The sequence below is a fragment of the Lotus japonicus genome, chromosome 5 (genome assembly GCF_012489685.1).
Source record: "Lotus japonicus ecotype B-129 chromosome 5, LjGifu_v1.2".
Taxonomy (NCBI): domain Eukaryota; kingdom Viridiplantae; phylum Streptophyta; class Magnoliopsida; order Fabales; family Fabaceae; genus Lotus; species Lotus japonicus.
Genome location: NC_080045.1, coordinates 60,029,305 through 60,090,252, shown reverse-complemented (window position 1 = coordinate 60,090,252; position 60,948 = coordinate 60,029,305). Strand labels below are relative to the sequence as shown.

At 36.6% G+C, this 60,948-nt stretch overlaps 5 protein-coding genes and 1 pseudogene across 5 annotated transcripts; 4 read left to right on the top strand and 2 right to left on the bottom strand.

The window, feature by feature from the left end:
- The first annotated feature begins 805 nt into the window (after positions 1–805).
- LOC130719907 (geraniol 8-hydroxylase-like) lies at positions 806–2,741 on the top strand. The gene is made up of 2 exons (XM_057570502.1): positions 806–1,690; positions 2,133–2,741. Exons 1-2 carry the CDS (start codon positions 806–808, stop codon positions 2,739–2,741), a joined length of 1,494 nt encoding a protein of 497 aa, XP_057426485.1.
- A 13,410-nt stretch (positions 2,742–16,151) lies between these two features.
- On the top strand, positions 16,152–19,241 carry LOC130719906 (cytochrome P450 78A7). Its single transcript, XM_057570501.1, is given in 3 exon segments — positions 16,152–16,828; positions 17,256–17,562; positions 18,618–19,241. Coding segments are annotated over 3 exon segments (1,608 nt in total).
- A 2,138-nt stretch (positions 19,242–21,379) lies between these two features.
- LOC130720905 (serine decarboxylase 1-like) lies at positions 21,380–28,565 on the bottom strand (annotated as a pseudogene).
- Positions 28,566–30,027: 1,462 nt separating this feature from the next.
- Positions 30,028–30,906, top strand: LOC130719905 (uncharacterized protein At4g04775-like). Its single transcript, XM_057570500.1, has 2 exons — positions 30,028–30,486; positions 30,589–30,906. The coding sequence occupies exons 1-2, from the start codon at positions 30,214–30,216 to the stop codon at positions 30,904–30,906; spliced, it is 591 nt and encodes a 196-aa protein (XP_057426483.1). The 5' UTR covers positions 30,028–30,213.
- Positions 30,907–37,136: 6,230 nt separating this feature from the next.
- Positions 37,137–40,149, bottom strand: LOC130718606 (laccase-15). The gene is made up of 6 exons (XM_057569224.1): positions 40,013–40,149; positions 39,630–39,781; positions 39,162–39,406; positions 38,782–38,910; positions 37,742–38,701; positions 37,137–37,458 (listed from the first exon to the last, which is right to left on the bottom strand). The coding sequence occupies exons 1-6, from the start codon at positions 40,109–40,111 to the stop codon at positions 37,328–37,330; spliced, it is 1,716 nt and encodes a 571-aa protein (XP_057425207.1). The 5' UTR covers positions 40,112–40,149; the 3' UTR covers positions 37,137–37,327.
- A 2,687-nt stretch (positions 40,150–42,836) lies between these two features.
- Positions 42,837–57,532, top strand: LOC130719904 (uncharacterized). The gene is made up of 11 exons (XM_057570499.1): positions 42,837–42,962; positions 43,046–43,195; positions 46,238–46,389; positions 46,512–46,885; positions 47,251–48,210; positions 48,318–48,487; positions 54,656–54,766; positions 55,169–55,320; positions 55,420–55,793; positions 56,145–57,104; positions 57,208–57,532. The coding sequence occupies exons 1-11, from the start codon at positions 42,837–42,839 to the stop codon at positions 57,336–57,338; spliced, it is 3,660 nt and encodes a 1,219-aa protein (XP_057426482.1). The 3' UTR covers positions 57,339–57,532.
- The last annotated feature ends 3,416 nt before the right edge of the window (positions 57,533–60,948 follow it).

The window sequence follows — 60,948 nt, the reverse complement described above, 5'->3', positions numbered from 1 at the left end:
AAAAAGAAATATCGCCACCGTTATTACTGGGACTCTGTGGGTTTCGAGTTTGAGAGGGGCTAACCTCCTCGTTTGTTTTGTTGCTTTGTTTTTTTGTTTTCTTTTGGGGCCTAGCCCCACCCATTTACCCAAAAAATATAACAAATAACATAAAAAATATTAATAGCTAATTAATATTTTTATAAATTTATAGGATCAAATTGACTTATTAATTAAAATTTAAAGGGTCAAATTTATAGGATCACATTGACTTATTAATTAATTTTCGTAATTTTAAATATAAGAAAATGAATTATTTTTACAATGAGTAATTAATATAATGAAGAATATTAAATTTTATTAATAATTAATTAATGTTGTTATTAATTTATAGTCAAGTCATTTTACTCATATATATTGATTTGTTTAAGTCCATTTACTTTGTCATTAATAATTAAAATTTAAATAAAAATAAAAATAATTTTATAATATAAGAAATTGAAGTTTCTTAAAATAAAAAATTAATCTAATTAATGACATAAAATTTTTAATAACTAATATTGTTATTACTAATGTATATGGTCTAATTTAGTTATAAATTTAAGTAACAATAATAATTTTTAAATATGAGAAACTAAATTTTTTTCAATAAATAATTAATATAATAATATTATTAATGCTAATTAATATTATCATTAATTTATAATTCAAGTCAATTTTACTTTTATATATATACATATATATATATATATTTTGATATTGATAAGCAAGTGAAGTAGCAAGCTTAAGATAATTCTTCAAAGCCTAGGAGAACTCAAAGTTGATAATGGAGATTCACATTTTGCTATTATTTGTCACGCTCTCCCTAGCCACAATTCGGTTCTTTTTGAACCGCCACCGCAAAAAGAACCAGCCACCCGGTCCAACCGGCCTCCCAATAATCGGAAACCTCCACCAACTAGGCCCAAAACTCCACTGCACCCTCTCCTGCCTGGCCAAAACCTACGGCCCCATCATTTCCCTCCGCCTCGGCTTCACCACCGTCATCGTCGCCTCCTCCCCCGCCGTCGCCAAAGAAATCCTCCAAAAGAACGACCAGGCCTTCGCCAACCGCCCCATTCCGGATTCCCTGACCGCTCAGCCCAACGTCGACGACACCATCTCCTGGGCCGCCGGCGACCCACTGTGGAAAAACCGCCGCCGGTTCTGCTCCACCCGTCTATTCAGCACCCAACGCCTCGACCTCCTCCAGCACCTCCGGCATCGGAAAGCGCAGCAACTGGTGCAACACCTCCGTAAAAAAGCTTCAACCAGAACGGCGGTGGACATCGGCGCGCTAGCGTTCGCGACGATGCTGAACCTTCTGGCGAACACGGTGTTCTCGGAGGATCTGGTGGACTCGGAGTTCGAGAGTGCTGGTGAGTTCAAGGAGCTGGCATGGAGGATCATGGAGGATTCCGGGAGGTTGAACCTGTCGGATTATTTTCCGGTGCTGAAGCGGTTTGACTTGCAGGGTGTGAAGAGGCACGTGAAGGTTTCCTATGTGAGGTTGCATGAGATCTTTGGTGAGGTTATTGGGCGGCGCGTGAGAGATAGAGAAAGCTCGCGTGGTGCAAGTAGTAATGGTGATTTCCTAGATGTGTTGCTTGATCATTGTGAACAAGAGGATGGTTCTATTTTCACTGTTGAAAGCATCAGGACAATGATTGTGGTAAGTGGCTATCACTTTGTTGTATATACTTTTAATTACATGTTTTCGTAATAAGCGTAATTGTTTTAAGAAGATCTTATAATTAGGGATAGATGAATGGAGTATAAATTTCTGTTGAAGATGCTGACATAATTTCATATATAAGATATAAAATTATTTGAATTCAACTCAAAAATGAAATAGTGCATATTTAGTTATGTGTTGGAAAATTACAATAAAAGCAAAATCACGTTGATAACACCTACAAAAGCCGAGAGATATTGCTTATGTTCATAGTAATTTTGACTGACCGTGATTTTGCATATCCAAACATGCACATAAGTTCTTACCTAAGGCAGACTTATGTGCTTAGTACTAATTCCTGTGTAACCATTTTTTGTTTCAATATGTCTGCAACACTACACTAAAGAAATTCATTGTTAATTGTCTTGGTTCCAAACAGGATATGTTCATTGCTGGAAGTGATACTTCAGGATCAACAACAGAGTGGGCAATGTCAGAGCTTCTACGCAACTCAGAAGTAATGCAAAAGGCGAGAAAGGAGCTGATCCAAGTGATTGGAACCTCCAATGAAGTAACAGAATCGGATATTCCTAGACTCCCATACATCCAAGCAATAGTGAAAGAGACTCTGAGGCTTCATCCACCAGTGCCCCTTCTATTACCCTATGTTGCAGGAAATGATGTTGAGATAAACGGGTACACCATTCACAAAGGAGACCAGGTTATGATAAACGCATGGTCCATTGGTAGAGACCCGGAGTTATGGGATGATCCATTGACATTTGAGCCTGAAAGGTTTCTCAAATCCAACATAGATTTCAGAGGTAACTTTGAATATTTGCCTTTTGGTAGTGGAAGGAGAGTTTGTCCTGGTCAGCCACTTGCTATTAGGATGGTTAGTTTAATGGTGGCTGTGTTGGTGCATTCTTTTGAGTGGGAGCTTCCTCAGGGCGTCACTGCTGAAACGCTTGACATGAGTGAGAAATATGGGATAGCATTGACGAAGCTCACTCCTCTTTCTGCTATTCCAATACCAATGTCAATATAAGAATTAGATGATTGATACATACTCATTTAAGAACACATTCCAACACACTCATCGTGCTTGATTTATTTTATTAAAAGTCAACACATTTTTTCTTTTCTTAAATAATGTGTTAACTTTTCAGAAACTAAAGCAAATATAGTGAATGTGTTGGAATGAGTCAATCTAAATAGTGTGTTTGTTAGATTTCTCTAAGAATTATGTTTATTTATGTTTTTCTCATGGTCTAAGATATTGTAATAAGTATATGTGATAATTTTCTGCCATCTTTTAGTGCATGTTTAAAAATTGATTCTAAAGCTGAAATTAATTTTAAGAAGTTTTTGTAAGCCATTTTTGAAACGTGCTAAAATAAATTATGAGAAAATAGAAACTAATCATAATATCAATTTATATACTTATAATATTCTCTACATAATTCTTTGTAGGACAGTTCAGTTCTATTTTTTGAAAGTACCAACCTCCTTAGTCTTTAGTACTTTATAATATAATCATATAGTACTTGATCGACTCATTAGCTTACCTTATCATAGTTAATATAAAAAAAAAATTGGGAGTTGATGAAAAAAAGGGAGACTAATTAAACCCAAATACAAGCTAGAATCAATACAAATAGGAAAAGTTAAGTTGCAGACATGCCAGTAGACCCCAACAAGAATAACGAAAAGAATGGCAAATTTAGACACCTCAATGACAATAAATGTTCATACTATATATAATCCCCACCCAAGAGAGACTACTTTTTTTAAAGCACTTTAGAGAGTACTTAAGGGTGAAAATCATATCATAATATATTTTAGATTAAATTAAACAAATATTTTTACTTGCACACTTAATTTTTTTTCGATGTAGACTTGCACATGTACACTTTGAGAACAAATTATATAAAGTTCCTTCCGAGAAAAGTTTTTCGTTCCATAATAATGACCAAGTATCAAGAAGAGAAAACACTTACAGATCACGTTAAGCCACTTCTAGTTCCAAAATGTCTGTGTAATATAATTACCCTATTCCATTAATTACTCATTAATCTAAATGCATATGCAAGATGTCATAAACTTAAATAAAAAAATATGGAATCAGCTATATAAAATTATATTTATTTTCATAGGAACATGAGCTAGTTAGGAGTTCAATAACATTCCTCTAGAAACTAAAGTGATGAACGTGTTTTCATAAGATCTGTTTAATTTGAATCTTTATACGTACGACGTGCATGGCTTATAGGAGAAGAATAATATAAAACATACAGCAAAAACTATGAACTCAATGCTAATTAAAAAATGGAGTACAAAGAGTACTCAACTCAATTACATCAGTATTATTTCCTGCACATTGCTTTTGATGGACTTGACAAAAGTTGGGATTTGATTCTGATTTGCTACAAACGTTTTCAGTTTTTTATTTCTGTTCAAAATGGTGTACTATATGACAATATGATAAATTACAGTAATATTAATTTGTATTATATATGATGAGGTGATGATGTTCATAGGTAGAGGACTAGAGGAGGCTCAATTCTTTTTCTTTGGGGGCTTATTTATCATTACAGTGAAATTCGTTTTGGTCAGTTTACAAATATTATTTTAAGTTAAATTTCCAACTACGCATCATGAAGAATCAATATTTAAAAAATAGTAATTGGGAAGTTATGATTGTTCACACTCGTATATATAATATATGCCATTCTCAATCATTAAATTTTGTACTTTTTTTAATATCTTCATACAAATTTATACTAGTGTTGGGTTTAGATGTGTGAACCCAAACGCTGCAACAAGTATAAGAGAGTGACTAGAAGATGCTGGAGGAGAAGCTTGACCTAAAAACCTTAAGGTAATTAAGGTTTCAACTCTGCAGCTTAAAATCTATCCCAAACTGAACAATGTAAAACTTCTTTCTCATATTTCCATCAATGAGAAAAAGATATATGCACATTCAATGTATATTTACTTTTTTACGGTCCACTAACCAATCAAATTTTAAAAATATGAATCAGAAAAAATATTTTATTTAATTTAATTAATTAATATAACACATCTTAAAAGTTAATAGTGCATTAGAATTAAACTAAAATTAGATACAAGTTAACTTAAATATAAAATGCTTACCAAAAAAAACTTAAATATTAAATGTTTCACTACTAAGTTTTTTTTAAGCCAAATGAATGTATTAAAGGAGGCACAAATGTGCCCCAACCCTTAATACAAGAGAATCAGAAAGAGAAATTAGTGCTAACCTTGAGGCATCACATAGGTTTTGTTTAAGGCACATCACATAGTAATTGTTCACCTTATTCTTTAATTATGAAATTGAGTGTTGGATCTAACTTATGAGAATATAGCATATTTTGTGGCCACATATTGCAAGTATACCCACAACAAGATTAGAGTAATTTTAACACATATTTAATATACTCAGCGTGACTTAGATAAATTTCTTATATATTTTCAAACTATAACATAAAAATTAAAATAAAATATTCTCATATATGGTGTGAACTTGAATTTGGTCAAAAGAAAATAGTCCCATGGTTGAACTTGTATTGTGTCGTGGATAGTGGAAACAAACATGGAATAGCCCGTGTAGCCACGTGAGGCGAGGCATTGAGTTGAGCAATGAGGTTGAGCAGCGTGTAGCCACCGCGCTTCCCGCCCTAACACACGCACTCCTCCATTGAAATGGCGGATATTGAAATTTGCCCACTCACCACCATTGTAGGATCCCATGTTTGCACACGGGAGGGAAAAAAACACCTAAATTAATTAATTTTTTAATACAAATATTTCTCCCAAAATATTTGCATTTCTATAGCCTTAAATTTCACTAAGTCCAAAGATTAGGTTGAAAGACTCCAACAAACTTAATTGAATCCTAAATTGGAACAAAATGAAGGTCAAGGTGCATGTGGCGTAGCCAAAAGTTATAAAGGTTACATTTAAGTTAGGTCGAAAATATTGTATGTCTCTCCACCTTGGTCAGCCCCCTACCGCTTAGTGTGCTGACCGCGGGGCGAGAGATTAGTCTCACGGCTGTCGGCTGTGGGGATACCTTGGTCAAGACCAAAAATATAAATCATTTATTTTTGGGGCCGGTATAAGTAGGTATAGTTTGATTCGTGAATCCGATTAAATTAAATCGATCCAAACCGAACATATTATGGTGGAATAATGGATCATTGGACTGGTTTGAATTTCTTTTACTGCATCCAATCACTATCGATTCAGATATCAGATTTAGGGATAAAAAAACCAATGAATTCGAACCAACCCAATGGTATTAAGATTTATTTTTAATTTACTATCTCAAAGACATGGGTGGATCTATGTACAAGTGAGGGGGTTCATCTGAACAAAAAAAATCGCACTTAATTTTCTATATAATTTTTTTTGAACCCCCTGAAAATTTTAAATTATACTAGTAGACTAAGTTTTGCACCTATTTACACCAAAACCCACATATTTGCACAACTATGACTTGTATAATTTCTCATGTATAAACATATTAAAGTTGTTTTTAATTATATTTTTACCGATGTGTTCATTGGAAAAATTTAAACTCCCTAACCTCGGGGTCCTGGATCCGCCACTGCTCAAAGACACACTCATTGTTGTTTAACATTTTGCTGACTATTTCATTTTAATAAAAACTTTGAGAGTACTAATACTCTAATTAAGATCTAACTTAATTAGTAAAAACTTAAGTTATTTATGAGTTTACTATTATGTTGTCTATTTATATTTGTGTTGGAGATGCTAGTTTAATATGTTTATGTTAGATTATATGAATTATGTCATTATGAAATGTTGGTCTTTTGGATATGTAGGATTATGTGAAGTTTCCATATTTTTTTTTATAATTTTTCACGTTTTTAGAATAAATTTTGTGTAAATTTCAAAATAATATTTTTTTACTACGAATCCGACCATCCGAACTGAACAAATGCAATTGAGATCGGGTTGGTTTGGTCTGGGTCCATAAACAAAAATCAGGAAATCCGAACCAACCCAAACCAAACATATTTGATTGGTTCGGATATTTAAACACTCTAAATCTAAACCAATCTGGTCCGTTTACCCCCCCTAATTTATTTAACTAAGTTGCATCTTCGATTTTAAGAATCTTCAAATTGAGTTTCAAGAGGTTGGGAAAAGGAGATTGAAGTTTGTTCTGGGAATGAACATTGAGGAAAGGTATAGTACCTAAGGGTAGAGAGATTGTGCTAGAGAGAGTAAGAGAGAGAATGCTGAATTTCATGTGTTATTTCATCAAATGAGCCAAAAGTCCCTTACACTTGATAACTACCTCCTATTTATAGAGCTTGGGTACTACCTATTGGGTCAATTGGGCCTCCGAGGTCAAGGCCCATCTGAAGGCCAGGGCCCTGCCTCAGGGCGAGATACATGCTGGGCGTTGCCCCTCTAGGGGCTCGCCCAGTCCACTAGTCCACAAGACACCGAGCTCGAGGTATGAGAGCTAAGTGTGTCTTTTAAATGCTTTTACATGTCTTATTGTACACCGGAATCTACACTGCCAACATGGCTTAAGAAAAGAGAAATAAACTATATCGCCAACATGGCGTGAGCAAAAGGAAACTAGCATTTTCGGTTACCCAGTCCACTGACTTGACGAGCAATCCGAGCTGGCAAGTCCACAAGTCCGCAAGCGGCGAGAACGACTACTTCGTATTGGCGATAAGTTGGAGCAGGTGTATGATCGCTCGCCGGCGGGAAAGGTGGCAGGCATGGGTCATGTGCCGATCATTCAATCATTGACTGGCGGTGACCCCGGCGAGCGACTGAACTTTGTTGTTGGTGTCACCCGTCAGGCGATGGTGTTTGATCCTTATGGTGGCGAGGCTTTTCGCGCTTTCCCTTATTTTAAAACCCTTTCAAATCTCTATCTGCCTCACGTGGCTGCCCCACGTGATGTGTTGGTTACATCAATTTCCCTCTTTCTCTGGAACCGTCACTTCACCTTTCATAACCGTCCCATCGTGCGCAGTAACTCCCCATTGCACGCGACCCACCTCCCCAAAACCATCATGACTTCCAACCTTCCACACGCGTCCAACACGCGTCACCCTTCCAGCTTCTCCCTTTCTCCTATAAAAACCCTTCTTCCCCACTGTCATCCCTTTCCGAGACCCCTCTTTACTTCCCTAATCGCTTACCAAACTCCCTCTGTCCACTTCCGCTCCGGAGCCGTCGCTTATCACCCTTTCCGCTACCCACTCTTCACATCCTACTCCGGTGAGTCCCACTGTCCTTATCTTTACATCGCACACATACTTATCTTTTCCTTTCTTTCACTTCACTGTCCTCTAAAAATGGCTTCAAACCCTACCTCCCCTAATCACTCTTCTTCCTCCTCCGAAAGCGACCCTGACTCCACCGCTGCCGGCGGCCTCCGTTTAGAGGTTCCGGAGATCCCAGCTCACCGACTAAAAACCTACGCCACTCTGCCCCTTCCAGTCCAAGTAGCCCCCAAACACGAGGCTATAGATCAACCTTCCATCTTCCAAGACAGCGATCCCATTGTGAAATTCATGAACTCCCTGGGTGGCTTGTCCAATGACGATGAGTTTAACGCCAAACTCAGGATCTGGGTTTGCAGTCCCGGGGATCGCCCCTGGCTTCACAAGCCAGACGGCGACGTAAAGAGATCCCATTTTTTCTTTGCGTACGAATACATGTTTAGCGAGCTTGGAATCAGGCTTCCTTTCTCGCCCTTTGTCCAAACCGTCCTCCGCGACATCAACGCGGCTCCCTGTCAACTCCACCCTAACGCCTGGGCTTTCATTCGATGTTTTGAAATCCTAAGCGCCGCTGTCGGCATCGCCCCATCCCCCACCAGTTTCTTCTACCTTTACGACGTCGACCCCAAGTCCATCAAAAACAAAGGATGGATTTCCTTGAAGGCCCGAGCCGGCCGGAAGTGTTTGCATCCTCACAAAAGTAACGCGAAGTCCTCCTTCGCACGAAAGTACTTCCGTGTGGCGGTTCATCCCGCCTACCCAGAGGCATTCACCCTCAGAGACGGGACCGCCCTCTTTCCTCTTTACTGGACGGAGAAGCCCAACGGGATCACCGATCCTTCAGAGGAATCCTTGTCCGCCAACGACAAAGCCTTTCTTAATCTCCTTGCCCCACTTCCCATCCTTGACTGCACAACAGTCCTTGAGGGCGCTGACCTCTCAAGAACTCCCAAATACTTAGGTTGCCCATAGCTCACTTTTATTATTGACATTTCCTTTCTCGACTCCTATGTTGTCACTGATCGTTTTTTTTATTGTTACAGAAGATATGAATTTTACGAACGCCGAGCTCCTGAAGGCTCGCGAGAGGAGAATGGCTCGCTTTTCCCCAAAATTCAACACTGAGGGCGACGCGAAAAAACGGGGCGGTGCTGAGAACCAAGCCGAGAGCACCAAAGCTCCCAAGAGGAGAAGATTGGCCAAAGCCTCCTCCGGCGCCGGCACATCCAACCCTGGCGCTCAGCCCACCACTGCTGCTGCGCCTAAAGGCAAAAATGTCGCTGAAGCCTCCGTCGCCGCAGCTACCGAGCCAACCGCCGTACCAGCTTCTACTCCTGCCTCCGCCGGTGCGACCACTGCTGTTGCCGCTGAGTCCTCTGTTGGCGCCACAGCCGCCTCCGCCGGCGTTAACGCCACAAAAGCTGCTGCGTCTTCCGACACTCCTATTGGAGAGAAGGAAAAAGAAAATGAAACCCCAAAGTCTCCCCCTCGCCAAGATGCGCCTCCTAGCCCGCCCTCAACACATGATGCGGGCTCCATGCCTTCCCCGCCTCATCAAGGGGAAAAATCCTGTCCTGGCGCTGCCACTACCTCTGAAGCGGCTCAAATTGAACAAGCCTCTGCTCCCGAGGTCGGTTCTTCAAGCTATTATAATATGCTCCCCAACGCCATTGAACCCTCAGAATTCTTACTTGCTGGTCTCAACCGTGACGTCATAGAAAAAGAAGTTTTGAGTCGGGGCCTGAATGACACCAAGGAGGAGACTCTTGCTTGCCTCCTACGCGCTGGGTGCATCTTTGCTCACACGTTTGAGAAGTTCAATGCCGCCAACGTTGAAGCTGAGCGGTTGAAGGCCGAAAGTGCTAAGCATCAAGAAGCCGCCGCTGCTTGGGAAAAGCGTTTCGACAAACTGGCGACGCAGGCAGGAAAAGACAAAGTCTATGCCGACAAGATGATTGGCACGGCGGGGATTAAAATCGGCGAGCTGGAGGATCAGCTGGCGCTGATGAAGGAAGAAACAGATGAGCTTGATGCAAGCCTTCAAGCTTGCAAGAAGGAAAAAGAGCAAGCTGAGAAGGACTTGATCGCCCGAGGCGAGGCGCTGATTGCTAAGGAGTCAGAGCTTGCCATACTGCGCGCTGAGCTGGAGTTAGTGAAAAAGGCGTTGGCGGAGCAAGAGAAAAGTCTGCGGAGTCCTTGGCCTTGGCGAAATCTGACATGGAGGCGGTGATGCAGGCTACGTCCGAGGAGATCAAGAAAGCGACCGAAACTCATGCCGAGGCCCTCGCCACGAAAGATGCTGAGATTGCTTCCCAACTGGCAAAGATCAAAAGTCTAGAGGACGAGCTGGCGACGGAGAAGGCCAAAGCCACTGAGGCGAGGGAACAAGCCGCTGACATCGCCCTTGACAACCGCGAGCGCGGTTTCTACCTCGCCAAAGATCAGGCCCAACATTTGTACCCGAACTTTGACTTTAGCGCCATGGGAGTAATGAAAGAGATAACCGCCGCAGGACTGGTTGGTCCCGACGATCCTCCCCTGATTGACCAAAACCTCTGGACAGCGACTGAAGAAGAAGAGGAAGAAGAAGAACAGGAGAAAGAAAACAATAAATAATGTAATTTTTAACATTACTTTTATCTTTTACTGTCACCTTGTAGTGTACTTTTCCGCCATTCGTATATGTTTAAGCAACCCTTCGCCATAGCTTTTTATATCGCCGTTGGATATTTTGTAAGTCATATTGGAATGCTTCCGCCGTACACTTTTTAGTCGCTGCCGTCTTATGGCTTAAAAATTTATGAATAAGTCTCATAGTTCAATCCCTCAACACGCCAGAGTAGTAAAATACTCAACATCCTGAGTGACCGAGCACTCGCCTTCCCTCCTATTCATTCGCCGACCTTATATCTTGCGCTATTTTTCACGCGTCATATGATTGAATTACGCCTAACGATTTCGTGCCTTAATTTTAACTAGGACTTGTTGCTTGGTATTCCACCACCAAGACTTCAGACGTTTTTTCCCTAATAGGAAGAAACGACCTCCATTCTCGAGGACTTCGCCCGGGGCTTTGCCCACTCGGGGCTTACAATGCTTGGATCCCAATGACCATTTGGGGGTCCCAAGACTTTTGCCTAGTTAACGGCGCTCGTCGTATTCTGGCGAGACTTACCCAGCACATCGTTTACGGGACCGGCGATCACGTCAGACTTTCCGGAGGGTGATTCCCAGGCGTCAAAGGCCATTTGTGGAATCGCCACAACCTTCAGGGTTCCAGCAAGCCCCTTTGGGGATCAAGCTTGTCCCACTTAGTGATCGCCGTAATTCTTTATGTCGATCGGCAATTCCGATCGTCAGGGAATCCCTGGAATTTTTTGGACACGAATTTCGTGAATTTTCGTTTTATTTTATTGATTTGTCGTTGCAACACATTGGAGAATTTGAGAACACTTCGGAAAATCTTAAAGATATCTGGCTCCGGCGATTCCGCCTTGTTCACTTTCTCGCCTGCGATCAACTATAAAAGTAGCGCAAGCTCAAACCATTGAACGATCGAGGTAACCGCCTCCCATCAAGCTCTTCTAAGTGATAGGCCCCATTACCAAGAACTTTAATAATGCGGTAGGGCCCTTCCCAGTTGGGAGTAAGCTTGTTCCCCGGGGCTCCCGATCGCCACTTGAGGACCAGGTCGCCAACCTGCATATCTCGGACGCGAACCCTGCTGTTGAACTTTGCCGCCACGCGCTGCTTCATCGCTGTTTCCCGAATGTGCGCCTCGTCGCGCGTTTCCGACAAAAGGTCCAGCTCCACCGCCATGTTGGCCTGATTTTCCTCTTCAAAACCTGGTCGAGTCCGCCATGTAAAGTTGTCAATCTCCACCGGCAACATGGCATCTACCCCGTAGGTCATTCTAAAGGGGGTTTCCCTTGTAGTAGATTGCTCGGTGGTGTTGTACGACCACAGCACCGCCGGAAGTTCATCCAACCAAGCTCCCTTAGCCTCCGCGAGCCGTCGTCTTAGTCCTCGTAGGATTACCCTGTTTGCAGATTCCACCTGCCCGTTCGTCTGCGGATGCTCAACAGAGGCGAACCTCATCTGTATGCCCATTTCCTTGCAGAACTCCCTTGTTTGACTGCTTGAAAACTGGGTCCCATTGTCAGATACGATCGCCCTTGGGATCCCGAACCTGCAAACAATACGCTTCCAGTAGAAATTGACTATCTTTGCAGAAGTAATCTTGGCCAAGGGTTCAGCCTCAATCCACTTAGTGAAGTAGTCTACCGCCACCAATATAAACTTCATTTGTGCCCTGGCGGTCGGGAAAGGTCCAACTAAGTCCACACCCCACATGGCGAAAGGCCACGGGGAGCTCATCGTTACCAACTCTTTTGGCGGTGCCTTAGACAAATCCGCGAACACTTGACACTCCTTGCACTGCTTCACGAAGTCCATACAATCTTTCCTGAGGGTGGGCCAGTAAAAACCCGCCCTCAACACTTTGCAAGCCAAAGACCTTCCCCCGATGTGGCTCGCGCACACTCCTTCATGTACTTCAGACATTATCGCTTCGTACTTCTCTGGCGATACACATTTCAACAATGGCGTCGAGAAACCACGGCGATACAAGTGTCCGTCAATGAGAGTATAGTGACTCGCCTCCCGCTGCTGCTCCTTCGTGCATTGCTCCACTTCTGCCGGGTCCCCCGCCAAGATAGATATTATGGGATCCATCCATGTTCTCCCTCTGTTCACGCAGGCCATGAGCTCGCCTTCGATGCTTGGGTACGCCAGCGTTTCCTGAATCACACTTTTGTTATTGCCGGGCTTCCGCGTGCTTGCCAGTTTGGCTAGCGCGTCCGCCCGCTGATTTTCTGCCCGAGGAACGTACTCCACCACGACCTCTTGAAAGAGTGTCATCAAATACCGTACCCGCTCAAGGTACTTGATCAGATTAGGATCTTTGACCTGGAAAGTTCCCTTCACTTGATTCTCCACCAATTGTGAGTCCGTTCTTATCAACAAACTCCTGATCTTCACTTCCCGCGCCAACTTCAATCCGGCGATGAGAGCTTCATATTCTGCTTGGTTGTTCGTTGCTTTGAACTCGAATTTCAGGGATTGCTCCAACACTAGTGTACTCCTGCCGTTCGCACCGGAGAATCCAGGTCCACACGATGAGGCCGCCGAGGCGGCGAAATCCGCTGTCGCATTGGTGAGTGATGTTGCCTCCTGCGTCGAGTCTCCATCCAAACCAGAAACGATGCAAACTCGATCGGAAAACCAACACTAGTCACAGAATCAAAATCGGAAAACCAGAGAGTTGCCTAATCACAATCAGAGGTAACTTCATGCACAATCAATCGATCCCCACAGACGGCGCCAAATGTTCTGGGAATGAACATTGAGGAAAGGTATAGTACCTAAGGGTAGAGAGATTGTGCTAGAGAGAGAGTAAGAGAGAGAATGCTGAATTTCATGTGTTATTTCATCAAATGAGCCAAAAGTCCCTTACACTTGATAACTACCTCCTATTTATAGAGCTTGGGTACTACCTATTGGGTCAATTGGGCCTCCGAGGTCAAGGCCCATCTGAAGGCCAGGGCCCTGCCTCAGGGCGAGATACATGCTGGGCGTTGCGCCTCTAGGGGCTCGCCCAGTCCAAAGTTTATGTGAATAACTTAGACAAAATGTCTAAAAACATGATGATAAAAGAGGCGATTATTTCTTTTCAGAAAGAGTTGAAGATTCAAATTGCTTCAAAAGTGAGAACAAGGAGAAAACGTTTGAGACACGTTGAAAGAGGAAGGCCATATTAAAAAATGCGTAGAAGTCTTACAAGATATTAGAAGCACATCGAAGCCAAGTGTTGTGATATAGTAGTTTGGTGACCGTTGTAAAGTAGTTAGAATACTTAATCTATAAATAAGAACTTATGTGTACGTAGCAGGTAGGGATGGCACCCGTGCGGGGCGGGGGTGGGGAGTGGCCCCCCATCCCCGTCCCCGCATCTCTCTTTTGTCCCCGTCCCCATTCCCATTCTCCATGGCGGGGTAAATTTTCACCCCATCCCCAATCCCCACCTCCCCACGGGGACTATTAACACATCATTAAAAATATAATAAAACTAAATTAAATATAAAAAATACACAAATTTCTTCCTAGACCACAAATGTATGGAAACCACGGATGAGAATAGAACATGTCAAATTCCATGAAAATGTATATTGAAGTTCAAATAACATTGATCAAAATTCATAACATTAAGTCTACAAATAAGAAAATTGACATATAAAATTCAACATTCAATCCAAAAAAATGTGAAGTCTATCATCCAAAATATCTCAAAAGTCAACGCCGAAAAAAGTCTAAACTCTGTAAAAATACAAATCATCCCGCAGTCAAGTCATCGCCAAAATGTTAAGTCTTCAAGTAACCATTAATCAAAGTTTCTACAAAAAAAAAAAGCATAAATACATATAAACTTTCAAATATGAAATAATCTATAATCTATAATCTCATAACAATAAATTTCTTTACCTCAATCAACATTTTTATCTTCATTGAACATGTGTTGTTCAAACTTAAATTTTACATATATATACGGGGCGGGGTCCCCGCGGGGCAGGGTCCCCGCGGGGCGGGGAGGGTGATCCCCATCCCCAAATTTGTTTCAGGGGGATTTTTGTCCCCATCCCCACCCCCACAGGGAAAAATTCCCCAGGATCGGGGCCCCAAACGGGGCAGTCCCCACGGGGATCCCCATATACAGGTGGAAATTGCCATCCCTAGTAGCAGGGGTTCACATTTTTCTACTCAAAAATTCCTAAAAGCTTATACTTGGAGGATTTGAGTATGATTTTTGTGAAACTTCTTTATATTTCAATACAATTTATAATTTGTTTCTTTTCTTTTCTGGCTTTCTTATTAATCCTTTATTTCAATCAATTTTTTAGATATCGATTTCCTTTAACATTGAAGAACAACTTTACGTTAAATATGTTTCATTCTCGGTAATATATGTTGAAATCTAATTTAGTTTCTGTAAATTTTTTGCATCACTTTGTATGGGCCCTTTAATTTATTTATTTGTATTTAAAGTAAGTTAAAATGACGTTATAATGTTGACCTACTCATTTTTTAGCCGATAAGCCGCCTACACGGTGGACTCACGATCGTTGTACACGTGAATTTTTCTTATCAATTTTGATCTATTCAATTTTTTCATCACTTTTAGTACTCTATTTTTTTTCCATTCTTGAAATCTTTACAACACCTTTCGCAGCGATGGCCTCTGCCACCTCTTGGCACCTTCAATTCTTCTCCCTCCGACCTCCACCCCTCTCTCATCCTCTCCCATTAAAGCACTACAACATATTAAAAAAAACTAAGTCACCATCGAATCCGACTACAACCCATTTCACCATATGTATCTCTCCTTTTTCATAGTGACTTACCTCTTTCTCTTCTTTTAATGGTGGGCTTTATTACCTCTCTTTAAATATGATATTTGCACCCCAAATTTAGGTATACTTAATTTTTTCCCCTTCTATTATATTTTTATTTGGAAAAAATGTGTTCACACTTAAATTTCACCCACATTTTACTATTATCTCATAACAAATAGTATCAAACTAAGTATTGTGACTTTGAATTGCTTGTAACCAATTGTGACTTTGAATTCCTTGTAACCAATAACTAGTCAGTAATGATATATACACAACTCATTTTTAAAACACTTTATTTCCACCTCTTTTTGTTTCTATCTCTCTCCTCTTAACATTTATCACATCTCATGCTTTCTCTCTCTTACTTTTTCTTTTTTTCCTATCTCTCTCATCATTCCACCTCTTCCACCTCAAAAGAGAGGTGTGTAAGTAACATTACTCATAACTAGTGCAGCTATTATACAAAAGATCCTCTATTATGAGCAACGACACGTACCTCTAACCCCATTCACACTCAACACACTTTTGCCATTTAAAAAACACAAGTATCTTCAAACTTCCCCCTATCAAAGCCTCCAATTCATGCATACACTGCTATTTATACCAAGCCTTCCTCTGTGTGTCCTCCACACTTCGGAACCGCCCCTATCAATCTAACTACCTCTAGGCTCTAGTTCTCTGCCTCGATCATCCTCTGTTTTTACTAGTATGGGGTTACCTTCAACAATATCCTTAGACAGCACCTGGTGGATGTTCACACTTCCAGCCATAGCAACAGGAACAGAAAACCTCCTCAATAATCTCTTTGTGGTGATCCTAATTGCACTTTTCTCCATTGGGTTTCTAACTATGATCCCAAGAGGAGGTGTAGCATGGAGAAACACCAGGACCCAAATGGGACAAATCCCTATACCAGGACCCAAAGGACTTCCCATCTTCGGCATTTTATTCAGCTTGAACCATGGCCTCCCTCACCGTACCCTCGCATCCATGGCTTCCACTGTATCCGCCACCAAACTCATGGCCTTCAGCTTAGGTTCAACCCCTGCAGTTATCACCTCAAATCCTCACACAGCCCGTGAAATCTTGAACTCACCCCACTTCGCAAACCGTCCCGTAAAACAGTCCGCTAAGAGCCTCATGTTCACTCGCGCCATCGGGTTCGCACCCAACGGCGCCTATTGGCGCTCGTTGCGCAGGGTCGCCTCCGCCCACCTCTTCTCTCCACGGCGCATCGCCGCCCATGAGGCCGGGCGAAGGCTTCACTGCGCCGCCATGCTGGCTGCTGTAGCTCGTGAACAATCCGAACACGGATTCGTTTCACTAAGGAAACATCTCCAAGATGCAGCTCTTGACAACGTTATGAGCACCGTTTTTGGAAAAAGGTAATGTCATGAGTCAATTATTCCAAAAGCTTTGAGTAACACCTGAATAACTTTATTGTATTCCTAACACGTCATTCATGCAAGAGCTCATTTAGTTTAACCGTGAACAATGCACAAATTTGCATGTCATGGGCTGAAATTCAACTTTTTATGAGACAACAATGATAAATTCTCGACAACTTAATTATAGAAACTGTGATACTATACATTTCATGAATAAGTTATCCAAAAGCTTAAACTAGCTGCTAGATTTTTTTTCTTGGAAGCAAAAACAACTTTATTGAATTTAATAAGAAATCATGAGGAAAAAAGGCTCATGAACCAGATACAAGAGAAAAGCACAAGGGATTCGCACCAAGGGCAGAATCCCCAAGGCCAAAAGAAGATAAATGATACATGAAAGCTTTTTTGATTATATTTCTAACAGGTACAACCGAGAAGATAACGGCTGCGAGCTGCATGAGATGGTGAGGGAAGGGTTTGAGCTCTTGGGAGCTTTCAACTGGTCTGATTATGTGCCTTGGATCAGCTTCTTCTATGACCCTTTGCGTGTTCGAGAACGGTGTTCCGCTCTGGCTCCTCGCGTTAAGAGGTTTGTGATGAAGGTTCTAAATGAGCACCGAAGAATTGCTTCATTCAAGGAGCTTTCTGATGGCTCTGACTTTGTGGATGTTCTCCTATCTCTAGAGGGGGATGAGAAGCTCCAAGACGACGACATCATTGCCATTTTATGGGTTTGTGTTTTCTCAAGATTCTTCTTCTTTTAACATTGGAAAGTTAGTTGGGGCATGCATCCTTAGTATCAAAAGCTAGGATATAACATAATAAAACAAAATATTTAGATAAGGGTGTCTACTCTATATAAACGTGTACAAATCATTTTTTTTCTGATACACAAACCATTACAAAGTGCCAACCATTATTAATCACCTCATATTTGTGGTGGTTTTGGATCATGATAGGTAAAAAATACCGCCACAAAAATGGTCAACATTGTTTGTTTGGTGGTTCATTAATTATTAGCGATCATTTTAATAACTCAACACTGATGTGAGCATATTTCGAAAGATTGTTTCTGAAGTACTACTTCTTTTCATTATGAATAATTTTTTATATTTCAAACTCTCATGTGATCGAGCATATATATCACCCATCATTAACTGTGTCTTATTAGCACTGCTTAAAAAATTGTCTTATTATTAACGTACACTGATTTGTCTACCACTTCACAGTACATTTTTTCGTAATATTTCTTTTTTATGAAATCACACCATATATTATATTAATTACTTATCTTTTCAACTCTTCATATATATCTTTTTTCTATTGATCCATACTCATTGGGTGTGCACCAATTCTTATTGATGTCTTATGAATTAGATTAGATCTCCCTACTCTGGCAAGCAACATACGAAATCCTTTAAGAATTAAAAAGACAACTTTTTCATTAGTCTTGTGTAAATAAAATAAGGGTGAGTTTCAACACATTACTTAATTAAGCTTATATCGTGACTACTAAAATAAAATGTTACCTTAATTTGACGCTAAATTTGCATTTATTCTAATGATATGGTGGTGGAAACAGTCTCCTTGGTTGAATGTATATATCAGGCTATATATTGTAGGTTTATCGTACACAAAATCTATGTACATCATGGAAATTTTGGTCTTTAAGCTTCCTGCACTTATTGGAAAGAGTGCTAAAATTTGTGTCAATATATAGTTAACTTGTCTTTTTTATCGTCAACATGTTTCATTTTTCGTTAACAAGTTGGGATTTTGGGTGCAGGAGATGATATTTCGTGGCACGGACACAACGGCACTTCTTACCGAGTGGGTAATGGCTGAGCTTGTTTTGAACCAAAAAATTCAGACAAGGCTTCGTAAGGAGCTTAACAATGTTTTTGGCAACAACAAAAGTGATGTCACCGACGCTGACTTGGTCAAACTTCCATACCTCGAAGCCATTGTGAAGGAAACACTTCGAGTCCATCCAATTGGGCCCCTCCTCTCATGGGCTCGTCTTTCCACGTCAGATGTCCAGCTCAGCAACGGGATGGTGGTCCCGGCCAACACCACAACGATGGTGAACATGTGGGCCATAACGCACGACCCTAGCGTATGACATAACCCACTGGTGTTCAAGCCGGAGAGGTTCCTGAAGAGTGAAGGAGGGGTTGAAGTGGATGTGAGAGGCGGTGACATCAGGCTTGCACCGTTTGGAGCTGGGCGGAGGGTTTGCCCTGGTAAGAACTTGGGTCTTGTGACCGTGAGCCTTTGGGTGGCTAGGTTGGTTCACAAGTTTCAATGGCTACAAGACATAGCTAACCCTATTGACCTTACTGAGGTGCTCAAGCTGTCTTGTGAGATGAAGAACCCCCTCAAAGTTGTGGCTATTCCTAGGGCTGGTTGAAGTCCAGTTCAATAAGATATAGTTATTCTGAAGTTTGGCATGTTTAAGATATACATATGTCATGTATTGTTATATGGAAATGTGGTATCCTAGGAAGATCGCAAATATATCTAGTAATTGTTTGGTATTGTGTAACCATATATACTACATCAAAATGATATCTCATGTAAAATTTAAATGTGTTTTTTTTTTCTTTCATAAATAAAAATATGCAAAATGTTATTATATAGGAGTATATCACAATGAGTATTAAATAAGTTGGCATATTTTTTCTCCAACTTTGTATGTGTGAGATAAATGTATTATTACGATTTTAAAAGGCCTCTTATTGATAGAAGAATAAGAGTCTCCTCTTCTAGGGTTTCATATCAAGGAGCCACATAGTCGTTATTTGTTGGCTCTGTCTAGGGGCGTTAACAGGGTTCAAGAGGATTGGCTTTGAGTAGTGGAGAGGATGAAGACAGGGACCGAGAGGGTGATGATTTTAGGCAAATTCATGGTAGTGGCGGTCTATCTCGGCGATGCACCACCATGTTTGCAAATTGGGGATTCAATGGGGTATTTGTAGATCAAAGATCTGTTCGCATAGTATGGAAAACTCTCAAACGATTTCGTTAAGAAGACGCGAACAGAATGAAGAAAGTTCCGATTTGGTTTTGCTCGATTTGTGTCAAGGAATTAGGCCATCTTCGTGATTCGGAACTTGAGCCGAGTGATGGCGGGGGGAGCTTCCTTGGATGTTTCTTTGGCCAGGTTCCCTCATATGGATGTATATAAGGAGCAACAAAGCGAGTTCGTTTCTCTCAAGAACCGGTTAAGAACTTGTTAGGTTCCTTGTCCGGGTATGTACATTATCTTCTTCATGGTGTGAGGTCCTTCTCGAGAAGACGAAATAACATCAAGAGATTCTGCTCTTGTTTGACGAAGAAATGATGGTTTTGGGTCCTAACAGGTCTATTGTCTTGGTTTCAAAAAATAATCAGATGATATTGATCAGTTTCCTGAAACTCTTGCATATGACCTTTGGAAAGGATCAATGAGGGGCAAGGATTTTGGGTTTTCATCTGCGAAACTTCTCAAGGGTGTTGACTTTTCTCCTCCAATCTCGCAGCGTGGTGTTATTGCTCCCCCAATCTTGTGGTTGGACTACGGGGAAATTAAGTGGGTTAAGGTTTTTCACAATGTTATGTTAATTGCCTTCTTAAATTACCTTTATGTTCCGAGAGGCAGGTTCTTGTACGACTTTAGCCTTGATGGCCTTGGTGGATTTTCGGTTTCAAACTTCTGCTATCGTCTTATTCAGTCCTCCTCTCTTTTGGTCGAGCAGTGTGGCGACATTGGTTTGGATACATGGGCAGTGAATTTAGAGGTCTCAATAAGATCTTCAGACTTTTCTTTATCTCTTCTAATTGTCCCAACCTCCCCATTGTTACTCATTTTTTAGCTTTGGCAGTTTCTTCTTCCCCCTCTGAGAGCATTGGGGGTAGAACTTCTGAGGTTTTGAGTAGTCGTCGCAATGGGTTATGACTACAACAAAGAGGGACTGACTATACTTGAAAAAAATTTAGAATGTGGTTGCAACAAATATGGGGAAGATGTCTTTTTAGCTATGCAAACCCAACCTATGTTGCATCTAACCCATGTTATGGATACAAAGGAAGCGGAGGGAGATATTTGTTTAAAACCATCTTATTTAAAGTTTTCTAACTTATCCTAAAAACTAAATACATCATATTATGTGGACCAATGTAATCAAAACAAGTGTTACGAGAATTGTTTTGGTTACTAAGTGTTATGAGAAGTACACTCCATTGTTACAAACATTTTTATAAAAAAATATTTAGCTGTTCCACCATCTTATTAAATCGAAGAAATTATGAGTACATTTTTTTGTCAATTATAAGAATACTATTGACCACATTTATATTAGTCAATACTTTGGGAGGTCCGCTTGACTTCCCAAAACTACTTAGTCGAACAAGTAAGAAATGTTGGAGTGAATTAGAAAAGTTTGGGCAGGGTTGGATTGAAATATTGAATAAGTAAGCATCATGTGTTCTTCCTTTACCCGTAGAGAAAATAACATGTTGAGTCAAATCTTCTTCATGGAAAATTTTCTTTATATAAATCTCTCATGATCAATTATGAAATGCACAAGCACAATTTCCCCCACCAATGTCGTCCGCAATGCATGGAGGCTTTCTCTGTCCATCTTGAAACCGTGTTGATCGTTTTTAAATAAGCTCACTAACAAAGGATTCTATTATTTCAATAGTAACATGTTGCATCACAACCACATGTGCAATATTACCTTTGCAGGATAGACACCACTTACGCACAAAGTCATCATCTAGAGGCTTTTCAAAGACAACCATGTTACTAAACTTGTTCAACATTGCACCAACACCATTAACACGTAGTTTTTTCAGTAAGTGTTGTGCATTCTTGATGCTCATTTGTGCTTCTTTCTTAAGTCCTATTAAACCTCTTTCTTGGAGTGCATACCATAGGAAGATTGACGTAAGCCCACAACGGCTACCTGTGATTGTGACATCCCTTGATTCAATGTATTCAATATCTCTAGATAGGGCATTGACGTGTTCTATTCGTGTTATTACAATACCACAAGAAATTGGGCATCCTAAAAACTTATGGCCAGAAACAGATATGCTTCCAATGTGCTTCTTGAAATTAATCCTTGGAGCCTGCGACGATGATCCATAAAATATATAGAATGAGTATTATTTAACAAGGAATATTATGTAAATACTCAAGTTACATAATTTTATATTAAGCTTAGCACTTGGTATCTATACGTAGTATTTCTCATCATTATTCATATATTTTGTAGCACATTTTCAGTATTGTTCATCTGGGAACCATAAAAAATACTTTTAAAATTTGGGTTGATAACTTTCACTTACTTGTTTAAGAAGCGACAACATGATTCCAGATAGAGCTCCATCACAATGAATATAGAACCTATCATGAAGGAAACCACTTTCCTCGAGCGTTTGTATTACAAGATCAATGTCATCAATTGCTCCATTCATAGTTGTTCCTATGTATTTTAAGTGCACCACAGAAAAATGGACGAACTAATTAGTTTAGCATAGTGTCTATATTTTGTGCACGAGGTGTAACATTGTGAGTGTGTTGTTAAGCTTGTCAATTATATGTTGTGCACGTGAGTCAATTATCAAAGCTGAAATACCTATGTTTAGGTTGATGATTGCCGGGATGTCCTTGTGAGCTAAAAGCTTTGCTTTTAGATCAACACAATCAATCTCACCTGAAATCAATGTGTTGATCTTTACACATTGCATTCTAAACATCCTTGCTATTTTGAATATTGAATAATGCGAGTCTTGTGATGTATATAGAATTCCATCTTGAAATTTTTCCCTCCTACATACAAAAAGAACCATTTCAATAATCATGTTTTCTTTTTGAACCAAATGACCATGTTTTAGATTAAATAAAATTAACTTGAGCGAATTTATTGAATGCTAAATTTATTAAATAAAAATTATCTTAAATAGTTCAATACTACATTAATTAACTATAATATCTAATATCTAATACGCTATATAAATATTCATTACAAATCACTTAGTATTATTAAGAATATATTATTATTAATATTTACATATCATACTAAATTTATATATTTATTAGAGGGTTAAATATATTTATGGGCCTAAATTTTGATCCCTTATTTTTTTTTTCAAATATGAGATGTATTTCAAAGAAATTTTTGTGAGAACCAAAATCAATAACTCGTTATTTCGTAGATACCACATACATACTTAACTATTATGCCTAACCAAAAAAAAAAAATTATTTATTATAATATAAAATATAGTATTAGATAAATTTTCACTAAATTGAGTGATGGGGAGTTATGTATACAACATCAAAAACATTATTTAGGATAGATCATCAAATAAATAACTTAATTAATATTTAATTTAAAATTATTATATTTACATTATAAAATATGGTTTTATTAAATAATTTTAAATTTAAATTATAATCTATTTAGTATTAATAAATATTATTATTATCAAACATTATAAATATAAAATACTAGTATTTTTACCCGTGCGATGCACGGGGTTATTCATTTTTGTTTACCGTGTATATTTTTTTCTTTCTAAATTTGTGTTTTTTATGTTTATTAAAATACAATTTATTATGAATTAAAAGAATAAAATTAATTTCAGACATCAAACATAAATTTGTATCTTTTCAAGTGATGAATGTATTGTTTTTATTTTGTAGAAGCAATATAATTTTATTTTTTTATGGATTTTATACTTACTTATTTTTGTATGAGCTTTGATTAAAAATGTACTCACCACTACGTTGCATAATAAGTCTTTGTTTATGTAAAATACCACCACTTAAATACTCTCAGGTTTCTTTCCAAACAAATTATGCCCTTAAAAGCTGATATGATAAGAGTAAAGTAGCAAAAAGTCTTCTAAGATTGTTTGCAGTACTGCAATTCAAAGCTTCTATTACTTCATCAATGTAATTTATCATCGTTTAGTAAACTCATTGTATAGCACACGTCCTTGAATGTGTCATATGTAACTTCATATACTTTTCTTATGTCTGGAAATGAATGAGCCCTTATGTAAAATTTAGCAATAACCTCAGATAATATTCGCTTTTTATAGCCTATAATTTCTCGAAATATTTGTTATTTTTGTTACTTTTATCAAAATAAATTTTAAGAATTAAAATCATAAAATTAAATCTAGATAGAAGAAATCATAAATTTCAATTTTTTTTACCGTGAAAAAAAAACATGAAATAAAAAACCAATTTGTAGACCAAGGAAGCTGTCCAGTATAAATAGTAGGATTGAATCAAGAGGAAATCATTACAAAATTAAAGAGAAAATTATAGCACATTTAGACATTCTAAGCTAAAACATCAACATCTAATCTCCGGTGTACATGTAGGTGAGTTTGAGCCTTAATTCAATGCAAATACGTCATCTCACGCTATATGACGTGCACATTTTAAATGAGCGGTGTTACTAATTTATATAGTTGTAGGGATGGCTAGTGGAAAATTTACTTTTTGGAGTGATGTCATATTTAGTATTAAAACCACCACCTTTAACTTTTATGTATTAATATTAATATTAATTAATAACTAATTAATAATTCTCTAGATCAAAACATATTAATTGTGTCCTATGGAATTCTCTAAATTATATTAACTAAATAATAATGAGCTAAATAATAATAAACTCATTTGCAGAAAATTCGAGGTAAATAATTGAAGTTTTAATAGAATTAAAAACTATTTACTTTATTACTTATATAGTTGTAGGGAAAATGGATAATGAGAAGGTTATCTTCTGCATTTGATATAATATTAAACCCACCACCATCTTTATCTTTTATGAATTAATATTAAAATTAATTATTATTTAACTAATAATTCAATAACCTAAAACTAACTTTGTGTGCCCTATGGAATTTCCTAACTCATATGAACCAAATCATGATAAACACTTTTTTATATTTTTAAGTAAATAGAAGAAGGATATAGCATGCCATTAATAAGAGGATTGAAACTGTCAAATAGAATTTCAATGGGAAGTGATAGTGAGAAGGTTATTTTTTGAAACGATATCATATTTAATATTAAAATCACCTCTTCAACTTTTAAGATTAATATTAATATTAATTTTTATTTAATTAATTATAATATAAATTAAAACTAATTCTTCCTTGGGTTCTTTCTTTCATATAGGGTGGTTTTTTGTTTTGTTTTCTTTTTTAGGGTGATTAAGCGATTGTGTAGTCTTGTGAATGGTTACAGTTTTTTTGTTTTTGTTATCCCCTCTGTCTTTCCGAGCCTAGTCTCTTCACACTTTTTTAAATATGAATATATTTGGACTTCCAAAAAAAAAAAATTATGTATGTCTCAGTAAAGCTGTAACTGATATTTATTTGGTGTGTAACTAATATTAACTATGATCTTACAAACAAAGTTTGGTGAAAGTGAAAGGTTATTCCTATGTTTATTTTGGCATTCATATCAAATTTAATGTTAAAACTCCTACCTTTAATTATTAAAGATTAATATTAATACTAATTAAAATATTCAACAAATAAATTTGTATTTACCATGTCTCATGCAATTCTATAACTAATGTTAACTTATTTTATTTAGTGTGTAATTAATATTAAAAAAATGTAGGTGAATAGACCTTGAATTTTTAAATATTAATTTTAGTTTTATTTATGAATTAAATTTTTATTTTTAAACTATTTTATTCTTGAATTTAATATTTTTTAATTTATAAAGTATGATGTAAAGAAAATTAAACAACATCTATATAATAGTAAGAATATGTGAATGGAATCATAGAAGTACAAAAGTCGGTAGAGTAAATTCTCTATTTTTGTGTTATCATTAGACACATTAAAGTGATATTTGAATTAAATATTTAAAGTTTGAATTTTCTAACTCCTATATAACTCCGAAAGTATATTAATGAGTTTTCTTCATATTCACCTTTGTTTTTCTCCCATATGCTTAAGATTTTACTTTTGGATGTTTTATTGGATAGTAGTTGCTTTTTTTTTGAAAATGATAGTAGTTGCTGATAGTGACTAAGCATTTCAATGAAATATTTGTCAATACTAAACACAATCATCTTATTCGATTTTTATTTGTAAGTATAAGAATTCAACCCTAAAAAGAAAATAACCCAAATATTCTTCAATTTTTGGTCTAGAAAATTTCGTTAATAAAAAAATTGTAAATAATAAATCACTTATTATGAAAATTTAACTTGAAATTAGAAATTCTTTTGTCATATAATCATTCAAACAAAAATGCCTTCATGATAGATCTACATTCTAAGTGGACTTTTTTCAAAAGCATAAATTTTTATTCATTAAGAAGATAAAAATTGAGGAACAATTTTTCTTAATTTGACAAAGAAAGCTAAAATATGACATAAAAATATATCTATCACACTGAACGAAACATACCTTCACAATTGACAAAGAAAGTCAAATAAAATGGCTGCCAACCTACAAAACAATCTTTAAAAAATTATCTGATGATAATTTAGATGTTTAATGTTATGGATGAATAATTGGGCCACTGAAAAGCAATTTTGCAGGTGCTTCCAGCCTCTAGAGGATGTTCACAAAAGCTTCTCCATGCCATATACCAAATTTCTTAAGGATGATAAATATAAAATGGAAAGATTGAATCAAACTAAGATTAATGATATAAAAAAACTATATAAAAGATGAGAGTTCATAAACTTTAATCAGTTGGCTACCTTGAGATGTACAACTTTTTAATGGCTAAAACCAAGCCTAGGATAAGAAACTTCACATTGGTTACATTATACCTTCAAGAGTAGATCGACATCAACAATTGACCTCAGATAAGAAGATATTGACTTAACATCTTGGATTAGTTTTTGAACCAAGAAGAATGCATATTAGAAACATATTGACACGAAGATAGAAAAATAAATCACACAAAAATGAAATCGATAAACATGAACTTCTCCTATTTTCTATGGTTGTAACATTAAAGATTTCAAGGTTTCAACCAAATTTAAGTCATTGTTCAAAAAATATTGACATCTTACATCCATCCTTATAGAAAAATCTAGAAAAAATAAAGAACAAAACAGAACATGAACACTATCTAAAAACCACATTGATGTTCTGTACATGATTTACAAAACTTGAAACCTAAAACATAAGTTAGTAGCTCACCAATTTCACAGCAGCAAAACAAACCCTGCATTGTGTTATGATTTTCCGTCACTGACAGCTCTGGAGCTAAAAAATGTAGATGAAGTTAAAGAAAAGATGCAGACAAACCAAATAAATGAAGAGTATTTATACCTAGAGACTAAACCATGAAGGTTATGAAAAGCCTCAAAAATCATCTTCCTCATTCCATTCATTGAATATTATTCATTTTAGAATTAATTGAAATTGAGAATAGGAGTTTTGGACAATGAAAAGTCATGAATAATTCATTTAGAAAAGTTGAAACAATTAGAATATTGAAATGTCAAGAATTTTTTTAAAGTCGTAAAATCAGTTGTGTTATCAAATTTTAAAATCAATTTCATAAGAGATGAATTAAAAATATGTTTTTTTAGAAAATGTATAAAAATATATCAGACAAATGGTGAAATTGGAAGGGAAAAAATACATAAATTCTAAAAATTTAGAATAAATAAAAAACTATGTGCTAATAAAATAACATATTTGTATTACTAACAAAAATTACATAATAATTAAAAAGATTTTTTTAAAATTAGTATGCATGCTTGTTAAAGCATTGTTGATTAATCTAATGGAATACGGAAAATCAATGTTATTAAAATTCACACATTAATTAATATTTAAATTTAAAACGTTAAATTTATTAGGAATATAAACATGTATTACATTAAAGCAGTATGATAAATTTAATGAGATGGAATGCCAAAAATCACCTATGTGTAGATATAATAATTTGAAGAATGTTCAAAACTTGTGGCCAAGATTGAAAGAGGATGTTAAGATCAAAACCAACGAACGGTCCTGATTGATTTCTAATTCAATAAGAAACATAATTACAGTAATGACCATGAAAAAAATACAACAATGTGTAATAATAAAGTGAATTACAAAATTACCCTCTAAGCTGCATAAACTTCTCTTTTATATATATTATAGATTATAGATAGATAGATAGATTATAGATAGATAGATTATAGATAGATTATAGATAGATACATAAATGCAAGTATTATCTCTAGTTATTATTAGAAAATTTCAGTAGGCTCAATAGAATTGAAGTTGAACAAGTTTACCCCATTAAAATCCCTTGAAAAATTCCTTAAGTTCCACCGGTTGTAATGTATCCCCAATACGCACCTTTCTCTATCTCCCATAATTTGGCAAACCAATCAATCACACAAATTTCAAAAGATGTTGAGTTTAGGCCACTGTTCCCGAGAAATGGATCACCAGCATTGTTTAAATGGAAATTCCACAATGGGTTCAATGCATCATAATCAAAGTTCTGATTCACAGGGAAGCCTGCTTAGTTCAATGGATGTCATTAGTGAAAATGACTTACAATATATCGATATGGATTCATGAATTTTAAATTGTGAAGACAATACAATGTCAATATGCATTAGAAAAGCATAAAATTGCACTTACCTAAACAACACAACTTGTTTTGATTTAGCATCGCCACATATTTGGTAATCATTTTAGATAAATTGGCACGTGTCTCCCCGCTTTCAGTGATGGTGAGATTCATACATATTTTATTCTCTTGAATTTCTTCATTCTCCTTTTCTTCTTTATCGAGCTTATTGATGTTGTGCACCATCCTAAATAAATGTTGATATAAGAGTGACACTATAAAAAAAAAACTAAAAACTCAACTCACACACCGATAGAAATGAAGAGAAAAGATTCTTTCACTCACTTGATTTTTTTGACACAGCCCTGATCAAACATCAATAATCATAAAATCATACCATAATTTAAAATTAAAAATTAAATTTTTTTTTTACTAATCAACATACTAAAATACATACACATATATAATGCCAACATTAATTAAGCACATTTGGGCCTCTTATCTTCAAGATACACTACACTAAGTACATGTTTGGTTGTGTGTTGGATTTGGCTAGAGAATCACTTATGGAAAGGCCAGCGTGGATACACTTAATTTAAAGATGTTTAGTTTCACTCCTAATTGAGTTTCAATATCTAAAACTCAATTCTGTCTGGCGCTGCCTTGTGTAGCTTCAGCATCCACAAGAATCGATTCTCAGTTGCTGGAGTTCAATCACAAAACTTTTATAAAGATATCACTTTTTTTTAGATGTATCAAATATAATTACATCACTTTAATAAGCCTATGTGTACAATACTCAATTTCATCGGGTCCAGTTCTAGCAAAATCAATTCTGATAACGCTGATCAAAACGCAGTCACACATATTTACCTAAGTTGTTTTTCACCCACACACTTACATTACACAGGGAAAAGGGGAGAAACATAGAGGCAGAAATCGAGAGGGGCAAATACATGAGCAGACTTAACTGCAGACATCATCATGCTTAAGATTTCAAAAGCAAAAAAAAATAAAATAGCATGCATGATCTCAATACATATAGAGTGACAATAAGTAAAGTAGAAGAATTTATTTTACTTGGATGCCGTGAACTCCTCTTTTATTTTTCCTCTGTCCAGTTTTCTTGCTTCCTATTTCTGGCAATTGCTCTGTTTCCTCTTCTCCTCATTTTATAGTGGTTTTAGAAAATAGCAGCTTCTTTATGATGATGACACACACACGGCATGAATAAAACGTGTCCTCTGCTCTGCAAATATGCACACCATAATCCATCCCCTCCCCTGCTTTCACCAAGTGTCTCTTTGTTTTTTTCTTCTTAATTACGGTTATGATTTGGATTAACTTTTGAAGAGTTTTACCTTGAGTAACTTGATCACTTCTCAATTCTCATATGCAATATATTATAGGCTTAATCCAGTTTTTGGTCCCCATCTTTTGTCATAAATATGGCTTTAGTCCCTCGCCGGAGCAAAGGTGGGGCTAGGTCCCCAGTTTTTGGCAAAATAGTTGGCTTTGGTCCCTCCGGCCGGTTGGGTCAACGCCGGAGCTCCGCCGGCTGACGTGGCCGGTGCCACGTCAATTAATGAGGCCAGCTGGATTTTTTTTCCTTTTTTCATTAAATTTAAATAAAATTAAAACTTACTAATTATCTTACTAATTATTTACATATTTTAATAAAAAAAAATACAAATTAAATAGAAGAAGATGGACTCAAAGCAGACGACACCCTCAAAGCACCCAAAGCTTCTACTTCTTCGTCTTCTTCATGCTAAAGAAGAATTAGGGTTTCTGAGTTCATATTCATCTCTGTTCTTCATATATGTTCTTCATCTTTGTTCCTCATCTCTGTTCTTCATCTTTGTTCCTCATCTCTGTTCTTCATCTCTCGTCCTTCCTCATTCTCTGGCCAATTGTGCAAATGTCTCAAACGTCAAGGGAATCTCGATCTGGTTCGAAATCTTCTTCTTCCATTGCTGTTCGACGCACAATGATACGACGTGGGAGGTGTAATTGCGGAGACCTGGTAGTGTATTTGACTTCCCACACTGATATTAACCCGAATAGAAATTTCTGGAGATGCAGACATTTCTTGGTAAGCCATTTATGTCTTTGTTATGTTGTTACTGAAATTATCATTGTTCTTTTTAATTTTTGAGCCTAATGAGTAAAGTGCTTTTATTCGATTTTATCTCAGAGACCAAATGACTGTGGCTTTTTTCTATGGGATGATGAGTCTGGCTTAGATGGTGCAGAGAGACAAAATGTAATTGAAGGGGTGAAAACATTTGAAGAATTGGAGGATATGAAAAGGAGATTGGCAGAAAGACAGATGGAATTGGAGGCTATGAAGAGGAAGTGGGAGGACACTTTGACCAAATTGGAGGACATGAAGACCAAATTGGAGGATAGCCAGTTGAAGATTGTCAATCTGCAATGGAACCTTAAATGGGAAATTCAGAAGAATAACTTGGCAATTTTGACATGTATTCTGTTGTTTGTAGTGGTTGTATAGCTTCGTGTGTAATGGATTGTGGTGGATGTAACCGTAGTGGAGTGTAGCAGTAATCTAAACCTTACATTTTGTACCAGTGAATGAAATTAATATGTTGGATCTCATCCTTGTTACATAGCTTTATTTTGGATCGCGTCCCTAGTTCCACATCTTTATTTTGGATGTCGTCCCTATGAAGGGTTTATAGAATTGGTTACAGCCCTTTAATACAAAAAAATGGTTTGGTCTTAGTCCCTGCAAAACTCAATTGGAATAAGTCCCTGCCAGTCAGTATACATGAATCAATTGGAATAAGTCCCTGCCAGTATACATGAATCAATATGGAGCAATTAATGAAGAAGAGGAAGGTGAAGACATTAACATAAGCTTTATAACCTTAGTGTAGTGTAGCAATAACCTAAATCATGGCTAATTGAATTACATTTTGTACCAGTGAATGAAATTAATATGTTGGATCTCATCCTTGTTTCATAGCTTTATTTTGGATGTCGTCCCTATGAAGGGTTTATAGAATTGGTTACAGTCCTTTAATACAAAAAAATGGTTTGGTCTTAGTCCTTGCAAAACTCAATTGGATTGTTTTTATGCCAGTCAGTATACATGAATCAATTGGAATAAGTCCCTGCCAGTATACATGAATCAATATGGAGCAATTAATGAAGAAGAGGAAGGTGAAGACATTAACATAAGCTTTATAACATAGTCAGAAAGGGCAGAGCCACAGATTTAAATAGTACTACAAAATGATAGTGGTCCATCCACTACAGATCTTAAATAGGCCAAGTGGGCATTAGTGGTCCATATTTCAAACATTACAGGCATTAAAAAACAGAACAGACATCATGTATCCATGTTCCATGTGCATCTCTAATAAACTATTACATCATACTCAAAGGAAATATTCCCTTTGAAGCAAACAAAAAGTTAAAGTCTCCTCCACAGTTAAAGTCTTCTTCAATTAGGTCAATTATTGTCCCTCTCAAGTAGATGGATCTTGATTTGCCTCCTCCACAGTTTCTGCCCTCTGTCCACCATCACCTTGAACTTCCTGCACATTTATATTCCCCTGTATTGAAATAAAAGGTGGTATAAGTTTTGAGAATTTATAGAGATTTCATGATAATTCAGATCTTATAAACTTACTACAGGATTTTGTGCTGCTACAGTTGGTGGCTGAGGAGGTTGTGTTGCTTCAGTGGGTTGCTGAGGAGGTTGTGCTGCTTCAGTAGGTTGCTGAGGAGGTTGTGCTGCTTCAGTAGGCTCAGTTTCAGGAACATCTTCAGTGGGCTGAGATGTAGGTGGGTTTGTGCAAGTTCTTATGTTGTGGCCTATGGTTCCACATCTTCCACATCTGTGTCTAGAATTAGGCCTAGATCCTTCATCAATGTCATCCTCATGTGGATCCCTCCTCCTAAGCTTTTTGGGCCTTCCAGGCTTCCTTTTGTACAAGGGAGGCAGAATTGGTGCATCTGGAGTGTATGGCCACATTCTCTTGCCATTGATTGGGGTGATGCCATGGGCATAGGTTGCCTGGTATGCATCTCTTCCGTAGTAAGAATCGATATAGGATTCAGCATGACCACCATTGAATGAAATAGCTGCCACAACATGTCTACAAGGGATGCCCACTAGATCCCACCAATTACATGTGCATGATCTCTGCCTTAGGTCAACAATGAACTGATCTCCATCTAATACAGACTTAACCTCATACTTGGCATGTCCACATGCTTGTGGTACCCAATTATTGCTGCTTTTAGTCTCCCAGGCTAACCTTTTCAATGGCTTGGGCATGAAAGGATGGTTATATCTCTGAAATTTCTCATTCAATGCAGCAAACCTACCCATCAGATAGCTCCTGATCCAGTCAATCATTGTGAGAATTGGTTTGTCCCTAGCAAGCAGTATGGTAGCATTGAAGGCCTCTGAAAGATTATTCATGAGGACATCACATTTTGGATAGAAAGTAAAAGCATGCTTGCACCATGATTTCTTGGGATGAGTCATCAACCAGTCATGAGCTTCTTCATTCACTTCCTTCAATTCTCTCATCTTTTCCTCAAACAGGTGTACATAAGTGGCCTTAGCTGCCTGCATCATGAGATCTCTTATAACCACTCCACCCCCAAATTTCTTTTTGAAATTTGCATACAAATGTCTTAGACAGAATCTGTGTTCCACTCCTGGCATGAGCTCATCAAACACTGAAAGTAGACCCTGAATAGGAGAACAAAACATTACAAGATAGGTCTAAGTTGAATGTTTATAATTCAGTAAGACAAGATAGCCAAACAATAACAACCAGTCATGAGCTTACCTTCTGCTGGTCAGAGATAAATATCCATCTTCTCAGCCCTCCAATGTCTGCCAATAGGAGTTCCAGGAACCATTTCCAGCTTTCTTTACACTCTGACTCCACAACTGCAAAAGCTATTGGGAAGTATTGGTCGTTGGGGTCTCTGCCAACAGCACACAATAGTATCCCACCATACTGTGTCTTGAGATGACACCCATCAAGACCTATGAAAGGCCTGTAACCAGCAACAAATCCTCTTTTGCATCCCTCTAAACAGATATAGTATTTGTTGAACCTGGGTTGACTAATCTGAGCAGTTGGAGGAAGACAATGGAATTTGTAGGAATTTCCAGGTGAGGCTCTCTTCAATTCAGCACTAAACCTGAACAAAGTGGTGTATTGGCTGGCAGCATCCCCCTCAACTATGGCCAAAGCCTTTTGTCTTGCCCTCCATGCCCTCCATGTTGTGATCCCAGTACTGTAATGGATCCTCATCTCATCAACAACTTCACTCAACCTGTATTTCCTTACAATAGAGACCTTTTCCTTTAGCTTGCTGGCAACAAAATCAGATGTGGCACTCCTGTTGTTGTACACCCTAGAACAGGTATGTTCAGGAATCAAAGTCTTGATACTATATGTGTGCTTGCCACCAACCTTGCTCAAGAATATCAAGAACCCACATCTTCTCCTGCAAATGGCCCTCACTCTAACATCATCATTTTTCAGAAACTTCAACTCCCTCCCATTACGCACTGAATGGTCCCTCAGAGCTTGTCTGAATTGTTGAATTGAGGTAAATTCCATGCCAAGTTTAAACTTGAATTCAGCTCTCATGTCTTCCTCATGATACTGGGGGTGCTTTTTCTTGGGCCTTCTCGGTCTTCTTCTTTTTTTCTGCTTACCTTCATTGCCTTGAGCTTCACAATCAGTTTCTGACTCATAACCACTAGAAACACTGTCCAGACTCTCAGAATCCCATTCCTTTTCCATGTAATGGTCATTGTGAAAACCCTCAACTCCCTCATAGTCCCAATTGTCCATGTAAGGGCCATGTTGGTGTTCAGGTTCACTGCCATGTTCATGCCCATGTTGTTGTTCAGGTTCATTGCCATCTTCATTGTCATGTTCAACTGCAACACTTTTTCCAGACCTCATTCTCTTCAGCTGCTCATTTAATTGTCCCTCTGCCTCTCCAATTATGGAGTTGTCAAACCCATCATTCAAATCATAAGCCCTCTCTTCTTCATCGTGCTCAACAAACACCTCCACATTAACCTGCCTTTTCTCAGCATACTTCCCAAGATTCATGGCATGCAGATCATTAGACAATGGCCTAATCTTGTGATTGACAATATCCTCTTCTTTCCTCCACCACAACTTGAACTTGCCTACAGTGTAGCCCAAGTCCCTCACAAGATCACGACAATCAAAGAAGCACCACATGTCAACATCAATGCCAGAATGAACATTAACACGTCCCTCTCTGTAATGCAGGTGAGGATCATGAAAAAAAATCCCCTGATGGTAGATAACCACCGTGAACGTCATCCTACACAAGACATTGAAGGAATCATATAATCAGTTTGAACCCTAAATCGACCACATAACAATACCCAGATTTGGGAATGGAAAACCGTAAATCAACTCAACACTGATAGTAACTAACAAAGTAGTACCCAAAACCCTAAATCAACTCAACATCCAAAACCCTAAATCAACTCAACACCCATGAACCAAGTAGTCGAACGCGATTTACGAAAGCAAACCAGTACCAGAAGGGAGATCGACCGAAGTACTAACCTTGCAAGCTTCGTAGTCGCCTTCGTTCTTCGATTCTGGGTTCTTCCTTCTTTCTCCCTTGTTTCTTCCTTCGTTCTTCGCAGAGAGGTGTTCGATAGTTACTATGTTTGCCCGGGCAAAGTAAGTGAGTGAAAATGACTGTGTTAATTTAGTTTCTAGGTAATTTAATGTGTTATAATTAAGAAGCTAGTTAATTGAGTGAAGGATAATTAGTAAATAATTAGTAAGATAATTAGTAAGTTTTAATTTTATTTAAATTTAATGAAAAAAGGAAAAAAAATCCAGCTGGCCTCATTAATTGACGTGGCACCGGCCACGTCAGCCGACGGAGCTCCGGCGTTGACCCAACCGGCCGGAGGGACCAAAGCCAACTATTTTGCCAAAAACTGGGGACCTAGCCCCACCTTTGCTCCGGCGAGGGACTAAAGCCATATTTATGACAAAAGATGGGGACCAAAAACTGGATTAAGCCTATATTATATATGTGTTTGTCAGTTTGTATTTCTCGTGACTCGGGAGCTTATGTAGATCAATGTGCACACATGGGATGATGGCAAGTGTGCATGTCTCTTAAATCTTAATCAAGGTTATTAAAACCGAACCGGTGATCAAACCGGTGAGGGCACTGGTTCAAGGTTCATTGGTTCAACCGTATTTGAACCGTGGTCTAACCGGTATTACCGCTAAAAATTAATTAATATTATTTTAAAATAAATACATAATATATGAAGTAAAAAAATATTAATTTCAAAATATAATAAGAAGGAAATATTGAATTAAAAAAATTATCCATTACATCATGATATTTTTTTTATATAATAACTAATATACTCGCATCATGGTCTTTTATTGTGTACATTAATTTTTAAAATGAAATTGATATAGTTTTATAACCACTTAACCAGCCGCACAAACACAAGTCATTTAAAAAAAAGTATGTGGAATGGAATATATAACTTACAGGTTGCATAAAAAATAATATAACTTAATGACACAAACCAGCCCACTACGATGTTTGAAGCAAAAAAAGCCCAGGTAGAGTTATTATTTAGAAATTAGAAAACAAACCCTAGTATTCACTCATCCCAGTGACTACACAGCCGCATATCAACATTCATGATTTATGCAACCTTTTATCATCTTCTCATCGAGGTAAAAAAACATGGTTGTTTTGTTAAGTGCTGCAGTAGAGGAAAAAGAATGCTTTCCAAAATAAAAAGTTGCGAACTGCATAGAAGAAGTAGGTGGTGTAATGTTGCGAAATCCCAACAGATCTAGGTGCCAGCTACTGGAGGATCACACCTCAGGACGAGGATCTGAATCAACCTCTTCAACTTCTGTGGTGTTTTGTGGATGCAGAGAAGGAACCGGTCTAAACCGGTGAACCACCGGTTTTTACCGGTTTTTACGGTTCCTGGCCGGTTTTATTGCCATCCGGTTTTTCAGACGTTTTGGACCGCTCAGCACTCCAGTTCCCGGTTGTTCCGGTCGGACCGACCGGTCCGGTCCGACCGACCGGTCCGGTCCGGTTTTGACAACCATGATCTTAATAGTCTATCGGTGCATGCACTGCACAACTATATATAGAAATGATTAATTTACCTACAATTTTTTCTTTTGAAAGTGGTCCTACAAAAATATTGGTATTTTATAAACATGACATACTAGCGCATATATTACTTGACATGGGTTGTTCTAACTTAAGTAGAAGTTTCAGATTTGAGTCTGTGTCAATACAACTCTGTTAAATATTTAGTAAGAAGAATTTTACAACTCATAGTGGTCACCCGACTCAAAATCTATTTAGTTTCAGAAGAAAACGGCAAATCATGTACCCGCTACCACAAGAATATGTGAAATTCGCTAATGGGGCAGGTAAGAGTCCCTTTAATCTCCATCATTGATGACAAAATGTGTATAGAAAAGTGTGTTAATCACTTTTAAAGTTTAACCAAACACACTCTAAGCCTAGAGCGGATGTGGAACAAGTACGTAAGTACCCAAAACATGAGCCACAGGCCCTGTCCAGGTCACAGGATTGAAAAATGCAGAGGTACATGGTCATGCAAAACAGTGAAACAAATGTGAAGTATATATATGATAAGCATCATAGCCGCTACACAAGATTTTTGGTAGAAGTGAGATAGAAATAATTACTAAAGGAGTCTTTTGATTCTGTAAATCACAACTTTTTTTCAACCTAAAATACATGCCATGACTTGATTCTTTCTTGAAGCATAAAGTATAAAATAATCGTGTAACTTCTTTTCAATTTATTTTAGGTTTATAACCATACAAGGGATATATAGTCCAGAATAGTGATCAACATGGAGGCATATCTGGTGGTGGAGGTAGTAACTTTGCATGTGAGGATTTTCCATTCTTCACAATAAACACTGTCTCCATTCCCCAAGAGAGGTGCCGTTCAAGATGGCAGTGCATGAACCACACTCCTGTAATTGAAAGTACAGTCCATGAAATTCTCGAACTTGAAAAAATAAAATGGAAGAGAAAGTGACTCTGTATGAATCAAAACTATGTCAGAAATGATTGATGTCCTGATGTACATACAAAATTGAGTGACATACTTCCGGACACACCATTTAGCAAGGGTTTTTAACCGTTACAAACATTAACATTAGCAGGCGTTGAAAACCGCTGCTAAAGGGTATGTTTGAAGTATGCCCCCCCAATTTTGCATGTAGGCCTATAAGAACTCAAACCATATATACATACCTGGGTTGTCGGCCACGAACCTTATGGCAGCCCAGCCATTTTTAGGTACAATCACTGTATTGAGAAGGGGAGGATCAATGAGATTGTAATACATGGGGCTCTTCCTTTTATTGAAATTGCCAAATCCATATCCAACAACATGGAAACTAAATCCATGGAGATGCATAGGATGGTCAAGCCCTGAAAGCAAATTTGTCCCTTGGAAAACAACTTCCACAGTTGCACCATACTTCACAACAACAACTTTAGTCCCACGCTTCGGCGTGTTCAGCGTCACAGGCAAAGAATCTGCAATGAAGTTAAACACGAATGGAGGAAACTTGGGAAACCCCTTTCTGAACACCCCATGGATATGGTAGTAATAGGCTTCTAGTATGTCATAGCTAGGGGTTTTAAAACTTATGTTGTTCATGCTTGCAGCGAAAATATTTCCATTTGGACCCATGCATGATTTGCCTCTAGGACAAGGAAAGGTGTTGACAGAAACAGTGGTCACTATGTGAGTGGTGATAATTTTGGGGACTTCATGAGCGTTTTCATGAGGTAACCCTCTAATGCTGGTAATGAAGTTGAAAGCTGCCCGTGTGTCATTGTAGTTGGGAAGATAAGGTAATGGAGGACATGATGATGTTGATGGTGGAGTGTAGTAATAATTTTCAGAATATTGAATTCTAGCAGTGGCTGTGGAGTTAGTGAAGGGGACTCTAAATCCACTTGAATATGCCCTAGCAGCCATGTAGTAGTCATTAGGTTCTTGATTGGCATACAACAATACATCCATTGTTTGTCCTGGAGATATGCAGATATAATCATTTGTAATTGGTTTGGTGTACGCGGCATCGGCACCGATGACAGTGAGTTTGTGTTTGGAAACGGAGAAAAAGAGAATAAGGTTCATTGCGGCATTGATGATGCGGAGAAGATATAAGTTGCCTTGGTCTACATTCAACTTGAATGTTTCTGAAAATTAAAAGCAAATTAGTAGATCACAATATGATTGATATATGTGAAAGATTCTGAAGGGAAATTGTGACACAAACCTGATTTTGAGCAAGGGTACAGATCCCCTGGTTGACCATTTATAGTGATGGCATCAGATACATTTGGGTCTCCTCCAGTTTCAACAGATTCTCTGTAGACCTTGTTCACATCATTCTTCCACCACTCTCCTGCATATGGATAACAAATAAGTACAATATTACATTTTCTCTCCTTTACCATCAAATTGTTCTCGCTATTTGGTAAATTTATAGCATGTTTAGAAATCATTCTACAATTGATTTTAAATTCGGAATCAATTTTGAGGAGAAGCTTCTATGAGTAGCTTTTAGTGCCAGAATTGATTTTGAGTATTAAAAAAAAGTTCATCCTAACATGCTATTAGGAGGCAGGACAACAGCAAGTTAAAGAATTTTCATACCAAATATGATGGGCACCTCTGCATCAGGTTGGGGGAAAGGGTAGTTACTATGCCTTCTTGGATAGATAATGATAGCCCCATGAACAGTTGCTCTTATCCAATCACTATGAGCATGCCACCACAAGGTCCCTTCCTCTGATGAAAAAATAATCTTCTGCCTGAATTTCCCTCCTGGTTGAATAGGACACTGTGTGATGTATTGAGGACCATCTGTCCATGGATTCCTTGGCTGCTTCACTCCATGCCTAATTCAGTTATAATGAGGAACTTGGTTAATTTTCATTCATTATATAACTACAATAAAACTGCTCAATAGCAACCAAATTTTCAGTTGTTAATACATTAAAATCGGTCACTAACAGTTTAATGACCAAATTAGCAACCGATTGTTTTAAGATCAGTCCCTAAATCGGTCACAATATAGTGAATTTCTAGTCATCAAAATTCCTAAGATTATAAATTGAGCACCAGTGTAAAGTGATGTTGTGTTTGCCCTTGTTATGAACATTGACATAGACTGTATCACCCTTGTGGACTCTAATAGTTGGCCCTGGGAATTCTCCATTCACTGTCAATATGCTTTTTGTTGAACAGAGTCTTGTATACAGGGCTTCCTCGACCTGCAAGATTAATCAATTAGCCATCATTATTATTTACAATCTTTGTCTGCTACAACCTAAGACACTACTACTATATGTAACATATATGCATGTATTTCAAGAGGAATTATGCAAAAAACAAAGTTTGGGAGAACTGATGGTAATGGTTGTTGGCTTGTTGCTATTGGCAAATAATGTTTCACTTATGCTGCTACTATATATGTGGAATCGGTTGGTTGAGATGGGACTCACAACAAATTTGTAATGCCTCCGCATTGAGGAACTAAAACAGATCAAGGAAAAACAACATAGAATTAGGAGGAACACTTCCTTGCCAAACGACATTTTCATGAAAGAAAATATTATTAAGTTCTTCTAAAGTGCTGAAGTATAGTTTGAGTTATGAAAGCCTTTATGAGGGGTTTTATATCTGAGGAGCAAGAGGATTAGTGGAGGTAAATGTGAAAGTGCATTAGGTTAATTAATCTTCAAAATTTGGTGAGGCTCCACTGTCATATCTTTATGATAACAGTTTAAATTAACTAACCATTTGAGGTAGAGGGTATTAAAGCTCAAAGAAAATTAAGAGGGACTAATTGTTGAAGCAATCCTGAGCTGAAGGTAGTGTGTAGAACTGAGATTGCCTTATTGAGCAAAGTTGTTACCAATTGAACCTCTTAGAGAACACTGAAAGATCCATATATAAATTATGCTATCCACCTAGCAGCTAGCTTTTGATCTTTATTCTGACTTTTCAACATATTATAGTTGTGTATGAACACATTTGTGGGAAATTATCAAAACTTGTTGCCCTCAGCTAACACCTTTTTACTTGATAATTCTTTCTGGCAAAACTTAGGTTTTTTCTTTCAAATATAAAGTTATCTCTCAAGAAGCTGAAAAATATAATAATTTTTCAAAAACAAACTAAATAAAGTAGTACATGTAAACTGTTATTTAATTAGCCAAAAAAATAATATATTTATCTGAAAGTAAATCAAATTAAGTAAAGTACACTTTATATACCCAAGAACAGAATACAAAATCTAAAAACTGCAGAAAGTAGAGAAACCAAAGTCTAACATTACCGTATGTGAACACAACAACAGAGGTGGTCTATTTAGAAGCAATTGACAAGGGAAACTTGTGTCCATGGTTATTCCAAATGTGTAAACCATTAATTAATACTTAGACAGAAATCAAATATTCTCATCAGATGGATATTGTGCTTACATATAGTGGTTTCTAAAAACTGACTTATTTTCTGTTATGAAGCCAAAGCTATTGCTTTGTTCTTAATTATAATGCTAATGATATCACTTCCCACAACTGCTACCATTACTTGCCCTCAGTGATTGGACACTGAGATTGAATGCGAATGCAGCAGTCTAGCTAATTAGAGGGAGTTGGGTTTGGAGCCCCACCCCTTAGGCTTTGCACCCCACTAAAACAGATACGGAATTTAAATTTCCGTATCAATACGGAAAATAAAATTCCGTATCTGTTTTAGTATATAATGAGTGGTTGAAAATGTGACACGCATGCTTAAATACAGTACGGAATTTTAAGTTCCGTATTCAATATGGAGAATACGGAACTTTAAATTCCGTATTTGATAAAGTGGGGTGCCAAGCCCCATAGGTGGGGTGCCAAACCCAACTCCCCTAATTAGATCATAGCCCTTTTTTCAAAGGAAGGTCACTTTGATAGGTCAGAAATTGTTCCAAGAATTGCATGCATTCTGGAAAAGCTCAGATCACTGATTTTTCACTCAATCTACTTTTAGTTAGAAAATTTAAACTAACAACAACCCACTATTGAAATTATCTAATTCGAGGATTTATCAAAGTTCGAAGTTCAAACCTCAATTAATGTTAACGTTTCATTCCAAGTAACTTCCAAGGAGAAGAACAATCAATTCAACATTTTGAGTTAGCAACTAAGTCTTAATAGAAGTCAAATTGAAATGAAACCTGCAAACTGAGAATTTCTCATACTCTTGCTCTGCCGAGAGCAGAGAACCGAAGATAACTTGATCAGCCTCTTCTCTTGCGGCAGCCATGAAAGGCATGCATGGCGTTCCAAAATCAAATCTATTGCTGGAAAGTGAATGGAGGATAAATTTTTGAAATGGTGAAGCTCTTGGATACCTTGAAATGGAGGATTTTTTTTTTCTTCTAAATTTTCAATTTTTATCAATGAATAAGTTATTAAATTTACATTTATTATCCAATTTTCATAATTTAAAATTTAAAATGAAACCTTTTTCACTATTTTACGGAAAAAGTATTAATGGAGAAAAATTTAGTTATATTTATCATTCAAACAAGGGACGAGAGAGAGAAGGGGCGGCAGCGGGAGAGGGGTGAAGGTTAGGGAGTGTGAGGGAGCCACATAGAAAGAAGGGGCGACAGGAGGAGAGGTGGAGGTGAGAGTTTGTGAGTGTGAGAAGAGGGGAAAGGTAAGGGTGGTGGCAGCAATGCAAGGAATTGAATTGAGGGTTAGTGACAAGTTTGATGGGGTTTTAGGGGGAGGCTTATAAAGTTGTTGAGGCGGAGAAACCATTGAAGCTAGTGTCAGCCATACCTACTTTAAGTTGTGGACCTATGAGATGGTTGGATTGAGTTCACTTTAGCGCGTCGATGAGACTCGATGCTAAGTTGGTCGGTGTAGTTTGCGTCGGTTATGACTCGTCACTAATTGATGTGAAGCGGACACTGAGTTGACCGATGATTTTAGCGCCACTCCAAGCCAATACTAATAGCATCTCAACCGACTCTAAGCAATATCATCATTGTATTGACTTGGCCGACGCTATCTAGTGAAATTTAGTGTTTGTATTAAGACCAATGCTATTATTTGACGCTAAAATAACACTTTATTCTTGGGGTGGTCCAACGAAAAAGACCGCATCAAGCGGCTCGTAACATATGTATGTTTTCTGACCTCTCTAGGGAATGCTTATCTTCTCCTAGGTCCCCTTCCTCGGTGCTCTTCCCTGAAATCTCCTCTGTTGTTTCCAGGCTAGCTCATGTATTGGAGCCTGAAGATGAGAGAATGTTATCCCTTGGTGACAATGATAGTGAAGGAAGGAACGTCTCGAGGGCTTCAGGGTCTCCTCATGCCGAATCTCAATATTGCTTCATGCGGTGTTATGCTTGCTAACTCTTCTAGCGTCGACCCTTCTTATGTTGCTTTGGGGGTTTCCCAAGTTATCGGGTTGATGGAGGGGCCTTCTGATTTTTTTAGGATGATGCTCATTGTGTTGCTTTAAACCGAGACCAGGTGCTTACCCCTAGGGCTAGGGGAAGGCCGAAGAAAGTTGAGAATAAAGGAAAGAATAAAAAGGGCCTTGTTGTGAGCTCTAGTGGATTTGTTGTAGCAATGGGCACAGACGTGGATGTGGATGCTGATTCGAGAGGGAAGGAGCTGATGGTTTTTGCCGGAGGAGTTTTCGGAGTTGTATGGCGTTCTAACTAGGGCGAGAGTGCTGTTTTGATGAGGAAGCGACTTGGCATGAAGTATGACTGCACAGATGACGTTGCTCTCTGTCAGATTGCGACCTAGATCAATGCGCGTAGGTGATATATGGATAAATGATTTAGGTCTTTGGGTTCTTGGTTGTTATTTCAATTTTGGGTTTTCTGGGCTTTTGGTTTGCTTTGGTTCTTTGGGTGCTGGCTTTTTGGCTTTGCAGGGGCTCATTTACCCTTCGTTTATTGGGTTCTCTTAGGTTTGATTTTGATTTTTTGTTCCTTCAATTCGTCTATTTCCTGAACATTTTCCTCATCTATATATTTTGCTTTTGAAAAAAATATAATATATTTAATTATTGTATATAACTAATAAAAAACAGTGTATTATAGTTATAAAAATTATTAAATAGATTATTTAAATAATTAATTTTTTATGAATTTCCAGCTATAGTAAAATTATTATGAATGAAAACTTTAAATGATTTATTTATCAACAAATTTTAACTGTATAAAATTTTTAAATGGAAATGATCATTATTTAAGAAAATAAAAAATAAATAAATGAAGGAAATTCAAATACAAAATAAATAAATAAAATTACAATTGAGGGGGATTCCAATCATTTTATCCAAACAATTTTTTTAAATTAAGTTGAAGAAATTCAATTAATTCATTTATATTCTGAAACATTTAAATTTCTTTGGACTTCTAGAATTTTCTATCAAACGCATAATCTTAAGGCATTTTGGACCAAGCCACACTCCAATAAAACTCATCACATTTTCCTCTATCTACATGTACATTTTGCATCTGCACCTCCAAATTCTACAAATATGATATCTCAAATGGTCTCAGAAACATGATAAAAAAATGCTTTTTAAAAAAAAAAATCCTATTAAAAAAATAAGAGAATTGACTCAATTAAATATCAAGCAATTTATAGTCATGACTCATGGGCTCTTAAACTTAAATTTACACATAAGAAACCCAAGTTACAAACGGTATTTGAAGTTCCGACTCGTTTTCAGCAGTATTTATGGAAATTTGTTCCATTGACAAAAAAAAATATCTTATGACATTTTGGATTCTATAAAAGCTCGGATAACTGATTTAACTCGATCAACTTTTTTTTTTAGTACAGCGGAAAAGTAAAAAAAAAACCTAACTCAATCAACTTTCGTAACCATAAACAGATAAACTAGTAATAACCCACTAACGTGGTATACAATTAAGCTCACTATGAAATATTGAAATTATATGATTTGGGTATTTTACCTTCATTAATTCTTCCTTCGTTCAAAGTTTTTTTTTTAATTTTCCTTTGTTCAAAGTTTAGACTTAAATATAATTGTTTTATTCAATTCCAAGAAACCTTCCAACGTATACATCTTCAATTTTGTTTAGAAGTGAGAAGTCAGAAGAGCAATCAACTTCACCTATTTTCCAGCTTTTAGCACGCACCTAATTAAGAGTTGATTTAGCAAACTATGCACGTACGTACGTATAGAACCATATTATTTTGCATTAGCATTTTCCTTTATTATTAAGATATGCACACTTTAAACTTATGATTCAAAAACTTAAAAGTTAAAATTCAAGTTCTACGTACCTAAGTTAGCTTAAAATTTATTGAATCTTGTGTTAGAAGTGTGACATTGGCTAGAGATGTGGTCAAACAAGTGCTTATAAAAGGTAGTGCAAACCTCAACTCTTGAGCTAACTTTTGTGTATGTGGTTGTATGTCTCTCAATTTCTAATATGGTATCAAAGTTTATCTTATATCCATTTATCGTAGAGACCTCTCATATTTGAGTCACCCGGTGATGTTAATTCCACACTGCAGATGTATGTTCTTGAGCTAACTTTTAAGTTGAGTTATGTCTCCCTAATTCTAATATAATTATATGTATATAACACCATTTTTTATAGGCAAATGTTAGTTGTTAGTAAATTAATCACTCCTCATGGTTCGAACCTGAACTCTTCACCCTTTAACTCACTCAACTCTTATATCCCATAATCATACTACTTAAACTAACCATCAGGAAAATATAATATATAACACCATATATACACATGAAATGAAATTGCATGCCTCGTTCTTAAAGACGCAGACAAAAAATGAATACTCCTCGTTCTTAAAAACTAATATTAAATCCATATCATATTTGACCAGGTTTGAAAGTTTAAAAAAGTTAGTTGTCAACCAAGACTACTTCACGAGTTTCACCTTTCCCGTACGTAAATAAAAAATTAGTGATCGATATTTTTGTTTAATTTAATCAAGACAACAACAACAAAGCAAAAGCCATCGAATTGAATTGAATAATATTCTCATGCACGCGTAATCATAGTCATGTCAAAGCTAACATTTAATTTAACTATAAATACATGCATGCAGCATAATCATCTCATCCAATATCCAATATTCACGTCAAACACAAACTAAAACTAAGAGCTAGCTCAAGCATGAAAGTTCTATTCCTCCAAGTTTTGCTATTTTTGTTCTTCAATCTCCTGCTCACTTGCCGGCTTTGAGGCATCACAAGTTCGTGGTATATATGTTATCTGCTTTTAACACAATATAAATATATACTATGATCAATGATGTTTGTATATTATATGCTTGCCTCTATAAATGCTGTTTTATATATATATATATATATAGAGGATGTATCTTATGAAAAAGATGTTCTTATATGAGAACATAAGAATAAATCATGATCGTTGGATCTAATCATGGATGGTCAAGATTAAAAGGTGAAGTCAGGTGACATTTTAAAAAAGTCACATGACATTTTTAAGTGGTCATGTGACCATTAATTAGTTTTAATCTTGACCATCCATAATTAGATTTAACGGTCGTGATTTATTCTCATTTTCTCACATAAGATCACCTTTCTCATAAGATACATCCCCTATATATATATATATATATATATATATATACAAAAGCTATTTATTATATATTGACCCGTTTTGATATATAAACTGCTTGCAGGTGAGAGATGCTCCGTACACAAAACTTTGCAGCACAAAAAACATCTTAACTGTAAACGGCCAGTTTCCTGGGCCAACTCTTTATGTGACCAAAGAAGAAACAATTATTGTTGATGTTTATAACAGAGCTGACTACAACATCACTATCCACTGGTAACATGACATCATATATACATATATATATATATATATATATATTATTAGAGTTTGTAATATTTTTACTTACAAATTTTAATGTCTAGTTATAAACTTTTTTATGACTAACTTAATTTTAGGCATGGAGTGAACCAACCAAGATATCCATGGTCAGATGGCCCTGAATATGTCACGCAATGTCCGATTCGACCTGGTGGGAAGTTCAGTCAAAAGGTCATATTTTCTGAAGAAGAAGGCACACTATGGTGGCATGCTCACAGTGACGGGTCTCACGCCACCGTTCATGGGGCTATTGTGATCCAACCCAAGCTTGGAACTACTTATCCATTTCCAAAACCCCACGAAGAGGTCCCCATTATATTAGGTGAATGGTGGAAGAAAGATGTTGTTGAGGTTTATAAAGATTTTCGGAAATCTGGAGGAGATCTTGTAGTTTCTGATGCTTACACAATTAATGGTCAACCGGGTGATCTATATCCATGCTCAAAGAACGGTATGTAGTGACCTTATTTGTTTATACATAATAATATGTATGATAACTTATTACATTGATTAGTTCTACCCAAATTTTAAAATGGTATCAGAGACTATCTTATATATGTTTATTAGGCCACCCAACCATCCGCAAATGTCAGGCTCTACAAACTTCACGCTTTACATGTCCAGTTCTGGGTGTGAGATGTGTTGAGAGGTCTCACATTAACTAGAGATATGACAAAATACAGTCTTATAAATGGTAGAATAATCATAAACCTAAGCTTTCTAGAGTTCGGACCAATTAACATGAATTCTTATAACCTTTATTGGTTCTTATAATTAATAACATGATTGAATAAATTTTTTATAATAAATTTGCAGAAACCTTCAAGCTTAGGGTTGATTATGGCAAAACATATCTTCTCAGAATGGTCAATGCTGCAGTTCAAGAAATGTTGTTCTTTGCAATTGCCAAACACCAACTCACAGTGGTAGGAACTGATGGTAGCTATGTAAAGCCATTGAAGGTAGATTACATAACAATATCTCCTGGGCAAACAATGGATGTGTTACTAGAAGCAAACCAACCATTAGATAACTATTACATGGCTTCCAAAGCATATTCAAGTGCACTTGGCGTTCCCTTTGATAACACCACAACCACTGCTATAGTACAATACAAGGGGAATTACATTCCAACTTCAAGCACCCCTTCTTTGCCCTCACTTCCAGATTCAGGGGACACCAACTCCTCTATTAATATCATAAGTGAACTGAAAACTTTAGCTGATGAAGAACACCCAATTGAGGTTCCCTTAAACATAACAACAAACTTGTTCTTCACAGTCTCAGTTAACACATTACCGTGTGATTCAAATGGTAATTCAACATGTGATGGCCCCAATGGAAACTGTCTCTCAGCTAGCATGAACAACGTGAGCTTTCAAATGCCAGCTGACAACAACATTTTGCAAGCTTACTACAACAACATTAGTGGTGTGTTTGGGGAAAATTTCCCTGATGTGCCAACTTTTCCTTTTGATTTCACTGGTAGTAATCTTCCTGCGTTTCTGAATACTCCATCAGTGGCTACAGAGGTGAATGTGCTTGAGTATGACTCAACAGTGGAGATTGTTCTTCAGGGGTTAAACGTGTTGACAGGTACAGAGCATCCTATACACATGCATGGCACCAGTTTCTTTGTGGTTGGATGGGGATTTGGGAACTTTGACAAGGAAAAGGATCCATTGAATTATAATCTTGTTGACCCTCCTTATCAGAATACCGTAGCTATACCCAAAAACGGTTGGACAGCCATAAGATTCAGAGCTAAAAATCCAGGTTTGCATGTTGTTGAAATTTATTGATGATTGAATTAATATAACTTTTCTTTGATTTTTTTCATTCAAAGTGGTGGTTTTCTAAGTATTTGTTTGGAATATCATCAGGTGTATGGTTCATGCATTGCCATTTAGAGCGACATGCCAGTTGGGGTATGGCTATGACTTTCATTGTGAAGGATGGTAACAACCCTGAAGAGAAGATACTACCACCACCATTAGACATGCCACAATGTCAATTCATTGAAGCAGTAGAGCAGTCAATTTATTCCAATACTATTTAAATTTTTTCATTCCATTGTATTTTCTTACTTTATTAATTCTTTTTATATTACGCAAAAGTTTGTGTTACAAAAATGAAATGTGAAAGTTGTTTAGCGGCCTACAAATGTAATTGGTTCTTAATGTATGAATGTTATGTTTAAATTGTCAATTAAAACTTGTTGACTTTCATTTCAGAGATATTTTATTTTCATTGTATGTTTCGTGAGAGGCAGTTATGTGCACACAATAGTTTTGATTCGTCACATACGCACTCTTTCATAGTTTTTATTATCATATTTTCACTTACTTTCTGATTTCTTTTTTCATATAAAATCACTTATATTATATTTTCCCTATCTTATTTTTATCTATAATTGGAGGGTCAACCAAAAAAAAAGGTCACCGAAGCCCAATTCATTGGTAATAAGTGGGCCAAGGCCGAAAAGAGTTCCAAGAAGTTATTGGGCCGAGGGGAATGAACATATGTATAGGAAATGTGTGATTAATTTAATCATTGATCCAGTTTTTTTTTATCGGCCTAATTTTCCTTCTTCAATGACTGATCTACAGATTTTTCTCTCGTCTTAGCCTGTTTATTTTTTATTTTTTTATTTTTTTTGACCAAAAAAAAAGCTTGTTTATTTTTTTTCTCAGTTCCTAGAGAATGCAGAGTTTTAAGTCATTTTATTTAAGCATCCAAATATATTAAATTGGAGTGCTCATTCTTAAATTTTGGTATTAAAATTAATACTATTAGAGAATGCAGAAAAAAGCTATCGATGTACCGAAGAAAAGAGGACGCCGGAGGAAATGGATTAATTGAGAAAAGAAAAAACAGGAATTTTCCATAGTGATTTCAAAGAATTCAAAGACGGAAGAGGTAATTGAACCATTATAGATAAAAACCACTAATTTTGCCGGAGGCCCAATATTTTTTTAATGAATTTTTAGCTATATTTTTTTTTATCGAAGACAACAAAACAATTATTCAGTGGAAATAGAGAGTTTGGGAACAACCCACCTAAATAGGCAACAATTACAATACTCAATCAGTTCCTAGTTCCTACACTTCCTACAACCCGCAAATCATTTAGCCTACTACATCCTTACTTTTCAAGTGAACCAATAAAAAAATTCATTTCTCTAATGCATGCTTTACCTCGAAACAATTTACATCTTCTCGAAGATAATCAATCGCATTCAATACATTGAGCATCTTCCAAGGTCTCCCAAAATTGTTGTTACCCATTCCACAATCCATAATGAGTCACTTTAAATCACAATATTCTAAAAATTAAATTGCTTATAAAACAAAAGCGCATTTTATATCCTACATTTCTACCTCGAATACCCAAGCGTAGGGGTGCACATGGGTTGAAATGGATTGATTTTGGTTAAAATAAAATCCGAACCGATCAAAATTGTTTGGGTTGGGTTGGGTTGGATTTCACGAATTTCTTCTTCGGACCCGATCCGAACCAACTCGACGAAGTTCGGATTGGGTTGGATGGATTGATTGGGTCGCTATATTAAAATAATAATATCTCTGAAATATTAAAAATTCTTGCAAAAATTATTATAAATTCAGAAAAGGTTATAAAAAATACTAAATATCTTATAATACTAAATAACATGAAAAAGACACAAAAAGTCATATCAAATAGCATGAAATAATACCACATAAATGACATATAGCCAAATATCATGAAAACATAAAACATCATTACCAAATGACATGAAACAATCTAACATAAATAGTACCTAAAAAGTGAAAAACAACACTAAATGTCATGGCATGACACTTAGAACTTAGATGTCTCCAACATGCCAAATAACTATATATAAACATGTAACAAATAACTACGAACAAATACTCTAAGTTCAAATATGACAAATAAATACAAATACTTAAGTCTCAAAGTTTCAAAAGTCATCACTTCGACACTAGCACTCCAAGTATGAGTAAAATTATAAAAAATTTATTATTATATGTATGGATTTTTGGTTGGGTTGGATGGATTTGAACTGAATCCGAAATCCGATCCGAACTTGGTTGGGTTGTAGTAAAATCCATCCGATTACCCAATTGCCCGATTCAACCCGCATTTTTTCTATTTGATCGGATTGGCTTGGGCGGGTTCATTGGATCTACCCGGCCATGTTCACCCCCAAACGTGGTCAATTGCTTTGAAAAAGCATCCCATAACAATATCATCCCACTTGCGCACAGTACACCACCAATTCCACTATCTCATGGGTTGCAACTTGATGCACCATCAACATTGAATTTTAAGACATTTGAGAGGGTCGGGGCAGATCCACATACCTACCTAGTCTAGATGTTTTTTGGGGTAGCAGGGAATTTGATGCTACCCAAAGTTTTGTATAAACGCAGAGGAGGGGTCAGGACAATTTGTCCATGATGCTCCCACCCGCTAGAAATACGCAGATGAATTTTTAGCTATGATAAAATTATTATGAATGATAATTTAATTGATTTATATATAACAAAATTTAATTGCTTAAATTTTTTAAATGGAAATAAAAAATAATTTTTTTAATGAACATTATTTTAGAAATAAATAAATAAATAAATGAACAAAATTCAATTACATAGTAGAAACAAAGAATTTTACATTGTAGGGGAACAAATCATTTTATCTAAACAATTTTTTTTAAAATTCAAGAAATTCAATTGATTCATTTATATTCCTGGACATTTAAATTACTCTATATTCTAGAATTCTACACCCAAACACACTCTTAAGCATTTTGGACCAAGCCGCACACCAAGAAAGTTCATCACATTCTCTTGTTATTGCATGTGCATTTTGCATCCACGCTTCCAAATTCTACAATTGTGATGTGTCAAATGAACTCAAACCCATGATTAAAAACATGCCGTTAAAAAATTAAAGATAGAACTGACTCAATTTAAAAAAAGGCTTAATTGCATTTTTGGTCCCCTAACTTTGGTCATCCTGCGAAAATCGTCCCTAAACTTTAAAATTAGCAAAAGACGTCCCTAACGTTTACCGGGTTGCAAAATTGGTTTTCCGTCCACTTCCATCTAATATTTAACGAATTTTGGGATAAAAATTAAAAAAAAAACCTAGAAATTGATGAATATTCATCTTCTTCAAAGAACCAAGCAACCCAGGAATAACGAAGAAGCAACAACAGAGCCACCACCCCCAATCTCACCCACACCGAGCCACTACTGTACCCCAACCAGCAACAAAACCCATAGAACCCCAAAACCCCAACGCAGATCCGGTCTTCACTCCTTCTACCTTCTCATTTCCCTTTTCCTTCAAACACAGGAACAAAAGCTTCAAGTTTTTCAACCTAAATCAAATAAGAAATATTAAAACTTGAAGCTTTTTAACACAGAAAACCCAAGACTCGGTCTTCTCCTATCCAGATTCCACAAGATTGAGTTTTGTTCCTGGGATTTGATGAAATCGACGGTTTCCATATTCAACATTCTTTCTCATTCAATTGTGGTTTTTCAATTTGGGCCCTAGATCTGGAATTGATAAAGATTCGTCCCTCGCCTTCACTTAATCAGAGACTCAAAGTTGAGTAAAATCATCAATTCACGAAATTTCCCCTCACTTGTGATGCATACGAAAACTTGGAGAAGTGGGTATTTTTCCAGATCTGTTGGGTCTGTGATGCCTCTGAAGTTTTTCCAGACCTGGTTGCGTAGAGAAGTGAGAGAATTTTGATGGAGAAGTGGCTATTTTTCAAGATCTGGTTTGTCAATTTGCAAGTTTTGGAGAATATTGATATTTGTGGAGAAATTTGTTTCAATTCTGTGCAAGAGGGAGGGAGCGTGACTACATGAGAGAGAAGATTTTTGTTTTTTTGGTTAATATTTTTGGATGAGAAAGCTTAATTTTGATTTACTCATTTATATGAAGATGAAGGAAAAATGGGATGAAGATTATGAATTTCTAGGTTTTTAATATGAAGATGATGAATGTTTCAGAGACTAAATTTTTTAATTAATTTTTTGAGGAATATTCCGTTAGTTTTTGGATGGAATTGGACGGAAAACCAATTTTGCAATCGGGTGTAAACGTTAGAGATGTTTTTTGCTAATTTTAAAGTTTGGGGACGATTTTCACAAGAAGGCCAAAGTTGGGGGGACCAAAAGTGCAATTAAGCCTTAAAAAAAATGTATGTCAAGTAATATGATATATAGTGATGAGCTCTTAGACTTAAATTTACACATAAGAAGCCAAACTATACATACGGTCTTTTAATGTTCCGCTTCAGAAAAAGCCTATGAGGTTTTTACGGTTCGGTTTGGACCGGTTTTAGGTGGGAAAAAAAACCGATTCAATTAAATGGTTCTGTTTTGATCGATTTTTAGAAAGAAAAAAAAAAACTAAACCGAACTGAACCAAATCGATGATGAACGGTTTGGATCGGTTCGGTTCATCGGTTTCACAACATTTTTTTGTCAATATCAATTCCACAACTTTAAATAAATAGCAACCACATATGATTCACAACTTAACAATGCATAAAAATGTCACATCAACAACTCAATCATAGCTTAATCCATAATCAACAACTTAAGTGCTTAACAATGTAGAAATAATTAAATTAGTGATCAAAATTAGTATCATTACAAAATAATAATAGAAAACAAAAACATAATAAGTCTAACAAACATAAAAAGTATAGCATAAACAATATTTCGTCAAGACATTTCTTTAATATATATATATATATATATATTTAAAATATTTTATATATAAATATATATCATCAGTTCGGTTCATCGGTTCATCGGTTTGTAATTTTTCAAATTGTGAACCGAACCAATCTTCATTAATTTTTATCGGTTTTGAAACGAATAACAAAAAAAACAATCAATTGCTTTGGTTCGATTCGGTTCGTCGGTTTCATCGGATCGATCTAACCCGATAAACACCCCTAAAACTAACCACTAAGACATTTTGGATTTGACTACACATAATTAATAAAGCACATCATACACTCTCCACTAGCTCCAAGAATTGTATTCTATAAAGGATAAAACTTAGATCAAGTTCCTTAAATCCTTTTCATCAAGTTTACCAATCATGTGATGACACATGTGCAACTATTTCTAAAAATAAATGTTATTTATTAATAATTTATTCATCGAGTTTCTTGTCTTATTCAATTCCAAGAAACCTTCCAACGTATACATCTTCAACTCCACTAGCTGTTAGCGCGCCTAAGAGTTGATTTAGCAAACATTATTTTGCATTAATATATTCCTATTTTATTAAGATAAGCACTCTTTTTGTACCAAAAAAAGCACTCTTTAAAACTTTTTCTCTTTCATATCTCTTTCATCATTCTACATCTTTCTACCTCAACATAAGATAGGAACAAAACAAGATTCTTATAATTAAATCCATATCATGAGTTTGAAAATGTAGTTGTCAACCAAGACTATTTCACGAGTTTCACCTATCCTGCAAATAAAAAATTGGGCTTAATTAATTTAATCAAGACAACAAAGACAAGCTCGGCAGCTAATTAATTAATTAAGAAAATTAAACAAAGCTGTTAGAAAAAGCAAAGGGCGCCACCAAATTGAATTGAATAATATTCATTCATTCTCACGTAGCGTAATCAATGGTGGAGGCAAGATTTTGACCTGGAGTGACTAAGTTAAAATGTAATCCTCTAAGATTAAGAAAAGTAGTTATTTGCAATAAAAATGTAAATTGAAAGAGTATGCTTATATGTTTTAAAGATAAATGTGAAAGTGGAAGAGATAGAAAATTTTTAAAAAAGTTATATCTAAATAGTTACTTTGGACTTAACAAAAAATTAAATTAATATGATAATATTGTTAATGACTAAGTGAAAATGTGTTTATGTGGCTGCAAATAAGAGTAGAATTAGGTGAGATCAAAAGCAAATAATATTGAGAATTTAATATATATTTATATATAATATTTTATAATACTTAGGGTGGGGCCACATAAAATTTTACATGGTATTAACAAATAAAACAAAGATATTGCATGCATGGCACGACCATGTGGTCCCCCCTGCACGTAATCATAGCCTGCTATGTCAAAGTTAACATTTAACTATTAATATATGCATGTAGCATAACCATCTCATCCAATATCTAACGTTCACATTCAAACACAAACTCAAACTAATCATCACGCATCTACAGCTCAAGTATGAAAATCCTATTCCTCCAAGTTTTGCTATTTTTGTTCATCAATCTCCTGCTCACTTGTCTGGCACTGAGGCATCACAAGTTCGAGGTATATATGCTATCTGCTTTTAACACATTATAAATTAATATATATTATGATCAATGATGTTTGTATATACATGTCTTTATAATTTATCAATGGTGGTTGTTATATATATCAAAACAAAAGCTATCTACTATATATTGATATGTGGTTATGATATAATGGATTTTGTGGTTTAGTAATATATCAGTGTTAAAAGGGGCATCTGAAGGCCTTGGGACGAAGGCGCTCATACTCCTGATGTTTGCTCTGTTCTCTCACCTGTAAATAGTCTTGCTGTTTTTTTGTTTATGTTTTGTGAGTGTGTAATTATACTTTTACGGCACCCCTGGTGCACTTTATTTATATACAATTGGCTTATCCAAAAAAAAAATTGATTTGCTTTGATATATAACTGCATGCGCGCAGGTGAGAGAAGTTTCGTACACAAAACTTTGCAGCACAAAAAACATCTTGACCGTAAACGGGCAGTTTCCTGGGCCAACTCTTTATGTGACCAAAGGAGAAACCATTATTGTTCATGTCTATAACCGAGCTAACTACAACATCACAATCCATTGGTAACCAACCACCGTATATATTATTAGCGTTTGTAATTTTTTTTTCATATAAATTCGAATGTCTAGGTATAAACTTTTCTATAACTACCCTATATTCAGGCATGGAGTCAACCAACCAAGATATCCATGGTCAGATGGCCCTGAATATGTGACACAATGTCCGATTCAACCCGGTGGGAAGTTCAATCAGAAGGTCATATTTTCTGAAGAAGAAGGCACGCTATGGTGGCATGCTCACAGTGACTGGTCTCGCGCCACCGTTCATGGGGCTATTGTGGTACAACCTAAGCTTGGAACTACTTATCCATTTCCAAAACCCCACAAAGAGGTCCCCATTATATTAGGTGAATGGTGGAAGAAAGATGTTGTTGAGGTTCATAAAGATTTTCAGAAATCTGGAGGAGCTCCTGTAGTTTCTGATGCTTACACAATTAATGGTCATCCCGGTGATCTATATCCATGTTCAAAGAACGGTATGTAGTGACCTTGTTTATGCATGATAGCTCATTGCATTGATTAGTTCTACCCAATTTTTAAAATGGTATCAGAGACTATCTTATATATGTTTATTACGCCACCCGACCATCCGCAAATTTCAGCCCTACAAACTTCACACTTCACATGTCCAGGTATGGGTATGAGGTGTGTTTATGAGAGGTCTCACATTGACTAGAGATATGACAAAATACAATCTTATAAATGGTAGAACAGTCCTCAAACTTAGCTAACTAGAGTTAGAACCAATTAACATGAATCCTAATAACCTTTATTGATTCTTATAATCATTAACATGTTTGAATAACTTTTTGTTATTGAAATTGCAGAAACATTCAAGCTTAGGGTTGATTATGGCAAAACATATCTTCTTCGAATGGTTAATGCTGTAGTTCAAGAAATGTTGTTCTTTGCAATTTCCAAACATCAACTCACAGTGGTAGGAACTGATGGTAGTTATGTAAAGCCATTGACGGTAGATTACATAACAATATCTCCTGGACAAACAATGGATGTGTTACTAGAAGCAAACCAACCATTAGATAACTATTACATGGCTTCCAAAGCATATTCAAGTCAACCTGTTATGCCCTTTGATAACACCACAACCACTGCTATAGTGCAATACAAGGGGAATTATATTTCAACTTCAAGCACCCCTTCTTGGCCCTCACTTCCAAATTCAAGAGACACCAACTCCTCTATTAATATCATAAGTGAACTGAAAAGTTTAGTTGATGAAGAACACCCAATTGATGTTCCCTTAAACATAACAACAAACATGTTCTTCACAATCTCAGTTAACACATTACCTTGTGATCCAAATGGTAATTCAACATGTGATGGCCCCAATGGAAACCGTCTCTCAGCTAGCATGAACAACGTGAGCTTTCAAATGCCAACAGGCAACAACATTTTGCAAGCTTACTACAACAACATTAGTGGTGTGTTTGGGGAAAATTTCCCTAATGTGCCAATTTTGTCTTATGATTTCACTGGTAGTAATCTTCCAGCATTTCTGAATACTCCATCAGTGTCTACAGAGGTGAATGTGCTTGAGTATGACTCAACAGTGGAGATTGTTCTTCAGGCGACTAACTTGTTTGCAGGTATAGAGCATCCTATGCACCTGCATGGCACGAGTTTCTATGTGGTTGGATGGGGATTTGGGAACTTTGACAAAGAAAAGGATCCATTAGGGTATAATCTTGTTGACCCTCCTTATCAGAATACCGTAGCTATACCAAAAAACGGTTGGACAACCATAAGATTCAGAGCTAAAAATCCAGGTTTGTAAATTGTTAATTAATATTTATTGATGATTATCTTTTAATTTTGATTTTATTTTTCCATTCAAGAGGTGGTTTTCTAAGTATTTATTCGGTATATCAGGTGTATGGTTCATGCATTGCCATATAGAGCGACATGTCAGTTGGGGAATGGCTATGACTTTCATTGTGAAGGATGGTAATAACCCTGAAGAGAAGATGCTCCCACCACCATTAGACATGCCACAATGTTAATTAGTTGAAGCAGAGCAGCTAATTCATTCCAATTGTATTTCAATTCTTTCATTCAATTGTATTTTCTTGTTTTATTATTTCATTTATATTAAGTAAAACTTTGTGTTACAAGAATGAAATATGAAAGTTGTGTAACTGCTACAAAACGTAATTGGTTCTTAATATATGAGTTTTATGTTCAAATTGTCAATAAATCTCGTTGATTATCATTTTGGAGATATTTTTATTTCCATTTTATGTGTCGTGAGAAGCTGTTGTGCACGCATAATAGTTTTAATTCATTCACATACACTCTACTCCATATTTTTTAGGTTTAAATATCATGTTGGTTCATGGGCTTTTAAACGGAATCAAAATTGGGTCCCTGGTAAAATTTTCTTTGAAAATAAAATCCCTGAAATAATTTTTTTATCAAATTAAGTCATTTTGTTCAATTTTGACCGGTCAACGGTCCAGTGGCTAGTCTAGTCAGCAGGTTGTGTCCACGTAGATTATCTTGCATCAATTTTTTGTTTCATATATAATCACTTTTTGTTTGTCAAAGGTGTTTAGATTAAACATCCAAATAGGTTGCCAAATGACACTTACATCATGTGGAATAAAATCTCAAAAAGTGATTTTGCAATGCACAAAGATAAGAAAATGAAGAGCAAGCAGGCTCACTCTGGTTCAACTAGTTAAAACATGAATTAAGCAAAACCCTAAAGGTTATAGATAACCACAAAACCCCAAAAATTAACACATGATCCAGCCTGGAGCGGTTAAAACTTTTTTCAACTTCTTTAAACGACACTCCAAATAGATAACTCATCGGCTCTGCCGGAGTTGTAACCAATGCTAACAACAGGGACGCCCTGGAACATGGCTTCAATAACGTCTTAGCAGAGACAATCAGGAAGTCTGAAAACAAAAGAGGAAGCAGGCATTTGTAGAACCTGAAGCCACGGTGGCACAGTAAAGGTCGTTGTAGGAGGCATCATTGTAGCTTGAACTGAGACCTGCATAGGAGGGTGGTGGTAAACAGATGGTTCTGCGTGGTGACTGGTGACTGAGGTCGCCAATGGCGTTGCGGGTGCAGAGGAGGTGGTTGCTGCTGACGACCAGATGCAGTGGCGTTGGCCTAGATCTGCCGATGGCTAGGAGGCGGTGGAGGGCGCAGATCTGACGATGAGGGAAGAAGGGGCATGGGTGTTAATGGTCTCAGATCTAGTGCTAATAGTGGGTGGATGGTGATGAATACACGACGGAGGGCGGTTGATAGATGGCAAAGCAAGGGAACAGAGGAAGAACTCACTTATTTGGGTGGAAAACCACCTAATGTGGTAGAAAACTCACATATGTGTGAGAAAACACCTAAGATTACTAGGAATAAACCCCCTAATGGAGGAGAAAGATCCCCCATGGGGGAGAAGCCCCCAAGGGGTAGAAGGAGAACAACTTTGTAAACTTTAGCAGAGCGGTTTCTTTCGGGTCCCATATAAAATCACTTATATTATTATTTTTTCCGCCTCTTATTTTTATCTATAATTGGAGGGCCAACTAAACTTTCTTTTGGTCACCAAAACACAATTCATTAGTAATAAGTGGGCTAAGGCCCAGAAGTCCCAACGCAATTCAGCTTAATAGTCTGAAATGTCATTGGACCAGCCGGAATGGACATATGAAGAGGAAATGTGACTAATTTTAATCACTGGTCAAGTTTTTTTTTGTAAGACCCTGCACTTGGGGTGTTTGGCTTAGGCTCCGATCTTGTATCCTTTGCTTTGATTTTTGTAATTGTATTATATTGTTAGCTTGTTTAATTTTTATTCTCGATTTCTAGAGAATACAGGATTTTAAAGTTATTTTATTTTAGCACTCCAATATATTAAATTCGAGTGCTCATTCTTATATATTTTAAAATCTCATTATATTCACTTGGGTAAGCGTGTTGAAGTCTGTGGGCCGGGACGCAAGACCGCGGACTAGTGCGAGCTTTAGCCCGGAAAATAGTGGACCGCTAAAATGCGGGCCTACGCGGACTGGGCTAGCGCGGGGCGGACTACAAAGGCAAAAAATGGGTAAGAGATGCCGAAGTCTGCGAGATGGCTCGCGAACTAGTGTGAGCTATAGCCCGAAAAATAGAGAACCGCTTAAATGCGGGCCTACGCGGGGCGGGCAACCCGTGTACCCAGCTCTGCCTGTATCTAACTCATGTTATGTGTTTCATTTTCGTTTTTGAAAGGCAGTTTATTTTGTTTGATACATGTTGTAAGTTTTAATTGAATCAAATTGGTATTAAAATTAATTTTAATTGTATTCATAAATAGGTACTCATAAATAGCGCGTCGACCAAACCCAATGCTAAGTTGGTCGGTGAAGTTTGAGTCAGTTATGAACCGTCGCTAATTGACATAAAACAGACACTTAGTTGATCGATGATTTTAACAAAAATTCAACCCGATACTAATAGCATCTCAACCAACATTGTGTAATTAATTTCGTCTTTTTATTGATTTGGCTGATGCTAATTAGTGAAATTTAGCATCAATGTAAATGGCCGACACTATTATTTGACATTAAATCGATGCAACAAAAATGACTTTGTAAATATAAGATATTTAATTATTGTATTTGTATATAAATAATATAAAAGAGTGTAATATAGTTATAAACTAATTAAATGCTTTATTTGAATATAATTATTTTTTATGAATTTTCAGCTATGATAAAAAAATTATGAATGAAAATTTTAATTTGATTTATTTATCAACAAAATTTAATTTTTAAAAGTTTTTAAATGGAAATGATCATTATTTTAGAAAATAAATAATAAATAAATAAAGGAAATTCAATTAAGTAATACAAACGAAACAAATAATTTTACAATTGAGGGTTTTAAATCATTTTATCGGAACAACTTTTTTGCAGTTCAAGAAATTCAATGGATTCATTTATATTCCCAACCATTTAAATTTATCTAGAATTCTCCATCATCACTTTTAAGGCATTTTGGACCGGTCACACGCTCATCACATTCTCTTACATTTTGTATCTGCACTTCCAAATTCTACAAATATGATACCTGGGTAAGCGTGTTGATTTAAATTAAACAAATGGAGTCAATTTAAAAAATATCGAAGCAATATGACAGTCATGAGCTCTTAAACTCAAATTTACATGGAAGAAAGCTCAAGTCTATGGTCTTTAATATTCCCCTTGAGTAGAAGCTCATCCACTCGATTAATTAAGACATTGGATCTGACTACACACCAACAAAGCACATCATACAATCTACACTAGCTCCAAAAATTACATTCTAAAATAACTGATTTAACTCAATCAACCATAAAATAATTAATAATAACCACTAATAATCAACTTTAGCATGGCTGTTGTATCTTTGGCTACTTACTTTTGGTCTCTTTTTAATTTTTCTGGTTTTAATTTTCTTGGTCTTTTCTTCTTTTTCTCTTGTATTTGGATTAGCACCCCTGCTATATTTGAATACAAAATTGATTATCCAAAAAACCCAAAGGAGATTCATGGCCAAGGGTAAAGATATCCGAATAATTGTTATTTTGGAATGTCTTCTTCGATTTCTCTATAAAAAGAAATATGACCAATATAA

What these genes read in the sequence shown, in the direction of transcription:
- LOC130718606 (XM_057569224.1), bottom strand. Translation starts at nt 40,111, where the DNA reads ATGAAAATGTCGTTTGGCAAGGAAGTGTTCCTCCTAATTCTATGTTGT. An exon ending in CACAACATCACTTTACACTG is followed by an intron (nt 39,407 to 39,629) that starts GTGCTCAATTTA and finishes TAACTGAATTAG; the next exon opens with GCATGGAGTGAAGCAGCCAA. An exon ending in GTTCGTGGCCGACAACCCAG is followed by an intron (nt 37,459 to 37,741) that starts GTATGTATATAT and finishes TTTCAATTACAG; the next exon opens with GAGTGTGGTTCATGCACTGC.
- LOC130719905 (XM_057570500.1), top strand. Translation starts at nt 30,214, where the DNA reads ATGTTCTTCATCTTTGTTCCTCATCTCTGTTCTTCATCTTTGTTCCTC. An exon ending in GGAGATGCAGACATTTCTTG is followed by an intron (nt 30,487 to 30,588) that starts GTAAGCCATTTA and finishes ATTTTATCTCAG; the next exon opens with AGACCAAATGACTGTGGCTT.
- LOC130719904 (XM_057570499.1), top strand. Translation starts at nt 42,837, where the DNA reads ATGATAGTGAAGGAAGGAACGTCTCGAGGGCTTCAGGGTCTCCTCATG. An exon ending in ATATCCATGCTCAAAGAACG is followed by an intron (nt 46,886 to 47,250) that starts GTATGTAGTGAC and finishes ATAAATTTGCAG; the next exon opens with AAACCTTCAAGCTTAGGGTT. An exon ending in TGAGGCATCACAAGTTCGAG is followed by an intron (nt 54,767 to 55,168) that starts GTATATATGCTA and finishes GCATGCGCGCAG; the next exon opens with GTGAGAGAAGTTTCGTACAC.
- LOC130719907 (XM_057570502.1), top strand. Translation starts at nt 806, where the DNA reads ATGGAGATTCACATTTTGCTATTATTTGTCACGCTCTCCCTAGCCACA. An exon ending in GCATCAGGACAATGATTGTG is followed by an intron (nt 1,691 to 2,132) that starts GTAAGTGGCTAT and finishes GGTTCCAAACAG; the next exon opens with GATATGTTCATTGCTGGAAG.